The following is a 72,089-nucleotide window of genomic DNA, read 5'->3' on the forward strand; positions in this document are numbered from 1 at the left end:
TTTTTAACTTCCTGAAAAACAACTAATAATTTAACTATATGTGCAAACGTTTTATGATATGTCGCTGTTGTGAATGTCTGTGGACATGTGCTGGCTGGACAGGAGGCTCTACTGGACAAGCCGATACATACTCTTAGAGTTTGATTAATAGGGAATATAATATAAAAATATAGTACTAAAAATAAGATACACTCTACAGACATTCACAACAGCGACTGTCAGAAGATGGGACACAGCGGCTCAGACACCCGCTGAATGGAAAGGGGCACTTTAATGTTCTGTATGGCTAATACTAAAGCCAATACTTTAATATTCTTTTCTGTATGTTTAACAATAGTGGGTACTGGCCTAATTCGGCCCTGCTCCCGTTGTTAGGTGTTAATGTGTTGTTGTTACGTGTGAATTTGTACCTGTTTCCCTGAGGTCTGGCTTTTTTTCTGGAAAACCATAACTCTGGTCTTGTCCAGATTGACTGTCAGCGCCCAGGTCTGACAGTGCTGCTCCAGCAGTGCCAGGTTCTGCCGCAGCCTCTGTTCTGTGGGCGACAGCAGGACCAGGTCGTCTGCAAAGAACAGGAACTCGATTTCTGTAATTAATGCAGATCAGTAAATCAAGGGACAAAACAATTATTGCGCCCGGCTCCTCAATGGGGTTTGACGTGCTAATGCGTTGGTTTAAAAGTCCGGGTGTGGCAAGCCTCTAATGTCTCCTGACTTCGGCAAAAGGAACCTGCCTTTCATTGGACGGGAAAGCAAGAGCCGACCGCTACGCCGCCCCCGTGTTTCGAAATCTTGTAACTTTTGAAATTTACTGGGGCTGAACCACGTCTATAAATTTTGATGGGTCCAGAGGCAAAAGTGCCTTGCCTTGCAATCTCCGGGAAACCATTAGTAGCATGGTGAATCGGAGATTCTTAACCCTTACTTCGTGCGACTGGAAAAGAATTCGTGATTGGATGAATGAAATGCTTCGTAGAAGGAGGCGCTCTTTTCCTCTAGTCTAACAGTCTGTCCACAAACAAAACATTCCTGTTAGACAAGAGGAATGTAAAAAAACAATTACTTTTTGTCAATGAAAACCAGTGTGTGTGTCTCTCTCTGCTGGATGTCCCTCTCACTCTCTGCTGAATGAATAAAAGCATTTTATTAAAAATGCGTTTGCGTTTGTCTGGTATTTACTTTGGTCCTTTTAACTGTTTTTCCATCTACTGTATTGCTTTGAGATGCCACTTTTAAAGGTGATATGTAAAATAATGTTTTTTATTATTGTTATAGAGAAACATGATCCGATTTTCCCCGGTTCAGAAAAAAAGATCTAAAGTATACTAGTTTGTCACTCTTCTCATTCCCTCTTTGCTAAATGGCTTTAGAATAGAGTCACATGAAGAGAGAGGTGAAACAGCCCTACACAGCCCTGTCGCAGTACACGAATATAATTATATCTTATTAATTTCTTTAGATACGCGATTCTTTTAATACAGTCTTTGCTGTGCTCTTGAGGATCCTTGTGATATTTCGAGCTCTGGTTGAATGATAAGTGTCGCAGTTTAAATAATTTTCGTAGTTAGAAATTATGAAACGCTCTGTTAAAAGCAAGGGAGTTTTTATGTCCGTTGCAGTAAAAGAAAATGCCTGACAAAGTAGGGCTTGGACAGATTCCAAGTGCATTTTTGCAATTTACGTTGCAACAGACAATGTACAGCGTGTACTATTCTTGTGTTGCGGTACATGAATATAATTATATCGTTATTAATTTCTTTAGATACGCGATTCCATATTATATTTCCTTTTAATCAAATTCTAAAAGTATGCTTGTTGACTCCGGTATCACGTTAGTTAAAGACTTCGATGCTTAAAATGTTTAGGGAGAAATGGAATACTGGTGTGTATGTTTTCTTTAAAGTATCGAGACCAGCCATATACTGTATGTTTATGTTCCAAAATTAATATCGTTTATGGCCTTCACACGCGTTACAGTATGCTCCTATTCTTTTTATGCTCAGCTACTAAGATTTCCCTTCAGTGGTAAAATTCCATATAAATATTCAATACTTAAATGGGCACAGTAAAGACATTTAAATCTTTCTACGACCGACCAACGCACCACGAGTGCCCCTGTCGGTCAACCAATCACGTACCGCGGTATTTTGCATCGTGACGTGCGAGGCCGTAGCCAATTACCTCTGGTACTTGTCTGTACCGCGCACTTTGAATGGCTGCATCTGTAGCAGGGCCATTGGGTAGAGGAGAGCTCACTTGGCGAACACAGCTAGCAGTGATGCCGAATACCTGGGTTCAAGTCCCCGGCTGATTACTGTATTTCACTTTCTTTGTAAACACGTTTTATTTTTAATTGACTCATTCACGCATGATGAACCATGATCTTGACATGCAGGTGTGGAGGTGTGCAGGTCTGAAGTAGAGTTAACAGCTTCAGATTTAAAAGGTTATTAATAATATCTTCAGTGTCACATTAACATTGGAATGTGCTTCCAAGTGTAAAAAGAGGCAATACTCAATGTGTCTCCTCTATAAATTTTCAGTTTACAGACCGTCCATTTATTATTAATAATGTCTTCCATATCGCATTAAAATTGGAATACTTTTCACAGGTGTAAATTCTGCTCCCTTTTGAGTGACGCTGGAGGGTGTGAACCCGAAAGCGCTACATTATTAATATTATCTTCCATGTCGCATTAAATAACTCTTCAGTTTATTCTGCCAGACAGTACATGAATATAATTATATTGTTATTACTTTGTTTAGATATGTGATTCCATATTACATTCCCTGTAAATCAAATTCTAAAAGTATGCTTTTGTTTACGCCGATAACGAGTGAATTCACAGAAAAGGTTAAAACATTATAACTTTTCACAAAGTATATAAACTTAATATGGTCAGAAGGAGCACATAAAAATGTTTCCAAAATAACCACATGTAAGACATTATTGCTTAAAATGTTTAGGAAGAAAGTGGAATACTGGTGTGTATTTTTACACACCAGTATTCCACACAAGTATTTCACACAAGTAAACAACTTGGTCCACTTCTGTGAAGGAGATAAATGGACAACATCCTTCAACATCAGTACAGGCCATCAAGTAGTGCTCTTTGGTCTGTGTAATGCCCTGTCTGTCTTTCAGCATCAGATGAATGACATTCTAATGGATATCATAGACAAGTTTGTAGCGGTCTGTCTCAATCACATAATCTGAGACTGGTTCCCCAACACCCCTGGGAGCACCACCTCAATGCTAAGCTTGATTGAGAATTGGGGTATATCCTGCCTCCTCAGGGGCACCGGATAGATCACACTCAACTTGCAGCATGGAATAGCCCTCTTCCACCTCCCTGAAGCAGATCTAGCACTTCATGGGATTTGCAAACTATCAATTTTTTCTCTGAAACTTTAGCACAGTAATTACACCAATCAAGGCCCTCATGAAGTAATAACCTAGTCAGGACCAATGAACCAACAGAGCACAGACCTGAAGCATCAATTCACCTCAGCACCCATACTCCAGCATCTAGAGCTGTCTTGCCCTTTTGAGCATGAAGTAGATGCTTTGGAGGTGGGAGTATGGGCCATACTCTATCACAAAATCGGATTTGCTCAAAAAAACTCCATCGATACAGCTTTTTTCTCCTGAAAATCGACTCCCTTGTGGAACAAAATTTCGATTATAACAATGATAAACTTTATTTAATATAGCTCCTTTACATCTGGCTTCTCAAAGCAATTTACAATAAGAAAAAGCATGTACACAATTAGAGGAAACAGCAGGATTACACAATTACAATAAGGGATATAATTGGAATACAATAGGAAAGCAATGGTGCAGACACCAAACCAGTTAAATAAAAGCCCTGTTAAGGTTTTGAGTTTTGAGTCTTGATTTGAAAATGCTCAGGAAAAAAGTGACTCTCAGATATCTGTAGGGAGAGGATTTGAGGTATAGCAGGAGAAATCCCTATGAAGTGTCACTGGTCAGTAAGATAAGACTTGAACTGTTTAAGAGCAGTATCAGAAACTTCAAAAATTCTCAAGATGAAAAAGTAAGATATCACTGTTAACAGTGTGAAAAACAGCACTGAGGTCAAGAAGAAAAAGGATAGAAAGAGAACCAAGTTTCAGCCATTAGAAGATTGTTAGTGACTTTAACCATGGCAGTTTCTGGACAGTGTAGTTGTCTGAAACCAGATGGGAAGGGTTCAATGAAGTTATGTTAAGGACAACAAAGCAGAGTGTAGAGAAACAGGACTGAAATTAAACAAAGGGAATGGGATCTAATAGACTGGTTGTGCACTCCATACATGATAATTTATAAGGTACGCAGAGTCTAGTAGAAAGAAGCTAGAGACAAGAGAACCAGCAAAACTAGGCATCCAGGGAGGAGGTGTGGTGGTAATGTGTAGAGACCAGGCTTATTATTTGACTTTCTATGCCTTAACCAAGCGGCTTGGTACCTCTCTTCCTAAATGAGAATGAATGTAGCTAAGAGGCCCCTGTGATATGAGATAACATTAAACTGTATCAAGCTGAACAATGTAATGATGAATAGTGCAGATGGGCTCCACCAGGCTGGTTCATTGCCAAAGACCACAGGTCAAAGGTCACCATTGAACACCCAAAGGAAGATCCACTCATCAGGGATCTGTAGGATGGGTAGCAGAACTAAACCTAATAGTATCTTGGCCAGTCACCAAGTCCTTTTTCTTTGGTTAATTTTCTGATCTAAACTGGCCAACTACATTTTACAAACACCTGACTGCAAGCAGTCCAAGTCAGTACTTGACCTTTTCTCCAAGAAGCCAGGCTGAGAGAATGAATCAGCAAAAGTTCAGAATTCTGTTCAAGACATTCTCTCTGAAACAGAATAAATCTTTTGTTCAGAACTCACTGCTATTTTTGTCTGGTCAACAAAATTAGATAGTTGGACTCTTTGCCAATATCAAAAATATTCTGAACAAAAAGCTCTACCATGAATGAACTAAATTCCCCTCAACCAAGTTGAACCTCAAAAAGATAAATTGTGCACAAGCTGTCTTAAAGACCAAAAGTCAGTGACTTTTCTTTTAATAAACATTTCTTTAAAAAAATAAAATAGCAATATTATGGACAACTAATTGACTTTTTATATTTCTAAATATCACAACATGTTCGAATTTGAGTCATTTTTAATAACAATGAATAGTCACCTTCTTTCCTTCTGACAACTGTCCCTGCTTCTGCTTCCTGCTTCTATCGTGTGTGTGTGTGTGTGTGTGAGGGGGAGGGGGATCCCTTTAGATCTCCCTTCAGATTTAAAAGGTTATTAATCATATCTTCGGTGTCGCATCTTCCCAGTGTAGCTTATCTTTTGCTGCCTGGGTAAACTATCACAAAGCTTTAGAGAACTTAACATTTCTATTAGCAACAAATCGTAAATACGACATTTACATTGGCATTATTAATTAACAAATGCAACATAAATTGTTATCTTTGTCTTCTAAGTATCTTAATAAACTTTCAGCATAGCTTTCTCCCCATTTAGATTTATTTTTCTTGGGATTTTGGGATTAAATGTTTTTATTTTTTAAATACATTTTAGAAAAGTGTAATCTATACTAAAAAGCTGTATTTATTTAATACCACTCGATACTTATATTAATGGTGTTTAGTTGATACTGTTCAAACTTTTATTTTAAATTGTATTACAGCATTGCACACATGCTTAAAAGAGAAGAGAGAAAACGCAAGCCTTCTTCAGGTGTGAGGGTTTCTGCTCAGAATGAAACGCTAAAATGTAATGTAGGCTCTGAATGGGTTCAATTATGATTTGGGCTTGATTAAGGTTGCTGCCTTTCATCTAAAATCCTGCTTGAATCCTTCTAAACTAAAAATTAGACACAAGAAGAGAAGAGGCTTTGGTGAAATTTCTCTTTTTTTAATTTCTCATTTTTTCTTGGAAAAACATCTTACCCGCTGCAATCTGGGCACAGAAGGATTAAAAGAAGTGAGACAGGCAGGGGGGAGAGTGAAACAGGCGGACAGTCTTGGGAGATCGCCCGTTTTCCATGTAAATAGTTCCCTGGTTCCGCACTCCTTCGCAATATCTTCACAAGGGAATCAGTGCGAATTGTAATACTAATTAAATGACCACGGGCACTTTCCACCCCCTCTGACAGCAGGAACATTCCTACAGTATTCTTAGCTCAGCAGCTTATTACAATATAGGGTGTTCAAACCGTTTTTTTTTACACAGTGACACAACGTCACATTGTGAATCTGTTTTTCCGTGTTTACAAAGAAAGTGGAATACAGTGATACTACCTGCTATATAGATACATATGTTTAGATATTTAGACCTGGTGCGGCACCGAAAGAGGGAGGAGGTGCGGAGCTCAGCAGTACAGAATGAACGTTGTGCTGCCTGGAGCGCTTAATGGCACCAATCGCGTCTGCATTTATAACTTAATTTTTAAAATTAATCAAGCAATATGAAGCATCTCTTTTTACTTTTAAGTCCCTTAATTATCATTAAGCACAGCTTTCTCACCACTTAGACTACTTTTTGATACCATCCTTAGACAAAGCAGAAACTTGTTGTACTTTCTAATGACATTACAAGTGGAAAGATTACAGATTTTAATCGTCTTTAATTTTGTTACGTTATACATTTTAGAAACGTTTCATCTATACAAACACCACAAAACTATTCTCGATTGTATTTCTGAATGTTATGTTACACTTAGTTCACTGTTTTAAATACATCTTATTAAGAAAGTTACTGTAGGTGTTAGCATAAACTATTAGTAATCAATAATATTAAATTTAGCACTGTAATAAGTTGTTGCACTTTCCCCCGCATCTTGTTAAAATATATTTTCATTGTTCAAATATACATTAAATCTGACTATATAATAAGTTAAATACAAAACTAAAGAAAAAATAGGGTAAAATATAGTTCAAAATATTTTGCTAACAATGTTAACTGTTTATAAATAATAAAATGTATTAACTAAGGAGTAGGATGGCACAGTTGTTAGTATGCTTTTTGTTTTGTTTCTTTTTCATAAATACAACAGTAGTACCTGATGTCTCAGTGGCTTTCAAAATTAAATTATGCATGCAAACCTGTGAACTAGAAAGATAACTAAAATATCCATCCATTTCTAATGGTGGCGAAGTGGTTAGCTTTGCTATCTCACACCACTGGGGTCCTAGGTTCAATTCCTGCCGTCCTGTGTGTGTGGGGTTTGCATGTTCTCTCTGGGTTACATGGTTTTTCTCCATATGTGTGATATGACTCCCTCTCGCACTCCAAAACATACTGGTAAGTTAATTGGTTTATGGGAAATCTGGCCTTGGTGTGTGTGTGTGTTTGTGTCTGTCTGTCCTGTGATGGACTGGCGCTATGTCCAGGGTGTATTCTGCCTTGTGTCTGTTGCTTACTGGGATAGGCTCCAAATCCTCTGTACTTAATAAAGAGATTAGAAAATGGATGGAAGTAAAGGCACTGTGTGGAACGAACTATTTACAGTGTTAGAAACCCACTATGAAATGGCAGCATCTCACTGAGAATAAAATATTTTATAGTGCTGGCTTAAGGAAACAGCCTTTCCACCTCTCTTGCACATCAGTATCCATACCTAATTATTTCAACAAATTGCCTCTAATTATAAACATCTTAATATGCTGGCTCTGTGGATCAGCATCAGCTATGTTTGCCCATTCCTTCAATTCATGTGCATCCAACACACAGTTCAATGCAAGCAACTACACAAAATCTAAAATACAATCCCCATTTCAGTATCTATGTAAACATAGAGTCTGTTAACTTCATCATCTTCATCAAAAGTATGCCTAACCCCATTAGGAAGTGTTCTTGTTATCAGTGTATTCCTCAACTTTCCCCAAATTATCTTTTTCTTACCAACATCTCTAGTCTTTTATCCTGCAATAACTCAGCTAACAATTAAATCCCCAAAAACTGCTTGTGTTAATTTCTTTAAATCACAAATATCATATGTAAATACTGGCCATGTAATACTCTGCATTGTGGAATAATAGTTTATTTTAAAGGATAGAGAAAGCACAGAAAATAGGCAGTTAGATTGATCAGATTAGTATGAAAAGCCATTTAGCAAAGAGGGAATGAGAAGAGTGTGACAAACTAGTATACTTTAGATCTTTTTTTTCTGAACCAGGGAAAATCTGATCATGTTTCTCTATAACAATAATAAAAAACTTTATTTTATATATCACCTTTAAAAGTGGCATCTCAAAGCAATACAGTAGATGTAAAAACAGTTAAAAAGACCACAGATTACAAAGTAAATACCCAAACGCAAACACGCTTTTAATAAAATGCTTTTATTCATTCAGCAGAGAGAGAGAGACACATCCAGCAGAGAGAGAGAGAGAGACATACACACCGGTTTTCATTGACAAAAAGTAATTGTTTTTTTTACATTCCTCTTGTTTAACAGGAATGTTTTGTTTGTGGACAGACTGTTAGATTAGAGGAAAAGAGCGCCTCCTTCTTCGAAGCATTTCGTTGATCAGATCACGAATTCTTTTCCAGTCGCACGAAGTAAGTGTTAAGAATCTCCGATTCACCATGCTACTAATGCTTTCTTGGAGATGGCAAGGCACTTTTGCCTCTGGACCCATCGAAATTTGCTGATGTGGTCCACCCCCAGTAAATTTCAAAAGTTACAAGTTTTCGAGACACGAGGGCGGCGTAGCGGTAGGCTCTCGCTTTCCAATCTATACCGATGCACTGCAAGTACAACCCCCCCTCTTTCTCTTGAGTGATTGGCAACAGTTGGATATCTGGGAGAATTGTTTGTCCCACTGGTGTCTGTGAATTGCGCTCTGTAAACAGTGCTTCCTGAGGGGAGATAGATGGCGGGGACAACATCAGCCAATTCCTGCGCGGTGCTGAGCAGAGAGGCCAGGATGGAGTGTTCTGAGGCGGTGTGTGCCATGTAGGGGGCAGAGCTTCCGCCAGGCATTGCAACCTGCGCGGCGGGGAGAGGCACTTATCGGGAAACAGCTACTCTACCGTTTGACTGCCGGAACATACTGTCTCCTTCTTCTGCATCTTCAGGAGTGTCTCTAACCTCCCAATTCTCCCCAGTAATGTGTCGTACTGCTCCCGCTGCTGCCGAAAATTTCCATACAGTTGCTGCTTCTACAGATTGGCACCCTGGCCAGTGGCCGAGAGCAGAGACCCACAGCCTGTGGCAAAATAACATAATTCATGTAAGAAATAAAGTCACACAGTAGTATTCATCAGTTGCGGAACAGACGTCAAAATAAACTTTTCTTTTTATCCGTCTTACCGCTTTCTTTTCTACTGTCCTGGTAGTAGATTTCGAAGATCGTTTCTCCCGTGCGGTGTTTTCCTGAAGAACAGGCTGCGAATATACTGTACTATGGTTGCTGTAGTGCAGGCTCGCAGTTTTTTTTTGTGATGGGAACTCACCCAATCCCTTGGTGTATTTATGCTATATTCTCATGTACGGCTAGAATGTGTTCATTGTCTTCCAATGAAAGGCAGGTTCCTTTTGCCGAAGTCGGGAGACATTAGAAGCTTGCCACACCCGGACTGTTAAACAAATGCATTAGCACGTCAAAGCTATCCCATTGAGGAGCCGGGCGCAATAATTGTTTTGTTCCTTGATTTTCTGATCTGCATTAATTACATCACCACCACTGGCGTGGAGCTGTGGGGTGAGACAGGGCTGCAGCCTGAGCCCAACACATATCTAATATATATATCTAGATTAATATCTACAGTATATCAACGAATTAGCAGGAATGTTGGAACAGTCTGCGGCTCCTGGTCTTACACTACACGACACAGAAATCAAGTTCCTGCTTTATGCAGATGACCTGGTCCTGCTGTCGCCCACAGAACAGGGGCTGTGGCAGAACCTGGCACTGCTGGAGCAGCACTGTCAGACCTGGGCGCTGACAGTCAATCTGGACAAGACCAGAGTTATGGTTTTCCAGAAAAAAAGCCAGACCTCAGGGAAACAGGTACAAATTCACACTTAACAACAACACATTAACACCTAACAAGGGGTGCAGGGCCGAATTAGGCCAGTACCCACTATTGTTAAACATACAGAAAAGAATATTAAAGTATTGGCTTTAATATTAGCCGTACAGAACATTAAAGTGCCCCTTTCCATTCAGCGGGTGTCTGAGCCACTGTGTCCTATCTCCTGACAGTCGCTGTTGTGAATGTCTGTAGAGTGTATTTTATTTTTAGTACTATATTTTTATATTATATTCCCTATTAATCAAACTCTAAGAGTATGTATCAGCTTGTCCCCCCCTCCTGCCCCTCTCTGTGTACAGTAGAGCCTCCTGTCCTGGATGGTGGAGCCCATACAGCTGTGTCTAGAGAGAATCCAGGGTATCAGCTTCAACCACATGGCTGGGTAGCTTGTTCCCCCCTCCCGCCCCTCTCTGTGTATAGTAGAGCCTCCTGTCCAGCCAGTACAGGAGGCTCTACTGTACACAGAGAGGGGCGGGAGGGGGGAACAAGTTGTCCAGCCGTGTGGAATGCTACAGAACCCCAAACAGACAATACACACTAGCCGAATATTTGACGGAGATATCCAGACACAGCTGGATGAGCTCCACCAGCCAGGACAGGCAAATAAGATACACTCCACAGACATTCACAACAGTGACATATCATAAAACATTTGTACATATTGTTAAATTATTACTTGTTTTTCAGGAAGTTAAAAAAACACTTGAATTCAGTCTCTCGAAATAAAGTTATTTTTCAAGCAATGTAACTAACGTCGGGCAATGTGTTTTTTTTTAATCTAACATTGACAGCCACATCTTAAATCTTGTCAGTCAGCTCTTTTTTCTCTATTTGAATTGTGGCGATTCAAACAACTTGGGATAACAAGTGGTCTCAAAGTCACCGAGCTCACAGAGCTTCAACAACAGATGACAACTTCCTCAGTCCTTCCTTAGTCTTCCTGAAATTGTCAGATTATGAGTGAATAAAAGCATTTTATTAAAAACATGTTTGCGTTTGTTTGGGAGCTATATTATGTATTTTTCATATATAAGATATTATGATGTGTTCCTGCTTACACATTGCACGACTTTAAAAGCTATAAAAACAGGTTTTGATTCGTGTCTTTTTCACATTATCTGGCGAGCCTTGTTTTGTCAAAGAACCAGAGATCATCTCGCTTTCAAAGGACAGCACATACTTTGAAAAGACCGCAAATGTATTAGCAAGGGTTAATTGCACCATGGACCGCACAAAGAAATGTAAAATAGTCTTCTTTAGGTGTGAGGGCAGGAGTGGATCGCAGCAGGCGTACTCAGCAAATAACAAGAAAACAAAGAACAGGGCAGGTGAGACGAGTATCTAGACAGTGAGTGATCAGAAAAAGGAAACAATTGTTACGCCTGGCTTTTCGACGCAATTTTTTTTTTAACTTGCTAATGCATCCTGGCGTATTTTGTTTTAAATAAAATAGGAGTGTCTTTCCCTGGTATTAGCTCATAAGTATGGTGTAAGTTTTATCTGTACCATACTGTACACAGGTACAGACTTCAAGCTGCACCACTGTGTCGCTTTGGTAAGGAGACGGACTATGGCCAAAATCACGAAGACTCTCTCACACCAAATAATGAAGATGAAAAGAAACGGGAAGTCAACACGAGACATTGTACAGCATTTGGCTTCGATGGACATCTTTGTTTGTGAAAGCACAGTGAGACGACATTATAAAGGGGAGAGGAGGCAAAGAGAATCTAAACCGAGGACGATTTAAAGGTAAATAACTTTCTAAAAATACTTTTCTTGCATGTAAATACAACTACGCACATTATTTTTATAACTAACTGTTGATCTCTTTTTTTTTCCAAGTCCTTTTGTGCGACCCATCGACAGACTGACGGATGAAAATGATGAGCTACCAGCGATGCAAGTTCAAAGACGGCTATGTGCTGACCTCGGTGCGAGCGTTAGTCCGACATCGATAAGAAAAGTGCGCAGAAGGCTTGGATGGAGATACAAAAAAACCAACACATGCCCCATGATAAGGGTAAAAAACAAAGAGGAAAGACTCAAACAAGTGCTCCAATGGATTGAACAGGGGGGGGCATTTCATGATGTACTTTTCACCGACGAAACAACAGTGGCTCTGGAACAGTTTTCAACCATGTCATTTTGTAAAAAGGGGAGATATGTGGACAAGCCAAAGCCCAAACATCCACTGAAGGTTCACATCTGGGGGGGTATATCTAGAAGAGGCCCGGGACCACTTCTTATTTTCGAAGGAATTATGGATCGTGAATTCTTCGAGGAAGTCGTGGTGAAACAGCATGCCTCCTGTAGCGGCGAGGCTTAATAATAAGGCAGAATTAAGTGTTTCTGAGCTTCCCAAATGAGGCCCCATTTCTCTGTTCATCTCTGTGGTGCAGCCACAGAGAGACCATTAGGGTGATTTAAGGTTTCCTAGGACAGCTCCCAAAGGGGGGTGCACTTAGCTAAGCCTGGCTATCATGATCAATGGTCATCCACTGGCGCCTATCAGTCTAGGGAGTGCCGGATGGACATCTGGACTGCATTACTAAGTGTCAGGACTAAGTGACTCATATCTCACCTTGATCAACCAATCAGGGACTGGTAGGGCTGAGTAACCCACGTGGGACTCTGATGCCCATGGAACTTTCAGCCAATCAACAAGCTGAAGTTCCTCCAGGTAAAAACAGGCAACACAGGCCTGGAGATTCAGATTCAACAAGATTCAGATTCAACAAGATTCAGATTCGGGAGATTCAGTAAGATTCTGGAGAGGATTCTGTGGACTGTTCTAAAGGGAATTCAAAGGAGAATTCCAGGGCAGGACGGCCCAGGAGCAGAAGGCTCCCAAGGGCAGGACATTCTCGCAGCGCGCCTCCTGACCATCCTGAGACTCAGCCCGGACAACCACGGAACGGCCAGTGTGTCCGAGTGCCAGAACTTTCCTTTGTTCTAAGAGTCTAGAGTGGAGGTTGCCAGAGAGTAACCAGCAGCAGGCCTCGTGAACAGATCGGAACTGTGGACAGCTGAATCACTATTCAGAACTAGTCTTCATCAGGAACGAACCGGTCCTCTTCCTGACTTGCTGGGACCCACAGTCATCTTTTCTCCTGTGCACAAACTTTGCTAGTTAAAGCCAACACTAACTAGCCGGTCAGTGAGCATCTGCAGCGCACCGTCGCAAGCCGCACAGCACAGCCTGGCACCGAGCCAGACAGCGCGGATTGGACAGCAACAGCCTGCAACTGTTTCTTTGTGCCCGCAGGAGATCTGAATCCCCAGAAATTGGATGAGTATTCAACTTCAATGCATTACAGCTCGAGAATTCAATTGTTATCCAAACCAGTTGATATCAATTTAATTCCTAAGAGTTATGTACTTGTTTTGAGTATCTAATGTAGAAGTTATAACCAAGTTCATTTACGAAACGGTCTTAATGAATGATATACTGAACGTATGTCCTCTTGATGTGTAACACTTCGTAACTGATTGAATATATACCTTTTGTATTCTGATAACCCTCTCGATAAGATCTGTTAGGTTTACATGCATATTCTATGTATTAATAAATGTATCCTCGTGTATTAGTACCTGTGTGTGTGCGTTGTTTGAGTTATGTCGCATGGTTGGATTCTAAAGCCATCAAAAGAATCAATTTTGTGATTTACTGCTACAATTAATAATTGTCTCAGTAAATGCCCAAACCCTACAGAACTGGTGCCTTCAGAGAGCCACTATGATTACATATTTGGCGTCCCTGAACGGCTATGAAACACTACACTCCCCATATATCAGGGAGCACTTTGGATCAAGGCATCATCTCTTTCAAGACAATGATCCGAAACACACAGCAGCAAGGGCGAGGCTTGTAGCAGAAGGAGTGAATTGGGTGAAAACTCCAGCCGAATCCCCAGATTTAAATCGGATAGAGATGGTTTGGCATTCGCTGAAAGACTATGTTCGGAAAACTGCTAAACCCAGCACAAAGCAAGAACTGATCGATGCGATCTACAAATTCTGTGAGGAAGAACTGACCGAACAAAATTGCAACAATTTTATTAACAGACTGTTCCGTGTTCTTCCTAGGATTGTTGACCGGGGTGGGGGACATTCGGGAATGTGAGTCTGATAAAGAATGAATAAAAGCATTTTATTAAAAACGCGTTTGCGTTTGTCTGGGTATTTACTTTGTAATCTGTGGTCCTTTAAACTGTTTTTACATCTACTGTATTGCTTTGAGATGACACTTTTAAAGGTGATATATAATTTTTTTTTATTATTGTTATAGAGAAACATGATCAGATTTTCCCTGGTTCAGAAAAAAAGATTTAAAGTATACTCTTCTCATTCCGTCTTTGCTAAATGGCTTTTCATACTAATCTGATCAATCTAACTGCCTCTTTTCTGTGCTTTCTCTATCCTGCTATATTTATAATTATTCTGAAACATTTTTTTTTAAATAACTCATTTCTAAATACCTTTTTTCACTGTTAACATCTTGCAGCAACTCTGCAACAAAATATACACTTAGCTCAACCTGACAGTTCATCCTGCTACCAGCATTGAAAAAAAAATCTTAAGAGTTCTATATTTATGTCTTTATTTAGTGGTTTCATTAGTGACAAAGGCTAAACTTTCTTGGAAAAATGTATTTTATGTAAACCATGTTTGCTATTAATTCATTTAGGGCTCACTGACAGAATTGCTGTTTTTTATGCATGCCAAAAAATGTCGGTGCCGTCGTCTCCACTTTAAAGTTACCTCCGTGCTGGAAGAATTTGACCTCAGAACGTTTGCTCAGTGTACTAATCTAGGCACATCCCAGAAATTTGACTTCACTGTGTAATGAAGAAATTTTAAAGACTACTTCTTAGCGTAGATAAAAAAGCTTGGATTCCCATGGACAGTATCTTATACACATATCTTTTTCTGTTGTCTTTGTTGATCTCTTGAGGATCCTTGTGATATTTTGAGCTCTCATTGAATGATAAAAGTGTCGCAGTTTAAATATTTTTCGTTGTTAGAAATTATGAAATGCTCTGTTAAAAGCAAGAGAGTTTTTATATCTGTTATAGTAAAAGAAAATGCCCGACGAACTAGGGATTGAACAGTTTTTCAGTGCTTGTACAATCGATGGAAATGTTCAAATAAATGTGCTAATCATCTCCACCTGAGACCAGCTGTTTGCCCAGGCCGCCATCTGGAACTGGGCCTCAAACATTTGCCATGGAATCTCCCCATTATAATGGCTCGGTCTCACCGGTGCAGGCTGGAGCAGGGGTGGTGGGCTGGACCCTGCTGGTCTGGCGTCTCTTTCCTGCCACATGGCCTGAGGCGACCCGGGAAAGGGCCCCCCTTCCACTGAGTAGGTCACCATGGGGTAGCCCTGGTAAGGGCTGTGGCCACTGGTGGTGCTGAGGGGTCGTCCCGGCCCCTGGCGGCTGCTGCTCGCCCCCAAAAGGCGCTTTAGGGGGTCACTTGGCTGCTGGGGGAACCGGCACTTCTCTAAGTCCGACATCATCGGCCGTTCACTGTCCATCCTCCCGCTTCTGACACCAATGTAATGAATTTGGGTTCGTTGAGGACGAACACAGAGACTCAAACCTGTGGAGTTAAAAACTGGGCTATATTTCTTCTACGTCACCACCCGCCAGCAGCACTCCCGCGCCCAGACGAGAGAGAGAGAGAGACACACACACACACACACACACACACACCCACCAAGGGTTGCGGAACCAGGGAACTATTTACATGGAAAACGGGCAATCTCTCCAGACTGTATGCCCATTTCACTGTTACCTGGATACCTCCTGGGGGATATCCTCTATATTCTCTTGGGGGGAATATCTTCTTGGGGGATATTCTAACAACAAGTGATTATAAGACGATCTGTCAAAGTGCAATGAAATACAATATGCTGGACAGTATGCTTCTCAAAGCGCTTTACAGGATAACAACAACAATAACAACAACAATTTACAAGTTCTGGGAGGAAGAATATCATCAATATTAATAATAATAATAAACTTTATTTTATATAGCGCCTTTAAAGGTGGCTTTTTTTAAAAAAACTTTTTTTAAATGCATTTACATTTGCACACAGAGCAGTGTTTACTTGAACATGGAGATGCCATACTGAAAAATTCCTGCACACAACCATTGCAGCGGAATTTGCATCGTTTGGCAGGGCTATGATTCATACAAGTGGTGGTGGATTTGGAGACAAAATGTATTTACATTGGGTTGCTGTAAGTGGAGCACTAATAAGCCCAAAGCTCTACTTATTAATTTACAAGAGAATGCACCTGACAAGCTGGACAGTATGCTTCTCAATGCGCTTTACAGGATATCAACAACAATAACAATAACAATTTACAAGTTCTGGGAGGAAAAATATGATCAATATTAATATTAATAATAATAAACTTTATTTTATATAGCGCCTTTAAAGGTGGCTCCTCAAAGACAGGATACTTACAGAACAGTACAGTTCATATACAGTAATATGTTTATGTTCCTAAATTAATATCGTTTATGACCTTCAGATGCGTTATGCTCCTCTTCTTTTTATGCTCAGCTAAAATTTCATATAAATATTCAATACTAAGCGGATTAAAATGTGCACAGTAAAGAGATTAAATGATTTAATCTTTTCACTACCGACCAATGCACCACGAGTGCCCCTGTCGGTCATTTTGGCCAGCCAATCACTTACTGCAGTGCACTGCGGTGGCTTGTGGGTAGTTGCGTGCGGTACGGGTTTGTACCGTGCATTTTGAATGCCTGCATCTGTACATATTAAAACTATTTCCCAAATTTAATATGTGATTTTCTATATTTATTGTTAATTTATTGTCCATAATATTGCTATTCTATTTTTTCAAAGAAATGTTTGTTAAAAGTAAAGTCGGTTGGATATGAAAACACAACCTCTGGTTTACAAGTCAGGAACGTAGACCACAGTACCACCGGCAAGGTCACATGAGGAATGGTGAAACAGCCCTACACATATAGAATCAACAGATAAGATAAGATTAATTGCTATAAAAAGAAGTAAAGAAGCTGCACGCTCTAATAAAATAAAGGAAGAGGAAGTTATTAAGGCAATTTGTGATCTTACTGATGACAGCAATACTATTCAAACAGATGCTTGTAAATTAATTGGACTGCAAGCTGAACTGGATGAACTATACACGGAAAAAGCAAAAGGAGCTTTTGTTAGATCCAGGAGACGATGGTTGGAGGAAGGCGAAAAAAACTCAAAATACTTCTATAATTTGGAAAAAAAGAATGGAGATTATACATCTCTTAGTAAACTTAACATAGATGGCTGTGAAACTCAAAATCCTGTAGAAATTTCAAGATATGTATCAGATTTTTATGGTAAGTTATATACTAGTAAGGCATGTTCTACAGATAAAATGTGTGATTTTCTGAACTCATTAAAAGAAGACTTTAAAACTATAGACGAAGGGTTTAAAGCCATCTGTGATAAAGAGATATCCATCTTTGAAGTTAAGAAAGTTATTAATAAGCTCAAGGTTAACAAATCTCCTGGTAATGATGGCCTTACCAGTGAATTTTATAAAACCTTTCGAGATGATTTGGCTGAATTTCTTCTTCTGGTGTTTAAGGAATCAATTGAGAAGGGAGTTTTACCAACCTCGATGACTCAGGGCTTAATAACCATAATTCCAAAACCAGATAAAGATCATTTGTTGATAGATAATTGGCGGCCTATCACTTTGATTAATAATGATGGAAAGATTCTTGCTTCTGTTTTTGCAGAGAGACTGAAAACAGGCCTTGACTCAATTTTTGATGAGTCACAATCAGGTTTCATGAAAGGAGGACATATATGTAATAATATTTGTCTGGTGTTGGACCTTGTGGACTATGGTGAACTTATTAGTAAGGATAGCTTTATTCTATTTGTGGACTTTTATAAGGCTTTTGACACAATTGAACATTCTTTTATTTTTGAAACTCTCAATTTTTTTGGCTTTGGTGAGTATTTTCAAAAGGTAATTAGAACCTTGTACAATCAATGTAACAGCTCTGTTAAATTGGCTCATGGAACCTCTCATAGATTTAGAATTGGTAGGGGAATTCGACAAGGATGTCCCATAAGCCCATTCTTATTCCTGCTGGTCACACAAGTTATGGCTATTCATATAAAAAAAGATGTGTTTCAGGGTATTCAAATACAGGATAGAGAGATTAGGTATTCCCAATTAGCTGATGACACAACACTATTTTTAAGAAACCATGCAGAGATTGAGAAGGTAATTAAGTGTATAAATGTTTTTTCCTCTGTTTCTGGTCTTTCTCTTAATTTAAAAAAATGTGAACTGATGGCTCTTGGGAACTGTGATGTTTCATCCATATGTAATATTCCTGTAAAAGATGTAGTTAAATATCTAGGTATTAAGATTTCCAAAAATCCCAAAATTAGAAATGATCTAAAATTTTCTCCAATTATGCATTCATTTGAAAAAAAACTTGACTTATGGTTGTTAAGAGACCTTTCTTTAAATGGTCGAATACTTTTGTCTAAATCTGAGGGTCTATCTAGATTAGTTTATGCTTCACTGGTTCTGGATGTACCACCTGCAACTATTAGGAAAATTGACTCCAAACTTTTCAAATTTATCTGGATGAATAAACCCCATTATCTTAAAAGAAAAAGTATTTGTCGTCCACAGGCAGAAGGGGGCTTAAATGCTTTAGACTTTAGGACATCAAATGCTATTTTTAAGATTAAATGGATACAAAACTATTTAAAAAATAAGCAAAGTATATGCCATGTAATCCCCAATTTGATATTTCAAGAAGTAGGGGGTCTAGAGTTTTTACTAAAGTGTTACTTTGACATTGGAAAAATGCCCTTGAAACTTGCCAGTTTTCATAAACAAGTACTTCTGACGTGGTTACTTATGTATAAACATAACTTTTCCCCACATAGATTTACTATCTGGAACAACAAATTTATAAAAATTAAAAATAAAACCTTTTTTTTGAAAACTGGGTCAAGAATGGTATAATTTAGATTAAACAATTAATCAAGACTGATGGTGAAATATATAGTTACACTGAGTTTGTTAATAGATACAATATTTCTATAACTTTGGAAAAGAAATTGTGAGTTGTGGATGTAATAACCAATTTTTGAGATCCCTGTTAAAAAATGATAATTTACTTGCGACTACAATATATTGGAATTCCACATTTGGAGGACGCATTGATTGGAGGAAAATTTGGATGATGCTCAATAAATATTGTATAACCAATAAAATTAAGGAGGTTTCATACAAAATAATTCATCGAATTTACCCAGTTAAAATGCTTGTTACCCAACGATTTAAAATTAATATAGATGACAAATGTGTTTTTTGTGACAATAGCCCTGAAACTATTCAGCATTTGTTTTGGTTATGTCCCAGGGTAAAAATGTTCTGGACTAAGATGCAGAATTATATTAAAAAAGAGACCAATATTGATATTTGTTTTGTTGAAAAAGATATTATTATAAGTTTCAGCCCCAGTGAAAACAATATAAACATTTCATTTGTAATAAATTTAATTATTATACTGGCACGTTATCACATACATAAAATGAAGTGGTCTGGGAGGTACCCTGTGTTTGAGTATTTTAAAATGGAAGTAAAGAGGTATTTGCAGACTATTTTAAAATACAAAAATATGAAAGCAGTGCGGACATTATTTTTATTTAATTTGTTTAATCTTTTTTCATAACTTGAATTTTATGTAGTAGTATGTACCCCTGACGATATTTTTGTTTTGAATTGTTATATGTACTCTTGTTTGTATTGTAATTTTTGTTCTTTTGTTAAGCATAAATAAAAAAAATAGAATCAACAGACATTGTACAGCGTGTACTACTGTGTTGCATTTTTTGAATACAATTATATCGTTATTAATTTCTTTAGATACGCGATTCCATATTATATTAGCCGAAAAGCTTAAAACTACCACTTTTTTACACGCTATTTCACATGTTAGTTAAAGACTTCGATGCTTAAAATATTTAGGGAGAAATGGAATACTGGTGTGCATTTTTTCTTTAAAGTACCAAGACCAGCCATATACTGTATGTTTATGTTCCAAAATTAATATCGTTTATGGCCTTCACACGCGTTACAGTATGCTCCTATTCTTTTTATGCTCAGCCACTAAGATTTCCCTTCAGTGGTAAAATTCCATATAAATATTCAATACTTAAACGGGCACAGTAAAGACATTAAATATTGTCGTGGAAATTTAACTATCAAGGAAGCCACAAGAGAGAGTTCTCACCTGAGTAAGGTCTTTATTTCAATATTGCAATATTGGGAGCCCTGCTGCCACTTTGCAAAGTGCAACCAGAGACTCAATTTGTTACAAGCAGTACAGGGTTTTTATAAGACGTTGCGCTGTAAAAAAGTTCAGCACTTGGTCCCTTCTGAAACTTCCCCTTTCTCTAAGAGATAACAAATTACATCATTGAGCGAGAGAAGAAAAACTAGATTTGTTATTCAAAGCTTATCAGTTACTTTCAGCTAATTCTAATGACCCAGACAGCATATATTGTTTTGGTACATTGTCTTCTAAACTAACCCAAACAGTGTACTTTGTTGACGCACTGTTTTCTAAAATTCTGCACGTACTGTAGCACAGCAGTTACATCCTTGAAATATATTATCTAAAAGCACCAATATATTTTTTCCAAAGCTCTCTACATTTTTAAGAATCAATTTACTTATTAGATTTCCACTTCAATATACATATACATACTGTATACAGTACAGTTTGCAGACAGTAATATGTTTATGTTCCTAAATCAATATCTTTTATGAGCATGTGAAAGGCATGGTGAATCGGAGATTCTCAAAAATTACTGTACTTTGCATGATTGGAAACAAATGCGTGATTGCAAAATGCTGTGGTGTTACTTTTACAAAGACGGTCAATGAAAAAAAGAATGTGGACCAGGGCAATACGTTGACTTTACAGCTTGTCCAAGGTCATTCATTATTAATACTATTAGTAATATCTTCGGTAAAGACTTTGATGGCGACAGCTCAAACATGAGAGGTTGAGCTTTATTAGCTCCACCTTGCGGAAATTCCAGATACTATTATTTTACTTGCGGTACCATGTGGTATCATGCGGCACTATGCGAGAATTTACGGTATTAATACGGTACCTTGCGGTACACTGCGTCAAGCCAACCGCAAAATAATGTGGTATCGCCCGCTTGTTTTGAATGGCTGCATCTGTATATAGGATGGACACAGGACTTCCTCCAGGCATTCTATATTCTATATTGATATATGTGTTGCTGTTTCAGTGCATCTCACGTGACTTGCCTTGGTGGCATTTAAGTGACTGATTTATAACTCTGAGGTTGGGTGTTCAAACCCAGCTGTCGCCATGAGTTCTCTTTTAACAAATAAACATTTATTTGAAAAACTGAAATAGCAAATATTATTGGCATTATGTTGACATTTTTTATATTTCTAAATATCACAACATGTTTGTACTGTATGTACACAGCGATACCGCAGGGTGTAGGGCGCAAATTCACGTGCACCCGAAAGCCCTACATTATGAAGTAAAAGTAAAGATGGGGGTTAAATTAAGTCTTTTCTGCATGAAGATTAGACTTCTAAGCAACAGGAGTTTATGGCAGGAAAGGGAGAACTGATAAGGATTCCAGATGCGAGCTAGGAGAGCTAGGGAACCCCCTGGGGACTTAATCCCTGACCATTTGACCAAAAAGCAGTAAACTGGCCAAACACCTCCCCCCTTTACCATAATAACAGTGACATCAGAAGTGGAAAGGATATATAAACCTAAAGTTTGTACCAGCACTTTGAACAATATTTTGGTTTTGTTGTTTCTTGCGGGAAACAAGACTTCGGCTTTATTGTTCCTTGCATGCAATAAACTCATCTGTTTAACTTCATCTCGGGATCCAGAACCTTATTCTTTCTGTTACAACAATTAATATTGTGTATTCACCTGGCGCTGCGTGCTTTTCACATCTCTCTCTCTCTCTCCCCCCGGTGTGCTGGCTGTGCCAAATTTCACACTCAACCACATCACAGATCAGTAAACTTTCACACAGATCAGCAACTTTTTTGTATAAATGACACTTTTCTAAAATTTATTTTAAAAATAAAAATGATTTCTCCAATTTTTCCACGTTTGATCCCATAAGGAAGTAGTATACGCTCCTGCTTTGTTTAACGATGGTATGAAAAAATCAATCTAGTGAGAAAGCTATGCTTAAAGTGAATTAAGGGATTTAGAATGCAAAGATAATGATTGACATTGCGTTGTCAGATTGTGAATCAATAAAGGCATTTAATTAAACACGCATTTGTGATTTTAATCAAAATGGGGAAAATGGGGTTAGACCATTAGACATGCAATACGCTTCCTCGTGATCATCTTAGAATCATTGAGTAAGCTGCAAGTTTTTTTTATACATTGCATTCAGAAATACAATAGAAAATAGTTGTGTAATGTATGCATAGATGAAACTTTTCTAAAATGTATAACACAATTAAAGACGATTAAAATCTGTAATATGTCATCTTTCCAAGTGTAATGTCATTAGAAAGTACAATAAGTTCCTGCTTTGTCTACGTGATTGAAATCAAGGGAATCAATGCAAATTTTAATACTAATTAAATGACCGCGGGCACTTTCCACCCCCTCTACTCTTCTCAGAGTAGAATAGGCTAACCTTCGGTGGATGTTTTGGGTTTTGTTCACATATCTCCCCTTTTTATAAAACGACATGGTTGAAGACTGTTCCAGAGCCACTGTTGTTTCATCAGTGAAAAGTACATCATGAAATGTCTCTCCCTGTTCAATCCATTGTAAAAAAGAAAAGGAGCATAAAGCGTCTGATGGATTAATTTAATTTAATTAATTAATGTAGGAATAGCATCAGTTATATTTTTTAACTGCACTGCTTCGGAGAGAATACCATAGCACATTTTTTTTTACTCCCTGGCGGAAATGAGCTTCCATAAGAATCAGTATAGCTTCTGGGAAATACATTTTTCCTGCATTAAAGTTTAGCTCTTTCAGAACTAATTTTTTATTTCTTTTTTAAGCCATTTTTTTGACCACGCTCAAATATTCTTTTGTTCATATCTTCAGAAGGGAAACACGGAAAGCCTTCAAACCAAATGCATTTTAAAGACCATGACTTGTGAAAGCTTCCACATAAAACTATCAGTGAGTTAATTCTCTTTTTTTAAACCTCCGGTTTTTCATCGATGCGTAATTACGCACTAGCTGGAATCCAGGGGGATCGCTGTGTACATGTGTTCACAATGAGAGAAATACTGCTCAATACGGCTTCGTGCGAAAAACCTGTATATCACCATAGGAAGCATAACAGTGTAGCCTCCAAGTACCCAGACTAGCGCAGGAATAAAGCTTTGTTTGGTTTCAGAAACCCTTTCTTTATATCCTGTTTTCATTCAGGTAAGGGTCAACTATATACACGATACTGCTGACAGCAGGAAAATTCCTATACTTTACTTAATAGCATCTTAAAAACAGCACCCATGGTGTTCAAACTGATTTTTTTTACACCAAAGACTGACACAGCTTCGCTTTGTGAATCTGTTTTTCTAAGAAAACATGTCCGTGGGGGAAGGTGGAGTGTGTGTTTTTCATTGGAAGACTTGCCCTGTTCTAGTTTGAAAATACCTGTGAACCGGTTTGTTTACAAACAATGTAGTCACAGACTCAGACAGTGGAGTGAAATTCAGCACAGCCAGCACAACGGGGAGAGGGGGAGGGAGAGAGATGCGAAAACCGCACAGCGCCAGGTGAATACACAATATTAATGCAGGGCTTTACACCCTGTGGTACCGCTGTGTACATACAGTACGAATATGTTGTGATATTTAGAAATATAAAAAATGTCAATATAATGCCAATAATATTTGCTATTTTAATTTTTCAAAGAAATGTTTATTTGTTAAAAGAAAACTCATGGCAACAGCTGGGTTTGAACACCCAACCTCAGAGTTATTAATCAGTCACTTAAACTGTCATGCGAGATGCACTGAAACAGCAACACATATATCAATATAGAATATAGAATGCCTGGCGGAAGTCCTGTGTCCGTCCTATATAATAATGCCACAATATTATAAACTCCCCTTTGGCTGGGCAATCAAATTTTTTAATTTAAAAAAAAATAAAAATGAGTTGTAATGATGTGTTCCTTCTTAACTTAGAAATTGCATGACTTTAAAAGTGATAAAAACAGGTTTCAATAGTTAATAACCCCTTTTTGTGCATGAAAAACAATTCGGGCACAGAAGGGTTAAAAAGAAAGGGGGGAGGGGGAGTTGTGAAACTGTTACCTGCTCTGGAGGAAGCGGTTAGAAAATAGGTGGGTTTACACCTGTGAAAAGCATTCCAATTTTAATGCGATACAGAAGACATTATTCATAAAAAATGTTCTGTACGGTCTGTAAACTGAAAATATATGAAGGAGACACGTTGCATATCACCTCTTTTACACTTGGAAGAACATTCCAATGTTAATGCGACACTGAAGATATTATTAATAACCTTTTAAATGTGAAGGGAGATCTAAAGGGATCCACACGGTACAGGTCCCTGCTAGACATTCAGAGGGAAAGACGGTGACGTCACAGTGAGCAGGCGAGCAGACACACCCTCTAATGTCAGCTGTATGTGTTAAATATATTTAGATCTTTGAATTAATATCGTTATTGATTTCTTTAGCCTGACAGCATTGTCCAATAATACTCTCCTTGTGTTTAATTTTTAGTTAAGCAGGATTTGAGCTACAGACCATAAAAAAACAGGATTCACTTTTTTCACATATTGATGATGATAATAGTAGCAGTTTGAAACTATTCATTGTTATTAATAAACGACTTAGATTCGAACATGTTGTGATATTTAGAAATATAAAAAAGTCAAGAGTGTACATAATATTGCTATTTTAGTTTTTCAAAGAAATGTATGTTAAAAGAAAACTCATGGTGATAGTTGGATTTAAACACCAGACCTCTTGCTTATAAATCAATCACTTAAGCCATCACGCCACAGACACAGTGACTGGTTGAGTACTGAAACAGCCGTAAACATATCAATAGAAAGTCTTATACTACTGTTTGTGCTATAGTACATGAATATAATGATATCATTATTAATTTCTTTACATACACGATTCCATATTATATTCCCTATCCTACCAAATTCTAAAAGTATGCTTTTGTTTACTCCGGTATCGAACGTATTTGCATAAAAGCTTAAAACTATCACTTTTCTCACAAAGTACTGTACAGTACATAAATGTACAGTAACATGGTGAGACTTTGATGCTTAAAATGTTTAGGGAGAAATGGAAGACTGGTGTATACTTTTTCTTTAAACTACCAAGACCAGCCATATACAGTACAGTTTACATACAGTAATATGTTTATGTTCCTAAATTAATATATTTTATGAGCATGTGAAAGGCATGGCGAATCGGAGATTCTCAAGAATTACTTTGTACAGTATGATTGGAAACGAATGTGTGATCGGATCAACGAAATGCTGTGGTGTTACTTTTTGTCAATGAAAAAATAAAGTCTTACAAACAGCTACAAAGAATGTGGACCAGGGTAATACTTTGAATTTACAGCTTGTCCAAGGTCATTCATTATTAATACTATTAGTAATATCTTTGGTAAAGACTTTCATGCATAAGATATTTCTGCATAATTAAAATATTTATGATAAAGGTGGTAGGTTGTGTACTTTTGTCCAACTGAGCAATCTTGCTTTCATAAAATATACCAATTTTAATGTATAATGATTAACATTCTGTAATACAGTTTAAATTTGAAAGTCTAAAGAGTATACAACTTAAATTCTTAATTGAATAAAGACTGTCTCTTAGCAGTGATTGGGATTCGAAATCAGGTGTTTTCAAACGCTGTACATGAGAGGTTGAGCTTTATTAGCTCCACCTGGCGGTAATTCCAGATACTATTATCTTACTTGCAGTATATACAATATGACGTGTTATGACTTGTTATGCCGCGACACGCCCACCGCATTTTACCGCGGCATACTTCGCTCGTTTTGAATGGCTGCATCTGCATCTGCAGACATACCTCATCTGCCAAATATCATTGTTCCAGGATGACTGGGCTTTTCTCCTTCCTTGGCCCAAACTATCCTTCTTCAAATTCTTCAACCTGTCACTTCCTTCTGTTCAAAGATATTACATTCACAAAAGCATCTACAAAATCAACTAGCAGACTTATAGAAACACAAATCAAAGTAGATGGAAACTACTTTTTCTTGTTTAGGGTGTGTCTCAAGGTCACCTTCTCATGACTTGGTTGCCTTATTATTCCTGGCTTTTTCAAGAAACACATGGATGAGATCTTTGGATCAATTGGTAAAAGGCAAATGAAACTTTACTAGGGACAACCATACCAGAATCAAGTGAATTGAAGTTATTTCCTGAGTGTTTTAGCAAAGTTGATTTAACCTGCTAGATCATAGGATGATCATAGTTGATTTAACCTCCTGCCCATAGGATGACGGCACTGGGACCTCCATACAGAATGAGAAGTAAACCAAGAAGTGGACTGTGAGAAGAGATGGGTGGAGGAGAGATGCAAAAGACATGTGAAGGAGAAAAGGGGATTACATGTAGTAGTTAGAGTTAGGGTAACTTGAGGTAATGATATCTGGAATGATTATGATTAAGCTGAGACCAATTGAACATTATTGCTGTTATTCTTCAGAAACTGGTTGTTAACTCCATAACATAGTGGTGTCCTCTCATTTCTAAAATTATTATGTTTTAAATGTACTTTCTGTTTCCTTTCTCATGGCCTGATAAAGAGTACTTGAAGATGTCTGTGTTATGCACAGGTTGAAAATCTACTGCATCTATCTGACTACTGTATATAACAGTGATGTGTCTGCCTCCTTATGTGACTTTTACAATAATCTACTAGATAATTTTCAAACACAGCACTATAAAATGAGAGACAAGAGACAAACATGCAAATACTGTACATTTTTCAATAAAAAAATTAAATATGTAACTGCAATATGATTTAGGTGTAAACACACATTAAGAAGTGGAAAAGGACAAACACATTACTTTTATTAACGTCCATCCATCTTTTAACCTCACACAGGGTTGCAGGGGATCTGCAGTCCATCTCGGCAAGCAACAGGTATAAGGCATGATGCGCACTGGATGGTCCATCACAGCCTTTTAATTAACTATAGATTTAAATGTTTCTGTTCTTTTTTACATGTGTTATCATTAACATGCATGCTGCAAAAAAACATGTCTTTTCTACTAGAGATTGTCATGTGTTCTATTTCTCTATCCAGGCTAGTCAGCTGGGTAGCCTCAGTCACACCTTTCTATTAAATTTGTGGAAGTGAACAAACACTTTGGTTTGTCTCCTCAGTTCCTAAAAGAATATGTGACCAAGTGCAGTGAGTTCATTTTTTATCTTTGAGAAATTATGTCAAGCTTATTTATGAATAGAATCTTGAATTCTACGAATCTGTTGCTGTATATATATATACAAAAAGTAGGCATATGTAAAAGATGTATGTTCCCTTGATTCACCTTTGGGCCAGTTTCTCAAGCAATCACTTTGTCTCTCTGGATTAATAAAAGCTACAGCTGCAGCTCTGCAGTCAGCAGGCTCTGGGGTCACTGTGAAGAGCTACCCATAAAAGCAGCTGAGATAAGAGGAAGACTTTCTTGTGCAGGAGGTGTGTTGCTGAATGAGCACAGTGAACAAACTGAGGCTCCAGGTATGTGACTCACTGAACTGCATTTAAAAGTTAAAATATGAGCTTTTATGTAAAGCTTTCTCTTTTTCTTTATCTTTCAAAAGAATGTGTAAATTACATATTTCAGCAGGTGTGCATACATTAAGTAAAGTAAATTTTGTTTATCAACATTCTTTGTGTATTTCTCAGTAGGAAATTCAGATTTTAGATTAAATTTAGATTTAGAAGACTCATAAATCTCATTAGGAAAAATAATTATGCTTGGGGAATATTCTAAACATGTAATTATTTTTCTCACTTTTCCAAAATTGAAAACAAATATATTTAAAATTCATATATATTACAATAAATATTTATATTACTGTATTTTTAAAATTAACTCCACACATTAGCACTATAAAATGTACTTATTTTTCATAATGCTTTAATTTTAAACAAGTTATAAATGGAATAAAATATAAGAACATATTAATACTGCTACATGCATACTGTATGCACAATTCTATGATACTTATATTGCATGTAATGTTGACCTTGAACAAAGCACCATGCAGAATTGCTTGTCAGAAACATAGTATTACCAAAGGAAACTGCCATTATACTGCTAATTTACAGATATATCTATTCAAAATGTGCGGTAAAACCCTGTACAGTGGGAAATGATCTACAGCTTACCGCAGTACATGATTGGCTGGCAAGAATGACCGACAGGCGGCACTTGTGGTGTATTAGTTTTGAGTGAACCGATTGTGAGTGAAATCTTGTTACTGTGCATGTTTAAATCTGTTTAATATGGAGTATTAATATGGAATTTACAACTAAAGGGAACTTTTGGTAGCTGAGCATAAAAAGCAGAGGAGCATAACGTCTCTGAATGTTATAAACGATATTAATTTAGGAATATATGTAAATATATTATACAAACTGTATAAGGCTGGTAGTGGTAGTTTAAATAAAAAGTGTACAACAGTATTCCACTTTCTTCATAAACATTTTATGCATCAAAGTCTTTCACTGGGTCACTTACTCATGTTTTGACATGCTCCTTCTGACAATAATACATTTATATACTTTATAAAAAGCTTTAAACCTTTAACCTATGAATACTGGTGCTCGTTATCTCAATAAAAAAACGTGTACGTTTTATAATCCGCTTAATAGGGAATATAATATGGAATCGCCTAACTAAACAAATTAATAACGATATTAATTTAAGCATCTAAATATATTTATATAGCTCAAAGTATTACCACAGTCCACTTTTTTTGTAAACATCTGCATTAATTTGACTCATTCACTCGTGATTACTTGGAAACATTTTGCCTGCCCTTTTCAGCTACAACTTAGGTTGCCGAGTGTCGTGTTGGCATAATGGCTTTCGTGTGTGACTCACATTCTGGAAGCAGGGGTTTGAATCCTGTTTAGGCTACAAGTTTTCCTTAAATAAATGAACATTTCTTTTAAAAAACTAAAATAGTAAATATTATAGACACTATATTGAATGTTTTGACATTTCTAAATGTCACACATGTTCAAAGTTAAATGATTTATTAATAACAGCTAATACTTTCAAACTGTTTATATTTTGAAATTTTATTTTGTTCGGGGTGATTTGTCACTGTTTCCACAACCTTCTCTTTTTTATTAAAATGCCTGTTTTTGAGACAGGGTGTTCCAAACCTCTCTGGTATTTGTGAAACACCCTCTGTATTTTCTGTTTTCACACAAATAAGAATAATCTACATATGCAAATCTTTTCACAGGTGGTAAGACGTTCTGTGCTCAATAGCTCTATCACCACGCATTACATTACATTTTTTAAGTATCAATGTTAAAGCCTTCTATAGCCAGCAGCCATATCACCCTGCATCTCACAACTGGCATCCCACTGAAGCTAAGCAGGTGTGAGCCTGGTCACTACCTGGATGGGAGACCTCCTTGGAAAAACTAAGGTTGCTGCTGGAGGAGGTGTTAGTGGGGCCAACAGGGGGCACTCACTCTAATGCCCCAGTATAGGGAGGGGGACACTATACTGTAAACAAGCGCCGTCTTTCAGATGAGATGTAAAACCGAGGTCCTGACTCTCTGTGGTCATTAAAAATCCCAAGGTGTTTCTGGAAAAGAGTAGGGGTGTAACCCCGGTGTCCTGGCCAAATTTCCTATGCCTTCTAATAATCTACATTACTTTGTTCTCTTCCCCCCCCCCCCCCACTCCAACAGCAGGCAACGCGCCGGTTGGAGTATTTCTCGGTCACAGTTAATGGCAACGTCAGCTCAAAGATTTGGTTCAAACCACCAAATGGAGACTGGTGTGCCGACAAGCGGACCCTGCTGCTGCGAGATTAATGCTAAGAAAGAGAGAATGTTAAAGCCTTCTGAAGTCTGTCAAAATCTAAAAAATGCCTGTAAATAGTGTGGGTGAGACTGTTATCAGTCCTGGATAAAGCGGTTAGAAAATAGATACTGTAGACTGGTGGATTTACACTAGTAAAAAATGTGTTCCAATTTTAATGTGATATGGAAGATATTATTAATAATAGTAATAATGAATGACCTTGGTCGATCTATAAGCTGAAGAGTTACAGATGCAGCCATTCAAAGTGCGCGTTATAGACACGTACCGCAGGTGGCGTCGCTCAGTGTGACGCAAGATGACGCGTGGCACCGCAGTACGTGATTGGTTGACCAACAGGGGCACTCGTGGTCCGTTGGTCTGTCGTAGAAAGACTTACAGTAAAACGTCTTTGCTGTGCCCGTTGTAGATATTGAATTTTACCACTGAAGGGAAATCTTAGTAGCTGAGCATAAAAAGAATAGGAGCATACTGTAACGCGTGTGAAGGCCATAAACGATATTAATTTTGGAACATAAACATACAGTATATAGCTGGTCTTGGTACTTTCAAGAAAAAAATACACACCAGTATTCCATTTCTCCCTAAACATTTTAAGCTTCGAAGTCTTTAACTAACGTGATACCGGAGTCAACAAGCATACTTTTAGAATTTGATTAAAAGGGAATATAATATGGAATCGCGTATCTAAAGAATTTAATAATGGTATGAGTATATTCGTGTGCTGCGACAGGGCTGTGTAGGGCTGTTTCGCCTGCCTGTTCATGCGAGCTGTCTTGTAGCTTACTGGTCTAGGTGCGTGACTAACAACGCACAGGTTGTGTGTTCGAATCCAGCTGGTGCTGGGCTTTTCTTTTAACAAACATTTCTTCGAAAAAATAGAATAGCGATATTATGGACAATCAATTGACTTTTATATTTCAAAATATCGCAACTCCAACTTTATGTAACGCAGCTCCATACTTCTTTAACAAACATTTGTCACAAAGGCTAGGAGTGTTACACCCTGCTCTGTTCATTATGTAGAACAGACAGTTTTGCTTGGGGCATGGGGATGGAAAACATTCATGTTCTCATAGTGGGGTACTCGGGACCCCACACTCCTGGACAAAGGTGATAAAGGTTTTAAAAATTCAAAGTGATGCCTGTGGCAGAGTTCAGTGCATTTTAAATTACTGAGAGACTTTGAACAGCAGCAGCACCTGTGTCGATGTTAGTGGTTTTATACTAAATAATATAATTTTTATTATTATTGCTGTTGTTGTCAATAATACTATAACAAATCGAATTCCAAAAAGATTAACTACAACACGTCTTCTTTTTCTGTTCCATTTTAATGGGCCAAACATAAAGTCAAATCAGTCAGGATCTGAGAGTGTAACAAGTACAAAAACATTTTGCATAACAAAACCGTGAATGAAGCAGCTTAAATTTAGATTGGGTTTCTCCGTAGGTGTCTGAACACTTCAATTAAATAAATTTCAATACAGTCACGCAGACAGATTTTAAATTCTTTAAGCAAAATGAACTATTTAAGGTTAACCAAAATCAGATTATTTGTCAAAACCTTGGATGGTATGCCTAAGGGATTTATAGTGTAATCTATACAAAAGAGCTGCTGGACATACCATGATGTTGACATGCAGGTGTGAAGTAGAGTTAACAGTTCACACACAAATCACTTTTAAGTGTTAAATCCGCTGATACAGTATACTGAAACAGTGGCACACATGACAATAAACGGCAATGTGATCGTATTCTGTATGAATATACTGTATGTACAATATGATACCGTAAGGTTTCAAAGCAGTATGGTTTCAAAGTATGTGTGAAATATTTTTTCTTAATCGATTTATTAATCCAATCTATTTTACACATCTGGCTATGTGAAAAATATAGCCAAAAGGATTGATTTAAAGGTTAAATTCCAAGCTGAAAAGACACAACTCAATGTGTCTTCTCTGTAACTCTTCAGTTTACAGCCTCTCCATTCCATGGTCATTCATTATTAATATTATTAATAATATATTTAAGCAATAAGGCACTCGAGGCCATGCTAAATAATGAATATAGTCACAGTTAAAAGACGTTCTTAGGCCCGACACGAAGAGGAGAGCCGGCAACCCTTTAACTGTGACTATATTCACGATATAGCACAGGCCTCGAGTGCCTTATTGCTTTTATAAAACGGTCCCCAAACATGCGATTGCTGTATAGAATGAATTTTAACTAAAACAAATATTTTACATGAAAATTAAGCTGTTTACATTCCTCCATCTGAGAATATAGTCTCTCGTTGCTATGCAACGCAGAAACACAGCCATGAGTAACATTGACTAGCAAAGAGAGGACATTAGCTAGCCAATATGATAAAGGAATAAATGACTTGTTTTTTGTTTATTTCTTTAGTACATTTATTTGAACATTTCCATTGATCGTACAAGCATTGAAAAACTGTCCAGTCTCTAGTTCGTCAGGCGTTTTCTTTTTGCTTTTAACCGAGTGTTTGATAATTTCTAAGAATGAAAATAATTTTATGATAAAGGAATAAATACGGCACTATCATTGAACGAGAGCACAAAAAATCACAAGGATCCTCAACAGTGCAAAAAAGACAGCAGAAGAAGATACATGTATCAAATAACTGAGAATCCAAGCTTTCTTATCTACACTAAGAAGTAATGTTTAAAAGCCTATGCTATTGATTTGATTGACCGTAATTTATCGGTCAGGGCATTGATATTTCTTTATCACACAGTAAAAAGTCAAAATTCCTTCCAGGGTGTGCATATAAAAGTGAATATAGCACAGCTTCGAATGTGAGTCAACCAATCAGATTTCAGGTCTGGAACTATCCTTTTTATAATCCATATTGCATTTAAATTGGAACATTTTTACAAAATATAAAAAGAGGTGATACACAACACACCAGTATTCAACTTTCTTCCTAAACATTATAAGCATCAAAGTCTTACATGTGGTTATTTTGGAAATGTTTTTATGTGCTCCTTCTGACTATATTAAGTTTATATACTTTGTAAAAAGTTATAATGTTTTAACCTTTTCTGCGAATACGCTCACTATCGCAGTAAACAAAAGCATACTTTAAGAATTTGATTAATAGGGAATATAATATGGAATTGCGTATCTAAAGAAATTAATAATGATATAATTATATTCATGTACTGTAGCTCAAATTATCACAGGAGTACACTTTCTTTGCATATGTCTGCTTCAGGTTCACTCCTTTGCACATGATTACGTCTCTGGCATGATGGCTTGAGCATGTGCCTTATATGCCTGAGGTCGGAGGTACGAGCCTAGCTGTCGCCATGAGTTTTCTTTTAACAAATAAACATTTCTTTGAAAAACTAAAAAAGCAAATATTATGGACACTATATTGACATTTTTTAGATTTCTAAATATCCCGACATGTTCAAAGCTAAGTCATTTATTAATAAAACGAATTATTTCAAGCTGCTACTAATGTGGTTATTACTGATAATAAATATTATCGACACTATATTGAATTTGTTGGTATTTCTAAATATCACAAAACGTTCAAAGTTAAGTGAGTTAAGTGATTACCATTTTCCATGAATACTTGCGCTCGTTATCTTAGTAAAAGAAACGTATACTTTTCAGAATTTAATTATTAGGGAATATAATATGGAATCACGTATCTAAAGAAATTAATAAACTATATTAATTTAAGGATCTAAATATATGTATTTATATAGCTGGTACTATTACTGTATTCCACTTTCTTTGTAAACACGTTTTATTAACACCCGAATCACAGCGGGTGAGAAAGAGACAGAAAAAGTTAATCCTTTTTTTTAAAAAAAAAGAACATTCTAATGTTAGTGCGACATGGAGCATAATATTAATAATGTAGTGCTTTCAGGCTCACGTGGGTTTGCAGACAATGCACACTAGCCAAATATTTGACCAAGATAAAAAACAGCAAAAAGAAACAAACCCTGAAGAAGTACAGGCTCAGTGACCACAGCCTGGCCATAGAAACTGGGCGACACAGGCAGACCTCGCTGTCCAGAGAGGACAGGCTGTGCTCGCACTACCAGTGGGGAGAAATAGAGACAGACCCACACTTCCTACTGCACTGTGACAGATATTCTGGGATTAGAGAAACATTCTTCCCTAATTTAAGAAATCTAATCTCAGAGTTCCCACACCTGCCAGAATCACAACGGGTTCCAATCCTCCTGGGAGAGGGAGGCGGGAACTTAGTTGAACTGGTAGCCCAATATGTGATCTCCTGTCACAGCCTGAGGAACAGTTAATCTGTCTCCCAGTAATGCTCAATATGTTTACAGAATATGTAAATATTTTATGATACGTCTTTGTTGTAAATGTCTGTAATATGTCTGTAGATTTTATTTTATTTTATGTTTTGTTTTGTTTCATGTTCATTTTATTCTTTTTTTTTGCTTTGGCAACACAGATTGTACCCATCGGTCATACTAATAAAGCACCTTTAATTGAATTGAATTAAGATAGAGATTAAGCAAGTCCCAGAGAGAGCCAAAACAATTGAACAGCACTCAGCTCTCAGCTTTCTCAGAGTAGAATAGGCGAACCTTCCAATGAAAGACAGTCCCCCACCCCCCCCCCCACGTACAGACTGACAAATGTTTTCACAGCTTTCACTTTGTCGGGCGTGATTTTTTAGCATTCCTGAATATCCCCCACTGCGCTCAAATGTTTAGCCTTTGTCACTAATGAAACTACTAGATAATGACATAAATATAGAAATCCCTACATTACAAACTCCAAGCGTTTCATTTTAACTATTGCTGCAATATCGACAGCAGTGTAGTTACAAGGAACATGTCAAAGTGTTTCCAAAAGAACCATAATTGGACGAGTTTTGATAATAATAGAGAAATAATAGAGATTACTCCCATTTTGATTTAAATCGCAAATGTGTGTTTAATTAAATGCCTTTATTGATTCACAATCTGACAATGCAATGTAAATCGTTATCTTTGTCTTCTAAGTCCCTTAATTAACTTTAAGCATAGCTTTCTCACCATTTAGATTTATTTTTCATACCATCGTTAAACAAAGCAGGAGCGTATTGTACTTCCTCATGGGGTCACACGTGGAAAAATTAGATTGTAATCGTTTTTATTTTTTAAATACATTTTAGAAAAGTGTCATCTATACCAAAAATCTGTATTTATTTAATACCACTTGAGAGTTGTATTAATAGAGATAAGAATTCAAGTTGTATACTGTTTAGACATTTAATCATTTTAAACTGTATTACAGCATCTTACACATTAAACATGAAAAAGTCGATATATTTTATAAAAGCAAGATGCAAGTATGTTTTATTAATGTTTGTAATCTCTATTCTTGCAAGTACAAACACAACATAAACTGGAATGCTACAGAACCTTAAACAGATAATACACACTAGCCGAATATTGCTGTGTCAGTCTTCTGTGGAAAAAAAAATCATGGACATCATGATTTGAACATCATGGGTGCTGTTTTTAAAAGCTGTTGAGTAAAGAATAGGAATTTTCCTGCTGAATGAAAACAGGAATAAAGAAAGGGTATTAGAAATCAAACAAAGCTTTATTCCCGTGCTTACAGTCTGGGTAATTGGACACTGCGCTGTTCAATTTCCTATGGTACCTATCGCACAAAGCCATATTGAGAAGTATTTCTCGTGTTGTGAACATGTGTACACAGCGGTCCCCCAGTGTTCCAGTTAGTGCATAATTACGCATCGATTAAAAAAAACAGAGGTTTACAAAAAGAGAATTATCTCACTGATAGTTGTGAAAATTTTCACAAGTCGAGGTCTATAGAATCCATTTTGTGATGTTTAAAAATACCAACAAATTCAATATAGTGTCAATAATATGTATTATCAGTAATAATTTCAGTAGCAATTTGAAATTATTCATTGCTATTAATAAATGACAGCTTCTAACATGTTGTGAAATATAGAAATATAAAAATGTCAATATAGTGTCCATAATATTTGCTAGTTTAGTTTTTCAACTGAATGTTTATTTGTTAAAAGAAAACTCATGGTAACTGCTAGGCTCGTACCTCCGACCTCAGGAATATAAGGCACATGCTCAAGCCATCACGTGGAAAGATGTGAAACTCAAGCAGACATATCCAAAGAAAGTGTACCACTGTGATAATTTTGAGCTACAGTACATGAATATAATTATATTGTTATTAATTTCTTTAGATACGCAATTCCATATTATATTCCCTATTTATCAAATTCTAAAAGTATGCTTTTGTTTACTGCGATAACAAGCGTATTCGCAGAGAAGGTTAAAACATTATAACCTTTTACAAAGTATATAAACTTAATATAGTCAGAAGGAACACGTAAAAACATTTCCAAAATAACCACGTTAGACTTTGATGCTTAAAATGTTTAGGGAGAAAGTGAAATACTGGTGTGTATTTTTTCTTTAAAATACCAATACCAGCCATATACAGTTTACATGATATGTTTATGTTCCTAAATTAATATTGTTTATGAGCATGTGAAAGGCATGGTGAATTGGAGATTCTCAAAACTTACTTTGTATGATTGTAAATGAATATGTGATCAGATCAATGAAAAAATAAAGTATTTTTGTTTACAAAGATGGTTACAAAGTAAGTGGACCAGGGTAATACTTTGAGCTTACAGCTTGTCCAAGGTCATTCATTATTAATACTATTAGTAATATCTTCGGTAAATACATTGATGCATAAAATGTTTCTGCACAATTAAAATATGTATGATAAAGGTGGTAGGTTGTGTACTTTTGTCCAACTGAGCAATCTTGCTTTCATAAAATATACAAACTTTTTAATGTATAATGATTAACATGCTGTAATACACAGTTTAAAATTAAAAGTCTAAAGAGTATACAACTTAAATTCTTAATTGGATAAAGATTGTCCTTCAGCAGTGATCGGGACTCGAAACCGGGTGTTTTCTGGTGACAGCTCAAATGCTGTCTACTAGAAGTTAAACTTTATTAGCTCCACCTAGCAGTTTCACAAGGTGATTCCGGATACTATTAGCATAATCTAATTTGCATACAGAACAGCACGGAATGACCCGAAATGATGCGTTATGACATGTTTAATTGCAATTGCCCACCGCATTGTCCTGCAGCATACCCCGCTTGTTTTGAATGGCTGCATCTGTACCTCGCTCATTTTGAAAGGCAGCATCTGTAGATTTAAATTACAAAGTATTGCACCCTATTTAAAAAAAACATGCAGTACCTTGCTAACCGTTTATGCGAATTATCAAAGCATCCCTCGCTCATTGTGATGGGCTTGATCCGTATTTATGGACTTGGGTCAATGTGCTCATTTATTCTGGGGCCTAATTTCTATAGCTCAGAATATATCCACAGAAACAAAAATTTTGCTGATCATGTACACATATATTTTTTTTTAAAAACTGAGCATTGTATTTAAATTATTTAGCTGTATTGCAGATATACAGTACCGTGTATATTTACTGTATTATCCTGATATTAATTAAATATAAATGTGTAGCACAATGGCACAGTAGTTAGCATTGCTGCCTCACAGCACTATGGGCCTAGATTCAATTTTAGACCATGGTAGCTATCTGCTTGGATTTTATATGTTTTTCCTATGTTAACAAGATATTGGTCTCATAGAGCAAAGAAATACTGGCAGATTTGTTGCTTTTGAGAAAATTGGCTCTGGTGTGAGTATATGAGTGTGTTTTTTTTCTGTGGTGTGCCCTGTAGTGAGTGGATGTGTACCCTACCTTCTGCCGTTAGCTTGCAGGGATAGGCTCTGGCTTCCCTGTGGCACTGTAAGAAAATGTATGGTTGGATTTATTATACAGTATAATACAACTGTATTTTACATAATAATGATTAATAAAAATAAAATGTTCACCACGGGAATACTAAAAACTAAAAGATTTCCTTACATTTTTTTATTATTTTTTGTTTATATTTTATTATTTCATATCCTTCTATGAAATCAAACCGATAGAAAACAGAAATATGCATTAACTCTCAGGCACCCTTGTCTCCTGTCAGTCATGAACAACTCTTATGTGACCCTGCACACTGAGTTCATCATTGTGGGAGTGCCAGGCCTGCAGGAACACTACACTGTACTCTTCGTTGTCTTCCTCATCCTCTTCCTGGCCACCTTCCTGGACAATCTCCTTATTGTGCTGTTGGTCAGCATTGACCACCGGCTCCACTCTCCCATGTACATCCTGCTGTGGAACTTGGCCCTTTTAGACATTTTTCTGACCATGACCATTATACCCAAGTTATTAGAAGTTCTACTGGGACATGGCAGCAGTATTTCCTTCTCAGGCTGTTTTGCACAGATGTATTTTTTTATCTCATGTAATGCTGTTGAAGAGTTCCTTATTGCAGCCATGGCTTATGACAGATATATTGCTGTAGTGAAACCACTGCATTACAACACAATCATGAGCACCAATGTCTGTATTACAATGGCTGCCATAGTCTGGGGGCTGGGCTTCCTTGCACCTCTTTTGTCAGTAGTATTGGCAAGCACTTTGCCATTCTGTGGATCAAATTATGTCTTGCACATTGTCTGTGACTACCCCACCGTGATGACATTGGCCTGTGGAGATGTTACAAGTCAAGTCAATTATACCTTGATAGTCTCCATGATTGCAATCTATATCCCCTTTCTCTATGTCCTATGGACATACTGCAGAATTGTGTGGTCAGTGATAAAAATGAAAACTGTGGAGTGCCGTAAGAAGGCCTTCTCAATGTGTTCTTCACATATGACTGTGGTATTTCTTTCCTATGTAACTGCTGCTGTGGTGTATATTGGACTAAGAGTGGAAAGTATCCCGCCAGAAGGACGCATCTTCATTGGTGCAGTGTACTATTTCCTCACCCCTTTTCTCAACCCCATCATTTACAGCTTAAGTAATGAAAAAATCAGGGCAGCAGCTTACAGATACTTCAGACTACAGGCTCACCGCAGTATAAAGAACACTGTTTAACCAAGTCCATAAGAGAGTTGAAGACATTTTAATGTAATAAAGTCTGAAAAAGGAACACAGGACAACAATGCACAGTTACAGGCGTTGAATTGAGTACCTAATGATAGCTTTAGGATTACTGAGAAATTAATGAGCATTTTAGCTCTGTACATTTTAATAGTTGCTTGATGATCTGCTGTGTTTTTTAGATTTTAATTATTGGCAGTTAATAACCTGTTAGGCAATTTTTTGCAAGTCAATAAACTTCTTTTCCTGTATATTTAATTAATATATTATTTTTAATATGTAAATATTGTAATTTTACACTAGATATTTGGGTATTTTCATGATTCTATCATTAATCTTGCACTAAGCACTTTTGGACCTTGTCAGCTCGTATTGCCATTGTGAACTATGCAAAAGAGTGAATATTGGTAGAATGTAAAAAATGAATTGAAAATCTGCAATCTTTCTTACTTTATAAACAATGCTTGGATTTATATAAGTGATATAAGTTAGGAAGAGCAGCCTAATAGAGAGATGTGCTCTGTATTCCACTAATTACTGTACATCACCACAGTGCGAGCATTATTTTCACCCCTTACCTTTGCCTTCTGTCCGTTAAATGCTTATTTTAAAAGAGGTTTTTTTCAGGATCATTAAAAGCTTTCTAAAAAAATAAATACATCCTATTGTTTTCCCTGTGTATGTCCTTTTCTATTGTTGTATTTTTGTCTCTGAGTGTCCATTATTGTTGTACTGTTTTGTGAATTTACATTACATTAAATGTGTGAGTGTTTTATTAGCTGTAAGGAATCAATCGACAGAATAACAGGCAGTTTCTGCACATGGATTCAAAGTAAGCAATATATGATTTTACTGATACAAACAGGTTCATATTAAACCAACCAAACTAACAGTACACATGAAACAGTGTGCCTAGGTACAAAGTGAAGCTGATCTTCTACAAAGATGCAAATATATAAGGGTTATAATACTATATAATAATATTATATAATACTATAATACTGATTTTAAAGTAACATGTTATAATTTGCCTTGAAGGTTAATCAGTTTCATATACCTATTCAAAATTTAAATACTCAAAGTTAAGTAATTACATTTTTACTGCCATGATTTAAATGTTATTAAAAACTTTGTTTGGGTGTTTAGGACAACAAGTCAGTTTCACGGTCTGCAGTGTGAATACTGAAATATTACTCATCTAATAACTAGCTTGTTTATGGATTTTTAATTCCTGCCCAGGAAGACAAAGGAGACAACTGATTGAATTTTTCAGCTTTCATCGGTGTCCAATGCTTTTCTGCTGTCTTAGTGTCCATCTGTAGTGATATTATTGTTTGGGCAAAAGTGGGAGGTTGTGCTGAAGCTTCATGCTGACTGAAATTTTCTCAGGAACCATCTGCTTGTTAATGGTGGCAGCAATTTATCCAAGCAGGATCTGGATTTTGTGTCACACAAATATAATTAGGTTTTTGGGGTCATCCTAAAAGTTAATTGTTTTGCATAATGTGCAATTCAAAGTTTTAAATAAAATATTTAGAATATTTGTTCAAGTTTGGTCTGGACATTAATATGTGCATATACTGTACTGTATATGTTATTCATTTGATTTCAGCTTACAGTACATACAATCAGCCTTCCAACCTATAATTGACAATTTATCAATTTTTCCTGTCACACGAATTCTGCAATCAATATTTTGTCACTGTTAAATTGTACACAAAAGATCTTACAGTATTTACAGCTGAACTGAGTTTTGTCTGGTAAAGACAATCAATTTGAAAATATCTAACAAAAATTAAAAGTTAACATTGTTGCAACAATAAATGTCTCGCTGTCTGCCAAATAATTTCTTGACTAAAACCAAAAAGGTCTTTTTACTTCTTTACCTGGCTTATGCATTGTCTCCCGAAGCATTAACAGGTGTATTTCTCTACAGAAGCATACCTGTAATTCCGATCAGTCATCCTACCTACAACTGATATCTTATCAGCTCTATTTGTGACACTTTTTCCTGGATTATAAAGTTATAAGTTTTGAAACAGCTTCACCTGGTATCACCAGGTATCTACAATCCAGAATGTACATTAAAACTTGCTGAACTGTGGTAAGCAAGGTGTGGTATACCACAGTATGATTTGGCTTGCCGTGTTTAGCATTTCAGTGCTCATAGAAGATCAATTTTCACCTGTGGTGCATTAGATGTTAGTGAAATGGTCATTTCATTTAATCTGTTGTACTGAACTACTTCTTTGAATCCACTTAATATGGAATATTAATATTGAATAATGTAACCAAAGGGAAATCGTGCCATCTGAAAATTAAAATAACCAAAGTATAATACTGTTTCTAAAATGTATAAACAATTTTTATCTAGGAATATAAATATATACTTATATAGGTGGTAGTGGTAGCTGAAAACACCATTAGATACACACATGTACAGTATTCCACCTTCCTCATAAACATTTTCTACATCTAATTCTTGATCTTAGTCAAAGGGGTCTTTTTTAAACTTATTTTTTCAAGAACACTTGCAAGGTTCAAATTAATTTATTAACAATAAATGGCATTTACCTGAACAAACATAAGTTATAAAAGTTCATATAAAATTATAAAATATTTCTTGTTCATAATATGCTGTTTTTCTGAATTTCTCAGTAATTTTGAGTAAAAATCTATCGGCATTTTTTGTTTATATTGCTTTATTTCAATACACTTCTGGTTCATTTGGTTTAATTTCTGATAGCATTTCTAACATCAGCAATTTTAATGATTGCTGTTTGTATATAATATTTATAGTTCAGGTGGGTAGCAGTGTTAGCATGCGTAGCAACACATAATAAGTTTATTCCATGCTGAAAAGAGAAGAAAGAAAACACAACGTTTCGTCCGTGGAGCCTATCTTTGTCTTCTAAGTATCTTAATTAAGCCTGAATTACGTACTATGCTTACGTCTGCAGAACACCTGATCATCTACTCTAAAGATTTCTGTGCTTTGTGTATATTCTCATCGCAGTGGGGTCAGGGTGTGTGGGGACAGGTTTAGGCTGAATTTGAATTGGGGATCTGTATTCTTCATACCTGAAACATTTTCTCTGAAAGCATTTTCTTCCCTGTTGGTAAATTAGACAGGTCCCTTGGTAAATTATCATACTTGACTGAGAAAGCTTTAAAAAACTTAACATTTTTATTATCAGCAAATTGTAAATATGATGATGTTTACAGTGGCGTTATTCATTCTTTACTTAAGTGTATGGAGGAGTGTCAGCTGTCAATGAGAGCAGACCCCCCCCCCCCCCCCCTTAGGCTGGGCAAATGATTTTTTTAATTTTTAAAAAAGAAATAAAAAACGAGATATAATGATGTGTTCCTGCTTAACTTAGACATTGCATGACTTTAAAAGCTATAAAAACAGGTTTTGATAGTTAATAACCACTTTCTATGCGCGAAAAACTGTATGTATTCCATTCGGCTTACGCGTTACTGAAGCTAAAAGTTTAGCCTTTGTCACTAATGTAACCACTAAATAAAGACATAAATATAGAAATCCCTACGTTACAGACTGTATATGGCTGGTATTGGTATTTTAAATAAAAAACATACACTATTATTCCACTTTCTCCCTAAACATTTTAAGCATCAAAGTCTTACAGTACATGTGGTTATTTCAGAAACGTTTTTATGTGCTCCTTCTGACCATATTAAGTTTAATATGTGAATATGTAATGTGTGAAAAAAAGTTAATCCTGTTTTTTTATGGTCTGTAGCTAAAATCCCGTTTAACTAAAAATTAGACACAAGAAGAGTATTATTGGACAATTTTGTGAGGCTAAAGAAATCAATAACGATATTAATTTAAAGATCTAAATATATTTAACACATACGCCCGACATTAAAGGCTGTGCCTGCTTGCCAGCACAGTGACGTCACCGCCTTTCCTTCTGAATAGCTAGCAGGAACCTCAACCATTTATAAAATAAATACATAGTTAGGTGTGTGCAAAATATGCTCATAGTCACTGTAAAAAAATAAAAATAAAATATGTGCAAAATATGCATAGATATATACAGAATGAATGTCCAAAAAGTACAATAGTGCAACATGCTGTCCATAGATGAGCAGATGAAGGGCTAGCAGTCCTAGCCTAGGGTAGTGTTATACATCCTGACAGCCGCTGGGAGGAAGGACCTGTGGAAATGTTCCCTTGTACTTTTGTACAGATGCAGCCATTCAAAGTTCACGGTACAAACCTGCACCACATGCAACTATGCACGGACCACTATGCTGTATATTGCTGGTATTGGTAGTTTAAAGAAAAAAAAAACCCAGTATTCCATTTCTCCCTAAACATTTTAAGCATCAAAGTCTTACATGTGGTTATTTCTGAAACGTTTTTACACCCTGCGGTACCGCTGTGTACATGCAGTATAAAAAAGTTGTGATATTTAGAAATATAAAAAATGTCCATATACTGTAGTGTCCATAGTATTTGCTATTTTAGTTTTTCAAAGAAATGTTTATTTGTTAAAAGAAAACTCATAGCAATTGCTAAATTTGAACACCCGACCTCACACTTATAAGTCAGTCACTTAAGCTATCATGCCACCAATCCAGTCATGTGACAAGCACTGAAACAGCAATACACATATCAATAGAAAGTTTTATACTACTGTTTGTGCTACAGGACTTGAATATAATTATATCATTATTGTTTTTTTTAGATACGCGATTCCATATTATATTCCTTATTAATCAAATTCTAAAAGTATGTTTTTTTTACAGTTACAAAGAATGTGGACCAGGGTAATACTTTGAGTTTACAGCCTGTCCAAGGTCATTCATTATTAATACTATTAGTAATATCTTCAGTAAAGACATTGATGCATAAAATATTTCTGCATCATTAAAATATTTATGATAAAGATGGTAGATTGTGTACTTTTGTCCAACTGAGCAATCTTACTTTCATAAAATATACTAACTTTTTGATGTATAATGATTAACATGCTGTAATACACAGTTTAAATTAAAAAGTCTAAAGAGTATACAACTTAAATTCTTAATTGAATAAAGACTGTCCCTCAGCAGTGATCAGGATTCAAAACCGGGTGTTTTCTGGTTACAGCTCAAATGGTGTACATGAGAGGTTAAGCTTTATTAGCTCCACCTGGTGGTTTTACAAGGTGATTCCGGAAACTATTAACATAAATTAATTTGCATATGGTATATTGCGGTATATTGCGACATGCCCACCGTGTTGTTCTGCAGCGTACCCCGCTCGTTTTGAATGGTTACATCTGTAGTTACTACTGTTGTAACAGAAAGAATAAGGTTCTGGATCCCGAGATGAAGTTAAACTGATGAGTTTATTGCATGCAAGTATTGTTCAAAGTGCCAGTACAAACTTTTAGTTTATATAGCCCTTTCCTGCCGCTTATGACATAGCGCATTATTATGGTAAAGGGGGGAGGTCACAGTGTTTGACCAGTTTACAAACTCTGGCCAAATGTTCAGGGTTTAGATTACCCTCCCTGGGGTGTTTCCTAGCTGGCATCTGGAATCCTTATCAGTTATCTCCCTTTCCTGCCATAAACTCCAGCTAACCCCTTCTTCACATCTTGTATCTTTCTTCACTACAGACCAGGGTAAAGTTAGCTTGAAGTTCGAAAACAATTTTGGCACGCCAGTAGCGTTTTCACGAAACCTCCTAGAATTGTGAGAACACTTGCTTTGTGTATAAAGTATATTGTGAATGTTTTCACAGCCTTTACTTTGTCATTTTTAAATTAAATTTTGTTTTTTTTTCTAAACCAGGGAAAATCTGATCATGTTTCTCTATAACAATAATAAAAAACTTTATTTTATATTGCACCTTTAAAAGTGGCATCTCAAAGCAATACAGTAGGTGTAAAAACAGTTATAAGGACCACAGATTACACATAAAAGAAAGATTTTTCTTTAATTTTGTATGTAACTTATTTTCTGATTGTCAGATTTAAGGTATATTTGAACAATAAAAATATGGTTTTACAAGATGCGGGGAAAAGTGTAACAATTTATTACAGTGCTAAATTTAATATGATTGATTACTAATAGTTTATGCTAACACCTAACTTTCTTAATTAGATGTATTCAAAACAATGAACTAAGTGTAACATAGCATTCAGAAATACAATCGAGAATAGTTTTGTGGTGTTTGTATAGATGAAACTTTTCTAAAATGTATAACAAAATTAAAGACGATTAAAATCGGTCATCTTTCCACGTGTAATGTCATTAGAAAGTACGAAAAGATCCTGCTTTGTCTAACGATGGTATCAAAAAGTAGTCTAAGTGGTGAGAAACCTGTACTTAATGATAATTAAGGGACTTAGAAGTCAAAGAAAATGATTTATGATTACTTTGTTTAATTTTAAACACTAAGTTATGAATGCATATGCAATTGGTGCCATTCACAACCCTGTTCTGTAGAATGGCCATTGTGTAATACTGAGCTCTGCACCTCCTCCCTCTCTCGGTGGAGCCTCCTCCTCTGATGGAGCACAGTGGGCCATATGCTATTTTCAGAGCCTCTGATTGGGAAAAAAAGATCTGCTGATCTGTTCTACATACCAGGAAGACAACAGAATATTATTTTTTCTATTCGAAATGTATGTTGTCTCTATGAAATTCATGTATTTTAAACATTTAATTAAAAAGTCAAATCCTTATAGCATACACAAAGATTCTAAGCTGATCACGAGGAAGAAAAATCACCCAGTTTTTGCGCATAAAAAGTGGTTATTAACTATTGAAACCTGTTTTTATAGGTTTTAAAGTCATGCAATGTCTAAGTTAAGCAGGAACACATCATTATATCTATTAATTTATTTTTTTCAATTAAAAAAATCGTTTGCCCAGCCTATTTTTATGCCATTTTTTGACCACGCACAAATATTATGTCCATATCGTCACAAGGGAAACACAGCCTTCAAACCAAATGCATTTTAAAGACCATGACTTGTGAAAATTTTCACAACCCCTACATAAACGTATCAGTGAGCTAATTATTTTTTTCTGACATATTCGGGGAAACTCGGGGTTTTGATTGATGCACAATTACACACCATCTTTGTCAGATTGTCAATCAATAAAGGCATTTAATTAAACACACATTTGCGATTTTAATCAAAATGGGGGTAATGGGGTTAGACCATTAGACATGCAATACACTTCCGCGTGATCATCTTAGAATCTTTGTGTAAGCTGTAAGTTTTTTTTTTTACTTTTGAATTATACATTTTAAACACTTTAATTTTGTTAACGCAATACACATTCCGTACAGATACAGTACAATCACATTCTCCTGTCTTCCCATGGTGTAAAACGAATTAGCAGGTGATTGAGATAATGCATCGCCCATTGAGTAAAATGTTCTTTTTTACAAGTGTTAAAAGAGGTGTCTCCTCTATAACTTTTCAGTTTACAGAGAAATTCCGCCAGACCCTCACAACATTGTTCAATAATACTCTTCTTGTGTCTAATTTTTAGTTTAGCAGGATTTGCGCGATAAGCACATTGTTTAATGAGGATGACATTACCCACATCTATTATCATTGTACAACACTACTTCAGGTGGCGTAGCTGCGTCAGCCTGCGTCTGCAAAGGAACAAGTAATAGGTTTATTCCATGCTGAAAAGAGAAGAGAGAAAACACAACGTTTCGGCTGTGAAGCCTTCTTCAGGTGTGAGGATCTTCAGCTCAAAATGAAACGCTTGGAGTTTGTAATGTAGGGTGCTCTGAACGACTTAAACGTTGATGCAGGAAAAATGTATTTCCCAGAAGCTATACTGACTCTCTCTGGTGCAGTGATCCGCTGGTCAGGTGACTGAGGACTTGCCAGTGTGGTGATGTCACTGCATTTCATATGAATAGGAGGGACCTGGTCTGTCAGTGGTTGAGGGCAGATCTTACTGTAGCTTGACTGGCTGCTTCCGTGTAGAGTGATGCTGGGGGCTCGGGTTCAATTCCCTCGGTAGTGCTGGGGAAAAGCGAAAGCACTACATTATTAATGACGTGTCGCATTAACTAACTCTTCAGTGTATTCCACCAGACAGTTCATGAATATAATTATATTGTTATTAATTTGTTTAGATATGCGATTCCATATTATATTCCCTGTAAATCAAATTCTAAAAGTATGCTTTTGTTTAAGCTGATAACGAGCGAATTCACAGAAAAGTTTCAAAGACTATCACTTTTCACAAAGTATATAAACTTAATATGGTCAGAAGGAGCACATAAAAATGTTTCCAAAATAACCATATGTAAGACTTTGATGCTTAAACTTACTTTGCTTATGCTTACTTTGATGTTTAGGGAGAAAGTGGAATACTGGTATGTATTTTTTCTTTAAAATACCAATACCAGCCATATACAGTTTACATAATATGTTTATGTTCCTAAATTAATATCGTTTATGAACATGTGAAAAGCATGGTGAATTGGAGATTCCCCAAACTTACTTTGTACAATTGGAAACTAATACAAGATCGGAACAACGAAATGCTGTGGTGTTACTTTTTGTCAATTAAAAAATAGCCTTTTCATTTACAAAGATGGTTACAAAGAAAGTGGACCAGGGTAATACTTTGAGCTTACAGCCTGTTCAAGGTCATTTATTATTAATACTATTAGTAATATCTTCGGTAAAGACTTTGATGCATAAAATATTTCTGCATAATTCAAATATTTATGATAAAGGTGGTAGGTTGTGTACTTTTGTCCAACTGAGCAATCTTGCTTTTATAAAATATACCAACTTTTTATGTTTAATGATTAACATGCTGTAATACACAGTTTAAAATTAAAAGTCTAAAGATTATACAACTTAAATTCTAAATTGGATAAAGATTGTCCTTTGTGATCGGGATTCAAAACCAGGTGTTTTCTGGTGACAGCTCAAATGCTGTACACGAGAGGTTAAGCTTTATTAGCTCCACCTGGCGGTTTTACAAGGTGATTCCGGATACTATTAAACATAATTGAATTTGCATGCGGTATAATGCGGTATGACGTGATAGGATGCGTTATGAGGTGGCACGCCCACCGTGTACTTCGCTAGTTTTGAATGGCTGCATCTGTATGTTTATTTTTTTAATAACATCACACTCCCCTGTTCCGTTAAATTGTTTTTATTGTTTTACAATCTGACAGAACAAATGTATTCATGAAATTACATTCCTCAATGTGCCCCATTGCATTATTTAATCTTTAATCTTAACATGGAAAAGTTTGTTAACCACTTTATCCAATTCAAGGATAACTGTCTGGTACAGGCGTGGAGCATGATATACAGTACCCTGGATGTGATGCCAGTCTTTCACAAGGCACACACAGACTCACAAACACCCACATAATGTCCTTATTTCCTGTGTATATTTTTCCGTGCATTAGATATATTTTAATATATACTGGCTAAATGAAATACTTGACTATCCTTCTTCACTTGTGATAAGGCAGCAAGTAATATGTTGCCTTATTGGAACCTTTTGAACGTTTTCATTTACTCGAAAGTTTAGCATTTTAGCCTATGTATAAAATGATATACAAAGAATGTCCTGCAGTCTACATGATGACCCAAATTAATCGTTATTTAATTTATTGACTTGTTCAGCTGGACCAGAACAGAGTGGGTATGGTGTCCAGAGGAGTAGGTCTGGTACTGTACTGCATATAGTTTCAGTGTGCAGTGATATGGGTACACAGAATTTGACCTACTATTCAGCTGTTATGGAGGGGAACTGTCTATGTGCTCATTCAACAGCATGGAAAGGCAAATTGAAGACAAGTTTTATCATACAACACTTCAAAACAGAACACAAACCTCACAAAAAGATGCTCTAGGGTCATCCACTAACAGCTTTTTTCTGTTTAAACATCTGAATGTGAATATTGTGTTCTTGTGTTTTTAAAATAATAAATATTTTATTATTTAAAATTTTAAAATTTTATTGTTTATTACAGCAAGTTATTAAAATCCCTCCTGAAACTCCTCTCCAAAACAGTTTTTTTCTAGTTTGGCATTCTTATGAAAAAATGTGCTTTATTGCTCAACAAAAAAAGTTAAAAATAACATCCTTTATTAAAATCCCAATTTCCACTTTTTTCACACACTTTCTGCTGTTTTATGTATAAAACATAACTTGGAACATAAAATGTGACCATAACAACACCCTTTCTGACCAATACAAACCTTTGAAAATGTCAACATACTACAGACTGCGTAAATATTTCGAATATTATTTGTGGTAAAGTACCCTAAAATAAGTCCACTTTGGACACTGCAACTTTGAAACAGGATCTCACTGAATTGTGCTCAGTGTCCTTTGTATTCTGGGGAAAAAGTGTCTGGAGTCTGAAATACCTCTGAACTGATGGCTTTACACAATTTTCATTTTAATCACTGACCACACAATTCTGAAGTAGGACCACAGGACAGAGAGGTATGGAACATAAAGTAATGTCACTGTAACAACCAAAGTAAAGTTCACTTGTGCTCCAACATTTTCACAGCCTAATGACATTACAGAGAAGTAATCAAAGACAATGAGTGGGGTATATTTTGAGCTACAAAACTGATATGTTATTACCAGTAGCATAGACAGAAAGGTTATAAGAAAACCCAAACTGCAGATATCATGGTAATAAAGACATTGGTGCTCATAATTATGTTGTAATGACATTGTAAGAGAAACATCAGTCATAAGCCATGGTTGCAACAAAGAATGTTGTATATACCTGTGCCACACAATCTGTTAAGGTGATGGTTGGGTTATTACTTAGATACACTGACAGTATAATGGGTATAGTGGACGACGTCAGCACAATGTCTAAGACAGCCAGGTTCCACGGGAAGAAGTACATGGGCATGTGGAGCAGTTGGTCCAGGGCGACTAACAGGAGGATGAACAGATTTCCCAGGATGGTGGCCAGGAAGAGTATGAGGAAGAAGTAAAATAATGCAACGTAGTTCTCCACTAGGCCTGGTACTGACAAAATAGTTATTCCAGTGGGTAGGGTGAAATTGAGGCTGTCCATGAGTCTCAGAGGCTCTGAAAAGAAGAGACACCAAAAATGTAGCAGTATAAAGAAGTGATAATTATGTACAGATGCAGCCATTCAAAACAAGCGGGCGATACCGCATTATTTTGCGGTGCGCTTTACGCAGTCTACCGCGAGTTACCGTAAATTCTCCTATAATACTGCAAGTAAAATAATAGTATCCGGAATTTCTGCAAGGTGGAGCTAATAAAGCTCAACATCTCATGTTTGAGCTGTCGCCATCAAAGTCTTTAACGAAGATATTACTAATAGTATTAATAATGAATGACCTTGGACAAGCTGTAAACTCAAAGTATTGCCCTGGTCCACATTCTTTTTTTCATTGACCGTCTTTGTAAAAGTAACACCAAAGCATTTCGCAATCACGCATTTGTTTCCAATCATGCAAAGTACAGTAATTTTTGAGAATCGATTCACCATGCCTTTCACATGCTCATAAAAGATATTGATTTAGGAACATAAACATATTACTGTATGCAAACTGTACTGTATACAGTATGTATATGTATATTTAATGTCTTTACTGTGCCCGTTTAAGTATTGAATATTTATATGGAATTTTACCACTGAAGGGAAATCTTAGTAGCTGAGCATAAAAAGAATAGGAGCATACTGTAACGCGTGTGAAGGGCATAAACAATATTAATTTTGGAACATAAACATACAGTATATAGCTGGTCTTGGTACTTTAAAGAAAACATACACACCAGTATTCCATTTTTCCCTAAACATTTTAAGCATCGAAGTCTTTAACTAACGTGATACCGGAGTCAACAAGCATACTTTTAGAATTTGATTAAAAGGGAATATAATATGGAATTGCGTATCTAAAGAAATTAATAACGAAATAATTATATTCATGTACCACAACACAAGAATAGTACACGCTGTACATTGTCTGTTGATAATGTTTCTGTAGTGCTTTTTCAGCACTCTGCATGTGACCTTGCTGGTGGCGCTGTGGGTTAGGTTCCTGACTCCCACGTCACACGCTCTGTGTTCGAATCCCGCTGGAGCCATGACTTTTTTTTTAACAAACATTTCTTTGAAAAAATAAAATGTTTGTATAATGTTTTATTTTGAAAATTGAGGTGGATTTTGTTTATGATAAAGAGGATAAACTGGGATGGGAGGAGGGTTTGGTTTTGCATAAGGGTTTTGCATAAATATAAAGGCCTGGCAGGGTCTGCCCTCGATGAGGCAGGGAAGAAATAAGCCCCGGCTGTGGCCAACCCTTCCCACAGCAGCAGGCGGGGTGAAGCACTCCTTCTGGCTTTCCGGAGTGGGGGTAGCATCGCTCAAGTGTGGCCTTCCCCCCTTTAGGCCACCCCGCTCCCATTTCCCGACGGCACTCCCAGGCGATGTGCCCCCTCCCCCCACAGCAGTGGCAGATGACCTGCTGTCGTCGCTCCCCCGGCGTCGCCGTGCTGGCCGTCTACTCCTCCACATGTGATTCCCCGTGCACCCCTCCGTTGGTGCCCACCTGTCTCCTCGAATACGGCATCAGCCTGCTCAGCCAGAGCCAAGGCCTGCTCAAAGGAGACCGGCGCGGCCAACATCACGTGGCACTGCACCTCAGTCGGCGCCAGGGCCCGGAGGAACGCCTGGAGCGCTGTCTCCTGGTGGGCCTCCTCCGGGAGAGTAGGGTAACCCTGGCGGGCTAAGTAGGCCACGTCTGCGTCGACCGGACCCAGTGGCTCTCCCGCTAGGCAGCAGCGTTGGGCCAACCTTGCCCGCAGCAGTCCCGGCGCCTCCCCTCTCCCGCCAAAACGCCTCTGGAGGGCCGATGCCAACGCCGCTTAGTTGTACTGCTGGTCCCCGGGTACATCCAGCAACGCCTGGCAGGCCTTCCCCTCCGGGACTGCGGCGAGGTGGCCCGCCATCTCCACCTGAGACCAGCCGTTTGCCCAGGCCGCCATTATAACGGCTTGGTCTCACCAGCGCAGGCTGGAGCAGGGGTGGCGGGCTGGACCCCGCTTGTCTGGCGTCTCCTTCCTGCCACACGGCCTGAGGCGACCTGTGAAAGGGCCCCCCTTCCGCTGAGTAGGTCGCCGTTGGGTAGCCCTGATAAGGGCTGTGGCCTCTGGCAGTGCTGAGGGGTCGTCCCTGCCCCTGGCGGCTGCTACTCGCCCCAAAAAGGCGCTTTAGGGGGTCACTCGGCTGCTGGGGGAACCGGTGCTTCTCTGAGTCCGACATCATTGGCCGTTCACTGTCCATCCTCCCGCTTCTGACACCAATGTAATGAATTTGGGTTCGTTAAGGACGAACACAGAGACTCAGACTTGTGGAGTTAAAAACTGCGCTTTATTTCTTCTCCGTCACCACCCGCCAGCAGCATTCCCGCGCCCAGACGAAAGAAAGACACAAGACAAGCCCGCCAAGAGAGCGGGCCTGAGAGAGAGAGATAGAAACACCAAGGGGTGCAGAACCAGAGAACTATTTACATGGAAAATGGGCAATCTCCCCAGACTGTACGCCCGTTTCACTGTTACCTGGATACCTCTTGGGGGATATCCTCTATATCTTCTTGGGTGGAATATCCTCTTGGGGGATATTCTAACAACAAGTGATTATAAGACGATCTGTCAAAGTGCAATGAAATACAATATGCTGGACAGTATGCTTCTCAAAGCGCTTTACAGGATAACAACAACAACAACAATTTACAAGTTCTGGGAGGAAGAATATTATCAATATTAATAATAATAATAAACTTATTTTATATAGCGCCTTTAAAGGTGGCTTCTCAAAGCATTTTACAGGATAACAACTGATGAAACAACAGTGGCTGGGGGTTGAAAATACCTGTGAAACCAGTTTGTTTACAATCAATGTAGACACAGAGACTCAGATAGTAGCAATAGCAAAATAGCAATATTATGGACACTCAATTTACTGACACCTGGTGTTTTTTTGACACCTGGTACAGCACCCCACCGCGCCCGCGCACCAGCATTATATTCTCATGTATGGGTAGAATGTGTTCATTGTCTTCCAATGAAAGATGGGTTCCTTTTGCTGAAGCTGGGAGACATTAGAAGCTTGCCACTCCTGGACTGTTACAACAACTCATTAGCAAGTTAAAGCAATTCCATTGAGGAGCCGGGAGCGATAATTGTTTTGTTCCTTGATTTTCTGATCTGCAAGGCCATTTGGCTGCAGCGAATGTGAATTCTGTCTGGCACTGCCAGATTGTGAAAAAATAAAAGTATTTTAATCAAGATGGGGGGTAAGGGAGTCGTCTCTATGACACTCTCCCTTATAAAATTAACGTGAAACAAAACAAAAACTAAAAATAAGATACAATCTACAGACATTCACAACAGACATATCTTAAAACATTTACATACATTGTTAAATTATTACTTTAAATATATACTTTACGTTACTGAAACAGCCAGTTAATAAAATCGTTGCAATTTTGTTCTCGTTTGGAGGCGGGGATATTCTGACAATGTCGAAGAAAAGTCTTCACGCATGTTAGGTGTGGTCAGGCCGAGTCCTTTATTCATGCGCATGAGGAGGATAGATCATGCAGATCTGAGAGCAATCTCTCATACAGGTCTACAAACATCTAACTTCCCGAGATGATGATTGCAACGAGTTTTATACAGTAGACACACAGGAAAGCTTACTCCAAGTTTCCATATTAGGAGATGTTTTTCTCTCTACAAACATTTCTTTGTAATTGACCACGTTCTTCTTAAGAAACAGTTCTACCTTGCATACAGACAATTCTACCTTGCATACAGACAAAAGGAAGTATAAAAATAAAAGGTGTGAAAATGAGCTAGACATTCTGCGGTTTGTAATATCAATGTTAGAAGGTCAAATAATATGCTTGAATTATCCTTTTTATACTGTTGCTAAGCAAAAGGCATATGAGCTAATAAAAAGTCACTATATATTTAATAAAAAGGCAATTGCTAAAATTCTTCCTCAACAACAATTGATTTAAAGACAATCTGTGAAAGTGCAATGAAATACAATATTGTTGTTTTTAACCTGTAAAGTGCTTTGAGAAGCCACCTTTAAAGGTCCTTTATAAAATAAAGTTTATTATTAATTTGCTGGAGAGGTAAACATTATTATGCAGAAGACAAAGATAATGATTTACGTTGCATTGTCAGATTGTGAATCAATAAAGACATTTAATTAAACGTGTTTGCGATTTAAATGGAAATAGGGGTGACAGGAACTCTTAATCTAAATTAAAAATAAAATAAATAAAACAGGTTTCGATAGTTAGTAACCACTTTTTATGCGCAAAACACGAGTTCTTCCTCCTGATTAGCTTGGAAATCTGTGTATACTGTAAGGTTTTTACTTCTTAATTAAACGTTTAAAATACACATTTCGAATAGAAACAACATATTCTGTTGTCTTCCTGGTATGTAGAACAGATCAGCAGGTCTTTTTTCCCCAGTCAGAGGGGTGTCAGATGGTGTCAGCCAATCACCATTCTGAAGCCGTGCCATAATCTCTGGTATAGGCACACCCCAGAATTTTGACTTTTTACTGTGTGATACATTTTAAAAACTACTTCTTAACGTAGATAAAAAAGCTTGGATCCTCATGTATCTTATACACGTATTTTTTTCTCTGCAGTCTTTGTTGTGCTCTTGAGGATTCTTGTGATATTTTGAGCTCTGGTTGATTGATAACTGTCGCAGTTTAAATCATTTTCGTTGTTAGAAATTATTAAATGCTCTGTTAAAAGCAAGGGAGTTTTTATGTCTGTTATAGTAAAAGAAAATGCTTGACGAACTAGGGATTGGACAGTTTTTCAGTGCTTGTACAATCAATGGAAATGTTCAAATAAATGTGCAAAAGAAATAAACAAAAAAAGTCATTTATTCCTTTATCATATTGGCTAGCTAATTTCCTCTCTTTGCTAGTTACTTGCGGCTGTGTTTCTGTGTTGCGTAGCAACGAGGGACTATATTCTCAGGCGGAGGAACGTAAACAGCTTAATTTTGGTGTTAAATATTTTTTTTTAAATTAAAACATTCTATACAGCAATCACATATTTGGGGACCGTTTCATAAAACTTTGATGCTTAAAATGTTTAGGGAGAAATGGTGTGTATTCTTTCTTTAAACTACCAAGACCAGCCATATATAGTACAGTTTACATACAGTAATATGTTTATATTCCTAAATTAATATCGTTTATGACCTTCAGATGCGTTATGCTCCTCTTCTTTTTATGCTCAGCTACTAAAATTTTCCTTTAGTTGTAAAATTCCATATAAATATTCAATACTAAGCGGATTAAAACATGCACAGTAAAGACATGATTAAATCTTTCCTCGACTGACCAACGCACCACGAGTGCCCCATTGGTCATTTTGGCCAGCCAATCAAGTACCGCGGTATGACACATTATGACGCGCAATGACGTAGGGAAATGCCTGCGGTACGTGTTTGTACCGCGAACTTTGAATGGCTACATCTGTAGTTAACTTCCACAGAAAATCAGAAAATCAAAGATGTAGTATTGGAATCTATAGTTTAAAAGTTTAAAAATTTTGTACATTAATACACCTTTTATGATTCTAAAACTAGGTAAATCATTGTGAGGACACAGGCAAGGAAAAGCACCTCGAGCAGTGTTGAAGATGTGCGGGATTAGAGCTAGACCACTGAACTTCATCACTGTGCAAGTAACGATTCATTTGTATTTGTCTGCTGGTCTACTGTATTAAATAAGAATGTATTAAGTTAACCTGAGGTGTCATTGGGATAATATTGTGTAATGAAATAAGGTCAAGTCACATCATCCTGCTGTAGGTGTTGGATGTCATTGCATCTTTTGTAAACAAATAACTAGAGTACTATAACAAAGTAAACGCAGGTACATATGTGCCTTGTATTTCTGCTCCTGCGTTGTATAAACCCAGATATAGAATACTAGGCCTAATACTAGGTTAGTCTCTTTCCTTTATTTAATGAGACTTCATTCAATGAGATATGGGGTGACAATGTGGATCCTTCTTCGCTGACTTTCAAAGACTTTTTCTGTCTGGATATCATTAGAATTGAAGGTACCTCCATCATTCATATTTTTGTACTGTTTGTAGAGCAATTCAGCTCCTAATGTGAACTTTGATTGAAAACTTAGCTCCAGTACTATTCATCTCTCAGTCTGTTTTGTCAGTTTGGCTTCCATAGTGACACTATGAGATAAACTCCTCTTTATTGCTGTGCAGTTTAAGCAAACATGCAACTATGTTTCCCCAAAGTAATTCCTTTTGTGATGTCTTTCCCTCAACTGGTTCATGTAACAAGGATTGAATTTAATTCTTAAGGAAGTTAACGTATCATAAAAAAATAATTGTTAATATTTTTTTTTCCATTGGCCTTTTAGACATGTTCTATCTAGTTCTTAATTTCTGTCTCTCTGTATTAATACGAGCTACAGTTATAGCTCTGCACGCATTAGCCTCTGGAGTCACAGTGAATAAAAGCTGCTGTGCATAAAAGCTGCTGAGATGAAAGGAAGAGTTTCTTGTCCAGTAGATGTGTTCTGTTCCGGAAGAGCACACAGAATAGGCTGCAGGTATGTAGAAAATAAAGAATAATATCTCTGAATCTGTATGCTATATACAGTATATATATCTTCTTACTTTTATTTTTTATATGTATATTCACATATATTTCATGTGAATATATACTGTATGTATTTATAACATACATATACACTTCTATGTATATTCACATATAGTATTCATGTATATGTATATTCACACATTCTCCATATACGTATGCTATGTACTGCATATATCTTCTTACAATATATTTTCTTACATTTTTTATGTTTGGCAAAATTATCTTATAGTACTATAAAACTGTTGTAAGTACAGTGAGTATTCTAAGTTTTGTATGCATACTTCTCATTGTTCTGACTATATTTATCTGCTCTGTTCTAAATATAGTTTTAAAGTATATTCATTTTTTAAACATACCATTTACTGAAATATATACATTACATAAAAATATCCCAAGCTTTAGCAGTCTGTATCTAATTTTTTCGCTTCTCCTAGAAAGTCTTAAATATTTAAATTGTCTTGTTTGTAATTGCAGATACTGTTAATTTCATCTATATTATTTCATCGTGCTTGAACTTATGACAGCATACTCTGAATATAAATACAAATTTAAGATGTATTTCAAGAGCAATGTCAGTTATAATTGTGTTTAGAGACTTTGTATATACAATGTGCTGGTCTTATGATGTAGCTGAGGTTAGACATCTTCTTGGGCGATGGATGCCATTTTTTATCAAAAGACTAAATCAAATGAAACCTCTCAGTTTAAAAAAAGGGTCATTGACCACCTTTACTTTTTTTGGTTTTAGTTTTTTTCTGGAAAATATGTCTTCTGCTTCTGAAATACACAAAAAGTACCAATATGTTCAACAGGTTGCTACTGAAACAATACATTTTGTTACTGTTTTGTTGTGATGTGTGATATTGGAGGTCTGTAGTGTGCTCCTGCAAGCAGAGCTTTTGGATTTCTTGTGCAGATTTGTGATCATACACATTGCATATCAATGTGTTCTTGTAATTGACTCTTTTGTGTTTGAGGCCACGTTTAACTAGCAGAAGAGATGAAACAAGAAAACGTGAGGGATTTTGTTTCATTTAGCCTCTGAAGTAACAGATAGATCACAAACTAACAGTGGTGATAGCTGGAATTAACCTACATATAATCAACTTGACCCATAGTTACTTTTCTTTGTATCAGGCTGTATAGGAGAAAAGTCTAAAGCAGAAATACTTTAGCATTTACCATGTCTTATACTTATTAATGTCATTGTTATGAAAGCTTCAGGAATCACGTTGGCCAAGGTGTTTTTTTTTCTAACACTACATATAGTACGAAACTTGGCAAGAGTATCCATCCCTTTCCAATTATGTCCCAATTTGTTGATTTACACATAATGTATAGATTTTCTTAATGTGAATATTTTTAATCAAAACTTGAATGCTCTTACTGAAAACTTTTACAGATGAAAGAAATTTAAATCTCAACAAAAACTAAAAAAGAAAAATAAGACACTATTATACAGTATATGTTGACAACATACAGTACATATTCTGCCTTCTGAATCTGTACTTGGAAGCATGACTTCTGGCAGCAATAACAGCTGTTACTCTTTTAAAGTCTCAGTTAGCCTCACACTGGCATTTCTAACTGGCATTGTTCACATATTCCCCATGGCTGCTCAGATTTTGGGAGAACATGACCTAAAGCATTCTGGAGTTTCCACTTCACTTTATGATTGACTTTACTGTTCTCAAGGGATTATTCAGTGTCTTTGTTTTGTTTTTTTTTTATCCTTTGGCCAAATGTACCTTGTTGAGTTTAAAATTCCCACTGGAAAGATGGAGCTGGCCTGGGTTGGTCTCTAGTATGACATGTCAGTTGCTTGTTCTATGCTGGGAGTGTTGCAGTGCAGATAGAGAAAGTTAGAGAGAGCTTTGCTTAGCATTGCTGAGGACATCTCTGCCAGAAGTTAGAGTCGCTGAACATCTGTTTATAACAGTTTGTGTTAAGTCTGACCACAATTGAGACTGTAGGGGAGAAAGCTGGTTCACTTTTTGTTGAATATACCATAATATTCAGGATGTTAACAAAAATAGTCCAACTATCTTATATTGTTGATGAGACAAAAACAACCGTGGATTTGCAAACATAAGATTTATTCTCATTCAGAAAGAATATCTTTGGCAGAATTCTGTTTTTTAATAACTTTCTCAGTCTGGTATATTAGAAAAAAGTTTGCAGTCATGTACTGTAGCTGGAGAAGACAGATTGCCAGTTCAACTGAAGAGAGAAGATGAGCAGTGAGTTAACCAACGAAAAGGAGATGGGTTCCACATTTTAAGGTACAACATCACAATTGGTGATTGGGCAGTATGTTAGTGGCTATAATCCTGGTACCCACCATGCAGGTCCTTTGACAAATGCTCTTTGGGTGATAGACTTCAACCCCTGGTCACCACAGAAATAGACAACAGACTCAACAAAGCCGATACGTGTGATATATTCTTGGTGTGTTTAAGGGTGAAGAGAGCTTTATGATGTCTTAGTCTATGGATTTCTTTTAAGCTCTTTCTAATCAAGTAGAGCCTCTTTGCTGCATTTCTTATATTTTGCATGATCTCTGGTTCAGTTTGTGTAGGAATGCTGGTGCTTCTGGCTGCTGCTCCTCTTTTTTATTTAACTACTTTTTATTATTTTTTACTTTTTACTTTTTACCCTCTGTCTCCTTTGTTTTTAACTACTGTGACTGCTTCTACTGCCGACTACTCACTGCTGAAATTGTTCAGCTGACATCTTTTCTTTAATCACTTGCTACTGCCCTGCTTCAGGATTTCCTTCCCGGTTCTGTCACATCATGGTGGATTCCAAAAACATCTTTCTAAGGTACTCCTCACTGCAAGTGCTGAAACTGAAATGGAATTATTTCCTGGAAAAACACACGTATGATTACTTCTGTAATATTTGGATCCCGTGACCAATGCATTATATTCACCGCAGCACAGGACATCATTTCTTTCCCTCATCCACCTGCAGAGTCTCTATCCCTGCCTCTCGGCGCAAGACTGCAAGACCATCCCACATTGGCGCCAACCTCAAAAATGTACTCCCTCTACCATGCCTGGAACCCACTCTGCTGTCCCCTGGCTGATACCCTGTTGTCCGGGGTATAGGTTGTTTGACCTCCCTCGTCTCTCGGGCAGAGGTGGGGGCATTATTATAATTTATAATCTTTTTTACAGTTTAAGTCCTGTTACTTACCTCTTTTCTCTTTTTTTGAGTGTCTTGTTTTAAATGTCCCTGTTCCCCACCTTACCATCATTGCCATGGTTTATAGACCAACCAAACCTAATGAAGCATTTTTAAGTGAGTTTGCCAGTTTACTTTACTTTTTTATGATTCCAGATTTAAGAGGATCCTTATTCTTGAGGACTTTAATATACATATTGACTCGCAGTCTTCCAGTTTAACCAAGGATTTTCTAGCTCTGTTGGGATGCTTTGATCTAACCCTGTTTGTTCTTAGCCCAACACATAACAAAGGACACACCCTTGATTTAATTATTGCAAATGTCTCTTTTGTTACTCACCTCTCTTCTCTTGAACTAGGCCTCTCTGACCACTTAGCTATCTTTTCAATCTGGAGTTACCTGTTTCTAAGTTTTCAGTAGATCAACCTAGGTTCACAAATACTGTTCTATCCTCCTTATATTGTTTCTCTATCTGTGATCGTATAGAGGACAAAATACATTTGCTTAATAGTGCTCTTTTATCTACTATTGACACCTTTGATCCTATAAAGATCCTTTGATCTCTTTCTCTTGCGCTGCCTGGTACAACGACCATCTGCGATCAATGAAGGCAGCTCCCAGAAACTTGAACGTAGCTGGCGTCTTTCTGGCCTACCTTCCATTACAGTACATTATCAGGCTTGGAAAGATTGCCTGTCTGAATATAAGAATATGATAGAGTCTGCTAGATCCAGATACTTCTGTCACATCATTGAAAATAACCATAACAACCCTAGATACCTTTTCTCCACTATCAGCAGACTGCCTGCCTCATTGCAACTTTGCAACACATTTTTAGATTTCTTTAGCTTCAAGATCAACAACATCCAACATCACATTCTCTCCATAGGGCATATCACTTCCACACCTCCTCCCTGCTTGCCTAGCTTTACTGGTTCCCTTCTCTCCTATTTCTCTCTTCCTGACTCTACATCCATCAGTAAACTTGTTTTGCATATGAAATCTACCACCTAACTATTAGATCCCATTCCCACAACTTTATTTCAGTCCTGTTTCAGTTCTGCCCTGTTGTCCTCAGTATTATATATGAATCCTTGAGCACAGGTGTTGTTCCAACAGTCCTCACAACTGCTGCCATTACCCCATTCCACAAAAGTTAAACATGGCTCTGGACAATCTAAACAATTCTCACCCCATCTGCAACTTACCCTTTCTTGCAAAAATTCTAGAATGTGCTGTAACAATTCAGTTAAATTGCAAATAACTTTTTTGAACCCCTCTAATTTGGCTTCCGACAACTTCACAGCACAGAAACTGTCCTGGTCAAAGTCACTAACACTCCTCTAATTACTTCTGATTCTGGTTCTCTTTCTATCCTCATTCTTCTTGGCCTCAGTGCTGTTTTCGACACTGTTAACCGTGATATCTTACTTCCTCATCTTGAGACTGTGTTTGGAGTTTCTGACTCTGCTCTCAAATGCTTCAAGTCTTACCTCTCTGAATCCTGTCACTTTGTCTCTCTTGGTGGACTAAGGACTTAAATTGGACTCCTTAAGACTAATGTTCCTCAGCGCTCGATACTGCACCCCCTACTTTTCAGTATTTACATGCATCCATTTGGTCAGTTTTTAAGATCACATGGCCTCAGCTATCACTTCTATACTGACGGTACTCAAATCGACATCCATACCGAACCTGACAATGATGTGGGATGTGATGTATTCTCTGATGTATGTAGATGATGTATTCTCTCTAATTGCATCTCCAACATAAAAACATGGGTAATACAAAATTTTCTTAATCTAAACTGTGACAAGACTGAAGTCATGTTTATTGGCACCCCAATCAGCTTTGTAAAGCCAATGCTGTAACCCTATCTGTGCATGGTACTGTACTTGAACTTCAGTCTAAATTGAAAAACATGAGGTAATATTTGATTCAGGCTTGACATTTGAACCACATGTGAAACATATTGTCAAAAAATTATTTCACCTCTGAAATATCACCAGACTACATCCTATATTATCGCTAACTGTGGCTAAAAGAAGGTTATCAACACATTTGTCCTCCCAAATTGACTACTGTAATGCATTACCCGCTGGAGTTTCTAAATTCAACAAACTCTTGTATGTCCAAAATTCAGCAGCCAGCATCCTGACCAGGTCTTGTGCACATTACTCCTGGAGACCTTGCACTGGCTTCCTATCAAGTTTTGTGTCAACTTCAAAATCCTCATGTTACCTACAAGGCTCTGCTTGACTTGGCACCTCAGTACCTTTCTGAGCTACTATTGTCTTACTCCCCACCTCGCTACATTCGCTCTTCTTATTCTAGTGTCCTATCTGTCCCCCAAGCCCATCTACACTCTATGGGTGACAGGGGCTTCTCCTGTTATTCCCTAAAGTTCTAGAACTATATCCCCAAAGATATCAGAGAGTCACCTTCTCTAAACTCCTTCAAATCAAGACTCAAAACCTTCTTCTTTAGAAGAGCCTTTACTTAGCTTGTTCTTTATACTTCTGCTCCTACTGCATTTAGTATCCCCATCTACTATCTCCTTTCATTGTGTATTCTAATTGTGCACATCTTGTGTATTTTTTATTGTTGTTGTCATTCTGTAAATCGCTTTAAGAAGCCACCTTTAAAGGTGCTATATAAAATAAAATTTATTATATATTTCTTATATTTTGTATTAAATTCATTTTGTGCACTTGAGCTAATTAAGAATTGCTATGACAAAGCAGCTGCATACTCATGCAATCAACATATTTTAGTTTCTGTTGATATTAAACTTGTTTTACATTTTGTTTTATGCATTCACACATAGATTTTAAAAATAATCTTTTAAAAATGAGATCACATAATTATTTATTATGTGTATTTATTCAAAATGGGACATTGGAATAGAGTGAAAATCATTGTCAGGTCTTGTAAATATATATTGCATACTGTAGAAATGTGAAACCACATCCCAGTATCTCATAAGAACATGTCTAACAATGAAGAAATATCAGAAAACAGCCTTTAAATCCTTATACTTCTCAATCTCATAATGCAAACAAATAAAACTTCAGTAACACTGTTTTTATTTGCAATACTTCAGTAGGCCACATACTGCATGAGTATCTCGAGAACATTTTCTGAAAATTTATTTCTATGAGCATTAAATGTAAAATTCTTCAAATAATGCTCTTTCCTATGTAGAGAGGAATAGAAATGTATGGATTATATTAAATCTGGAATTAAATGTTACACAATTTATTTTTACATGTTATTATTTAAACTTTTTTAAATATTTTTAAACCAGTGAAAGCCCTGTTGTTATTTGGCAACCTCTTCCCAGTCAGAGCTGCTGAGACTACGACCAATGGGAGGAATCAATGTCACCCTGCACTCTGAGTTCATCGTTGTGGGAGTGCCAGGTCTGCAGGAGCACTACACTTCCCTCTTCATTGTTTTCCTCATCATCTTCCTGGCCACATTCCTGGATAATCTGTTCATTGTGGTGTTATTCACCCTGGACCACCGGCTCCACACACCCATGTACTTCTTCCTGTGGAACTTGGCTGTCATAGATGTTCTACTGACCGTTACTATCATACCCAAGTTGTTAATAGTTCTTTTGGGTCATGACAGGACCATATCCTTCTCAAATTGTTTTGCGCAAATGTATTTTTTTATGTCATTTACAGCAGTTGAAGTATTGCTCATTGGAGTCATGGCTTATGACCGATATGTTGCTGTAGTGAAACCTCTGCATTACAACATTATCATTAATACCAAGGTCTGCATTACAATGATATCCTTAGTCTGGTTGCTAGGCTTCCTTGCGCCCTTAACATCTGTAGTACTGGCAAGCACTTTGCCATACTGTGGATCAAACCTCATCTTGCACATTATCTGTGACTACCCTACTGTAATGTCATTAGCCTGTGGTGATGTCTCAGCACAACTGAACTTTGCTCTGTCTGTTGCTATGGTTGTAATTTACATTCCTTTCCTGTTTGTTATGTGGTCCTACTACAGAATTGTATGGTCAGTGATAAAAATGAAAACTGTGGAAAGCCGTAAGAAGGCCTTCTCAAAGTGCTCTTCACATATGACTGTAGTCTTTCTGTACTATGTGTCTTGTGCTGTAGTGTATATTGGAATGAGAGTGGAGAGTATTCCTCCTGATGCACGCATCTTCATTGGTGCAGTGTATTATTTCCTCACTCCATTGGTCAACCCCATCATTTACAGCTTAAGAAATGAAAAGATCAAGGCAGCAATTCACAGATACTTTGGATAACAGGCTCCTTTCCAGCACAATACAAAAAATGTTGGAAATGTTGTAAGTCTGTAAGACACATGGTAATAATTCAATTGCTAATAGTTCAAAAGAAGAATCTCAGACAACAACATTTCTCTGACAACCGTATTTTTAAAATTTTACACACATGATATGACTGTGTACCATGTCCCATGGTATGAAAAATACATCACTCCCTAAGAATGTTTAAATAAAATTCTTTTATTCTTCTTGTATAATTGAAAAGGCCAGCCAGTTACTATATCTCTGACTAAAATAGCTTTCAGTTACTGTTTTTATGTATATTACAAATTTAATTTTACCAATGTATTGAATTGTACATTTGCTCAAATTAATAATGTATGAATAATTAAATATTTCATCAGTAGGGCAATATGAAAATACATGGATTCTGAAGTGGTCTCTTTGGGATATAGCACGTATTAAGCCATAAATAATAAGAACTCCTAAAACAGCAACATGTTGAGAATATTAGAAATTAAATTACTAAAATTGAATGACAAAGGAGGCAGCAAGGTAGCACATTGGTTAGCAATGCTGCTTTGCTGTGATAGAGCCCTGGGTTCAGTCCCTGGGGTGCTCTGTGCATGGAGTGTATGTTCACCCTGTGTTCATGTGGGCTTTCTCCAGGTGCTCCAATTTCCTCTCACAGTCAAAAGACATACTGGTATGTTAATTTGTAATTTGTAATTTGTTAATGATGAAGTTTAACTTTATTAGTTGCTGAATTACAGCAAATGCATGTAGAGTCTTTAGAATGTTATAGTGAATTTTCAAATATCCCGATGAGTGAAGAGAATAGAAATGAATGAAATACAAATTTAAATGTGTTGTAAGTCTTTAATGTGGTCTGTCACATCTGAGTTCGATCAGATAGATTTCTTAGCTTTTTTGTTGTGATGGGAACCTACTCTTGTGGTTTTCAAGGGAAAGCAAGTATATCGGTGATTTAGTGTTAAAGAGAATAAGTTGTGTAGACAAATACACATCCAGCCATTCAAAATGTTCAAAGTATGCTGGATTAAAATGCGGTAGGCGTGGTGCATCATTAAGCATTATACCGCATTTTAATTGAATTATGATAATAGTATCCATCTCATGTATAACATTTGAGCTGTCGCCAGAAAATGCCGGTTTCTAATCCCGGTCACTGCATCTTTTACCAATTAAGAATTTAAGTAATATACTCTTTGTGTGGCTCTGGCAGAATTTCTCTGTAAACTGAAGAGTTAAAGAGGAAACACGTTGTGTATTGCCTCTTTTACACTTGTAAGAACATTCCAATGTTAATTCAACGATAAAAACACCAATGTAAACGTCATATTTACAATTTTTTTTAAATAAAAAATGTTCTCTAGTTCTCTAAAGCTTTCTCAGTCAAGTACGAGAATTCACCTAGGGAGCTGTGTAAACATGTATAGGCAGCAAAATATCAATTGCAATTGCAGCCTAAACCTTTCCCCACACACCCTGCCCCTGATACAATTGGGATATACACAAACAAAGCACTGAAAGCTTTACAGTAGATGATCAGGTGTTTCGCAGATGTAGGGATAGTATGTAATTCTGGCTTTATGAACTCACACTTGGGATTTGATTAATTCAAAATACAGTATATACAGTATTTTTTTTAATGCACCAGGTATTAGATCTTGTTTATATTAAAGTTTTATCACTGGGCAGTGGTGGACGGTGTGCTATTTTGTCAGAAACCAGCTAATCTGCTTAACACCTGTAGAAAACATGATTTTATTTCTGTATGGAATTTGTATTGTGTTTACAAAATTAAAGTGTTTCAAATATTTAATTAAGAAGTAAAAAGAACTTACAGTGTACACAAAGACTCTAAAAAACTACAGTATGGAAAAATGAGTGTTAAGAAAAAACAGGACATTTGATTGCTGGTTGCTCCATATTTATTTTAAAAAATTACAGATAAAATGATGTGTTCCTGCCCAATTCAAACATTGCGTGACTTTAAAAGCTGTAAAAAATGGTTTAGACAGCAGAAAGTCACCTTGCTCTTACAATCAGCTCTGTTAAGCAGAGTTTTTGTTAACACAATACAACTTTATCTGTCAGTGAAAAAAATGACTGTGGGCACTTTTTCTTCCCCCCTACATTATATTCTAATGTACGAGTAGAACAGGTGAACCTTACAATGAAAGACAGGTTCCTTTTGCCCAAGACTGGCTGGAAACAGTCGAAACTCACCACACTCAGACTGTTAACTCGATCAACCTTTTTTAATAGCCTTGCAAATGAGCTCACACTGTAGGATATGCACTCAACGCGCCACGGGTGTCACATTTACTGTACATGTCAAACCAGTTGCTTTCCGTTGCAGATGCGCTTTTATGCTCAGCTACTAAAATGTCCCTTTAGTTGTAAAATTCCATGTAAATATTCAATATGAAGTGGATTAAAATATGCAAAGTAACGATATTAAATGATTAAATTGTTTCACTGACAACCAATGCACCACGAGTTAACTTTGTCAGTGAAAAAAATGAACGTGGGCACTTTTCCTTCCCCTCCGGTTGTTTAAAAAAAACTCGCTCTTAATGGGATAATCCTTCAGCCATTCTCTCTGATGCAGTGCATCAGCTGCTCAGGTGACTGAGGGTAACTGACATTATTTCCCATGTATTCTGGGGAATGTAGTTTTGAAAAGAACCTCCATCTTGTCTCCATCCATCACTGTCTCACAATTCATGCCTAAATGAGTCAAATTAAAAATAAAATGTGTTAACAAAGAAAGTGGATTACAGTACAGATGGGTATGCGTGATTAGCAACACGGGGTCATTGTTATGATTTCTCTATTATTATCAAATCCCTCAACTAGTTCACTTGTAGTTATTTTGGGAACATTTTGACATGTTCCTTTTAACTACATTGCTGTCGATATGGTAGCAACAGACAAAATGAAACGCTTGGAGTCTGTAATGTAGGACGCTCTGAACGAGTTAAAGACTTTGATGCAGGACAAATAAATGTATTTCCCACAAGCTGTACTGTAGTGGCAGTACAGTAGCAGTTTGAAATTATTTGTTGCTATTAATAAATCACTTAGCTTCGAACATGTTGTGATATTAGGAAATATAAAAAATGTCAATATAGTGTCCAAAATATTTGCTATTTTAGTTTTTAAAAGAAATGTTTATCTGTTAAAAGAAATAGCATGGTTACAGCTAAGTTCGAACCCCTGCCCTTCAGCATGCAAGGCACACACCTAAGCCATTACACCACACACTAAATCACAGGTGAATGAGTTAAACTGATACAGACATTTACAAAGAAATTGTACTACTATGATAATTTGAGCTATATGAATATAGTTATATAGTTATTAATTTCTTTAGATATGTGATTCCATATTATATTCCCTATTAATCAAATTCTAAAAAGTATGCGTTTTTACTAAGATAAGAAGCGCAAATATTCATAGGAAATGTTAAAACATTATAATTTTTTATGAAGTATATAAACTTAATATAGTCAGAAGGAGCACGTAAAAATTTTTCCAAAATAACCACAGTATGTAACTGAATGAAAGATTTTGATGCTTAAAATGTTTAGGAAGAAAGTAAAATACTGGTGTGTATTTTTTATTAAACCTACCAATACCAGCCATATACAGTTTACATAATATATTTATGTTCCTAAATTAATATCATTTATGACCTTCAGACGCATTCAGACGAGTGCCCCTATCAGTCATTTTGGCCAGCCAATCACATACTGTGGTACAACACGGTGAACTGTGGATAATTTTGCGTGGTACGAGGTTGTACTGTGCATTTTGAAAGGCTGCATCTGTATAGGGATATATAGAAAAAAAACTCTTGTCCTCATCTTTTTAAAAGTGAATACTTATTACAGTTCTTTGGAACACTGACCATTTTGTGTCCTATGACTGTGAGAAAAATACCAACTTTGTTGAAGTAGTCATGTTGAAATAGAGTGTCTTGGAGATGGAACAGGTGGCTCAAGGATGCCAAGCAAGGGTGTATAGGACTACACATGCCACAGTAGTGCTGCTGGCTCGGGGTACACAGACCAAATGAGAGGCAAACAAAATGCTTTTTTAATATAATTCCAAAGGCTCATAATGTCAGATGACCAGTGATAACCAGATGACCTGAAAAAATATTTGTTACAGAAGTTTCCTGACATATACTGTATACATTACTTGTAGATGAAATCCACATCTATGTACCAGCTCCTTATATGAATGCTAGTTCTGTTTAAGAAATAAAATTGCTAATGCTACCGGGCATTAGCTGGTCCTTGTTGTAACAATTTATTAACTCTGCTGTAAATAATATGCAGTACATGCCTTTGTAAATCATTGCTAAACATATCTGTAAATCTGTAACAAAAAATCCAGAAATGAAAAAGACTCTTAAATGAAGTGCAACAAATGTAGCCCCTGAAAGTGCACAAGATTTACCTTTAAAGTATTGCAGACACAAATGTAGCCTATACATAAAACCAAAATAGCAATATGTTTGCTTGTTCGTCTGAACGACCTATGTGTGAATCTATATCATTTATCAATGGAAATAAAAGCCACTATAATACGATACATGTTCCAATTAAAACATGCAGCTGCTGTACTCATATGTTTTATGATTAATTACAATTGAGTATTTAATTCATAGTTATGTACCCGCCTCTGGTATATTTGAGAATAAAAGCAGTTCAAAATTAATACTAACATTAAACTTTGATGGACATTGAGTTATACATAAAAAACAAGACAGACAAAATAATCATTACAGTATATATCAACATATTAACAATGATCAGATTAATTGAAATGTTCAGATTTGGAGGTCCTTGCAGTTCATGCTAATTAGAACAACACCAATGCTGAGCCTTCAGCATCATAATAAGCCCAAATTCATAATAATAACAATTGCTAACACTTATATACAGTAGCGCTTTCCTGGACACTCCACTCAAACCGCTTTACAGGTAATGGGAACTCCCCTCCACCACCACCAATGTGCAGCATCCACCTGGATGATGCGACGGCAGCCATAGTGCGCCAGAAATTCAGCTGGTATCCAACTTAGTTCTGCACATTTTTTAATTTTAATTGAGCACAAAGCTGGAGATGATCTCCAGACAATACTAACTTTACTGATACAATATTAATTTTTCCCCAGCTGCATAATAAGTTGTGGATGTGTCACACTGTGTGCGGCAATCAATCAGCCAACATGGGACCAACATCCCACCATAGGCCCCTACAACATAGGCCATCTAATCACCATTCTTGAGAATCTCTCATACACTCTATTCCAACAATAGGGTAGGATAGAGCAGTTCAAATAGGTTGTAATCCGAGATCGCTTCTCAGCCTTTTGGCTAAGATCAAGTGGCGAGTGGCTTGACTGCTGGCCTTGGTCTTGGCCTGGTAGGAGGGAAGGCGACAGGAGAGTTGAAAGAGAACTATCCAGAAGCCTGCAGAGTCCGTGCGTCCAGAGAAAGCAAGACCTACTGGAATCGCCCTAGCTGAAGCCTAAGGGGGGAAGGTGGAACTTCCAAAGGACTGCAATGGTGCCGGTGGGTGAGCAAGCTACTTACGGTGAGCCTCTGTCCCAGGAGAGGCACGGATGCGCGACACTTTGCACTTCTTAATGAAGAACCTGGTAGATAGATATGACTTATTACTCAGAGAGAACTTCAAAAGGCAAGTGCTTTATAAAGTTTTTGCTTTGAATCTGTCAGAGGTTTTTTGTTTACAAGACTTTCCAATCAAGAGAATTATGGCCTTGACTTTGTCTTTGACTGAATGTTGTCAGCTCGTATGGAACCATGCTATAATGTATAAGGAAAAGGAACCATTGAATGTTTTTTTTGGTGGAACCCTTGTTTGTTAGGGAATTAAGACCACTAATATTACAAATGTTTAATCCATTTTTTCCTGAAGAGGAGATTAAATGTTTTTTTAAACGATATGTGGATTTTCAAGATAAAGGAAGGAAAATTGTGGGCTCTGAAGGAATCTGGACCGGAAAAAGGAGATTCCTAGTAAGACTTAGATCTAATGCCTCAGTGGAAGGTGGGGTAGTTCACCCTCCTGCCTCCTTTTCGTTAGGATTAAAAAGGGTTTTCTATATTACCCAGGTCAGCCTTTACTGTGTCGGTAGTGTGGTGAGCCAGGCCATTCCACAGCTACTTGTGATAAAATTATTTGTAGAAGATGTGGTGTGAAAGGGCACATAATGACAGACTCTAAGAATCCTCTAGTGTGTAATTAATGTGGAGGAGAATAACATATTTATAGATCCTGTCCTAAAAGACAGTACAGTTTTGCCAAGGCACTAAGAGGTAGAAATGTACAAGACGGAGATGGAGAAACTAAAGAGATAGAAACAAATGGACATAATGAGGTAGAGGGAGGAGACTTAGCACAAGATCTTGCTGTGTTACCATCAAACTCAGGAGTAAGTGATACATAAGTGGGAGATTGGGGAGATAGTGAACCAGATCATGGATTAGAAGGAGATATATAGTAGATGATGAGGAAGATACAGCTGGTTTAAAAATATCAACAAAACGGAAAGGAGTAGAGCCAGAATATAGGATAGGGACCAAAGATGGGCGGGTTATGGAAAGGGACGATAATTCACAGATTGACCTCGCGGTGGAAGAAGAAGAAGAAGAAGTTTTTGTGGTGTGAAAACCTCAGAAAACCTTGAGATCAGTTTAGGAGAAAGTGTGGTCAAAGGAAATGAGACTTGTTCTGGTGAGAATGAATTAAGGCAAACGGATTGGGTAGGTTTAGACTCAATGATTGTAGAAGCACCTTGGTAATTCAGGGAATGGGATGAATTGAATAATAAATTAATTTGGCCTAAAATTTTAATTATGGAGAGCTAGGAAAGCAAAGGATTGAAACAGACATGAAGGAAAGGAGGTTTTAGAAATAAAAGTGAAAGGACATGACCATGATGAAGTAAGGAAGAATTGATTGGAGCGTGGTGAAATAAAACACAGGTTTGTAACAGCAGTAGTATCCTGTGAGGCTGGTTTTAAGAAGGAATTAAGAGGTAACAAATGAGTTTTTTAAATAATGTAAATTGTGAAAGGTGGGAAAGTGTCTTTTCCAACTGGTGTAGGAAAACAGAGATCCCTTTTAAGACATTTCAAAAACCTGCAAATAAATTTTGACAAGAAAGGAAAACTATAACGAATTTGTTTGTGGTTGGTCAATGGTAATGAGCACTTGTATTGAAATAATGAAACATGCGAAGAGTTAGGAAGAAAAGCAGGGGGTAAGATACAAAACAATTGAAAGCTTTATTAACACAGTTTCAACTAATTGATTGTGCTTTCAAGCAGGAAGGTTGAAGCAACATGGATAAATTCAAGAGGAGTAAGAGATGTTTAGATGATGTTTTTGTACCTGCAGAAATAAAAGTATTTAATGTAAAAGTTGGTTATTTCTGGTTTTCAAACCATGATATTTTGGGTTTCGAACTTCCTCTTCTGATTTCTTCAGAGAGGAATTTTGGTAGGGGCTATTGGAAGTTAAATTGTAAGATTTGAGAAGAAGCTGAATATACAGT

At 36.9% G+C, this 72,089-nt stretch overlaps 1 protein-coding gene and 2 pseudogenes across 1 annotated transcript; 2 read left to right on the plus strand and 1 right to left on the minus strand.

Annotated features, from left to right (window-relative positions):
• Positions 1-8,498: 8,498 nt before the first annotated feature.
• LOC148836414 (uncharacterized) lies at positions 8,499-37,456 on the minus strand (annotated as a pseudogene).
• Positions 37,457-38,327: 871 nt separating this feature from the next.
• LOC148836415 (olfactory receptor 6N1-like) lies at positions 38,328-39,296 on the plus strand (annotated as a pseudogene).
• Positions 39,297-63,559: 24,263 nt separating this feature from the next.
• LOC148836416 (olfactory receptor 6N2-like) lies at positions 63,560-64,483 on the plus strand. Its single transcript, XM_088914178.1, has one exon. It carries the CDS (start codon positions 63,560-63,562, stop codon positions 64,481-64,483), a length of 924 nt encoding a protein of 307 aa, XP_088770304.1.
• Positions 64,484-72,089: the final 7,606 nt, after the last annotated feature.

Source organism: Atractosteus spatula, chromosome 4, assembly GCF_055471065.1.
Source record: "Atractosteus spatula isolate fAtrSpa1 chromosome 4, fAtrSpa1.hap1, whole genome shotgun sequence".
In the NCBI taxonomy this organism is placed as follows: domain Eukaryota; kingdom Metazoa; phylum Chordata; class Actinopteri; order Semionotiformes; family Lepisosteidae; genus Atractosteus; species Atractosteus spatula.

Bases quoted from the DNA above. Each gene is read 5' to 3' on its own strand.
- LOC148836416 (XM_088914178.1), top strand. From the start codon at position 63,560: ATGGGAGGAATCAATGTCACCCTGCACTCTGAGTTCATCGTTGTGGGA.